Genomic DNA, 67,816 nt, shown 5'->3' with positions numbered 1-67,816 from the left:
AGGCTATTTGATGCTTGATACTGATGTGTTTGATTTACAAACCTGCACTGAAGAACCCTTTAAGAAGCGCTGCTATGTTGCCTAATTGTTTGGCACAACAGAGATCCTATAAATCGCTGTTCATTGTTCTATATGTAATTCTAGGTATAACACTGACTGAATTGATGTCTCAACTGAGTCTTTACAGTACCATCCCTTACAGTACAACACATGCTGGATACAGACGGTGTAATGCATACCAGGTTCTTATCTCATAGAAAATAAACATTGGGGCCTCCCGGGTGGCGCAGTGGTCTAGGGCACTGTGCCACCAGAGACTCTGGGTTCGCGCCCAGGCTCTGTCGCAGCCGGCCGCGACCGGGAGGTCCGTGGGGCGACGCACAATTGGCCTAGCGTCGTTCCGGGTTAGGGAGGGTTTGGCCGGTAGGGATATCCTTGTCTCGTCGCACACCAGCGACTCCTGTGGCGGGCCGGCCACAGTGCACGCTAACCAGGACGCCAGGTGCACGGTGTTTCCTCCGACACATTGGTGCAGCTGGCTTCCGGGTTGGATGCGCGCTGTGTTAAGAAGCAGTGCGGCTTGGTTGGGTTGTGTTTCGGAGGACGCGTGACCTTCGTCTCTCCCGAGCCCGTACGGGAGTTGTAGCGATGAGATAAGATAGTAACTACTAACAATTGGATACCACGAAATTGGGGAGAAAAGGGGGTAAAATTCCCCCCCAAAAATTGAGAAAAGAAACATTGTTTTTATCTCAATATGAAATCATTTCTGGGTAACATATAATATACCGTTAGTGTTATTGTTTTCAATTAAAATGTTCAAAAATAAACAAAAATAGTTTCTTATCAAAGAGACATGTTTCAAGCAAGAATTTTGCTTGGACTGTCTGGGAGTGGTCTGAGTGGGGAGGGGAAAACTGAAAATGAGCTGTTATTGGCAGAGAAGTTTGGAACTGTCTTTCAAATTGGTCTATTAACCAATGTACTGTACTGCCTGATGATGTCACCAGGGGGTCCAAAATTCCATCCCACCAAAACAGCCTGAAATGTCAAGCAGTCTTTTCAAACAACTCTTACACTGAAAGGGCATTATCAAAAATTTCGCAACTTCTTTTTAAAACGTATACTACCAGTCAAAACCTTTAGAACACCTACTCATTCAAGGGTTTTTCTTTATTTTTTTTACTATTTTCTACATTGTAGAATAATAGTGAAGATATCAAAACTATGAAATTACACATATGGAATCACGTAGTAACCAAAAAAGTGTTAAACAAATCCAAATATAATTTATATTTGAGATTTTTCTATGTGGCCACCCTTTCCCTTGATGACAGCTTTGCTGAGAATGCCAAGAGTGTGCAAAGCTGTGAAGGCTAAGGGTACTTTGAAGAATCTCCAATATGTTTGTTTAACACTTTTTTGGTTACTACATGATTCCGTATGTGTTATAGTTTTGATGTCTTCACTATTATTCTACAATGTAGAAAATAGTAAAAATAAAGAAAAACCCTTGAATGAGTAGGTGTTCAAAAACTTTTGACCGGTAGTGTATATATCAAACACAGGAAATCACGTTTTCGACTGCACCTGGCCTTTAAATGATCCAGTGGATGTATTTGAGTTAGCAATGACCAAGAGGTTAGACCAAAACCATTATGTGAAGTTCACGTCTTGCAAATCGTAAAAATCCAAGATAATTATAGTGTATCTACGAATGTATCTATTTCACATTTGTCTAACTGTCTAATTAGAGCAGAAATAGCAAGCGGGGACGTTGATAATTAGATACTGATCCATATGGATGTGTGACGTGAAGAAGGAGAATCTCTGGTGTCGTCGTCTTGAACCAGCCGTTTCTCCCCCTCAGAGAAAGCTAACACGCTGTGAACTAATAGGCTAGCGGGTGTACCAGGACCTCAAGTTCTTCTCTACTACAAAATGTCCAACAGAGCGGGGGATATGACCCTTTGAGGACAAGAAAAATAAGCATGCAATGTGCACGGATCATAACTAACATACAGATAAGGCGCATACAGTACATTGTGTATCGGATGAGAGCAAAGCATAAGGTAATTCATTGTACATGATACTAAGCGTTATATCAATGTCAGGATCCTATTAAATTAATATGGCTTGTCACATGGCCTAATTAATTAAGCAGCGAGTTACAGGGGTTCAGAATATCACATTTCATAAATTCTCAAATTATCTTAATACTAGGAGAGAACACTTTATGTATTGCATTTTTAGCAATCACAAAATGTACAAGGGAAAAATGCATGGCAAGACTTGATTTGGAATTAGAATTTATCAAGGCTGTTTTTTTTCGCCTATTCTTTGTATACTTGCTGGTATAAATCATATTCAAATGTAATTGAAACTGTGGGGAATTAATTAAATTGAGTAAACTAGCTGAGAGAGCAGAAATATTTTGGAATTTATCGAGGGTATGTGTTTGATGGGTTGGTAGCTGCATGGCCTTTTTAATTTATTTTTCTCTCCCTTTCCTATTTGTGTTTTTGTTATTCAGTGGGTATACTGTAGTGCTACAATAGTCTTTCCAGACTCGTGTTCTTTTATTCACTAGCTGTCTCTTTTTCACTCTTTATTCATGATGCAATACCGAAAACACAAAGGAGGTATTGGTTTTGTTCAGTCTTGGAGAGACATCTCTCTCTCTCCCCCTCTTTCCCTCTCCCTCTTCATCTCCCTCTTTCCCCTCTCTTTCTCCCTCTCACTCTCTCCTGCCTGCACAGCACTCCTCTCCACCTACCCAAGCTGCTGTGGCCTTGTCTGAATGCTGCGAATTCCCAGTCCACTGCAGCGTATCCACATGGAAACACCACAGATGCCAGCATTCACAAAGGTGCAGAAACAAGGAAAGTGATAGGATGAAGATGTCAGTTGTGGCAAATAGAACTCTGCCTCTCTGTCACTTCATTGGAACATCTCTGTCTGTGATTGTTGTTAGGCGCTACTCACACGGTCTAAAAAATGGCAAGAAAAACAGATAGGGCTTATCCCAAAGAGTTCAGCTGTAGGCAAATACACAATCATACAATTTGAAAAGACGGATGTTGAAGACATGATACATAGGAGGTCCTAAATCCAGCATAAAGAAAGCATATAAAGCATTACCTCACAGCATGTGATTTGTTTTTGTCCCCCCATCGATTGTTCACTGACCTACGGCCTTGAGATATCAAATCCTCTCCACATCCAATTGAATTCCTAGCAGAGAGGAGACGGGGAGTTTGGAAGTGACTAAAGCGTTTTAGTAGTTGGAAGGTGATTAGGAGAAGGCTAGAGATGTTGATAGGTGAGCTGCTCTCTGGTTGTTTTCTCTTGGTCCTCTGGGGCCGGAGAGAAGGATCAGGGGGTGAGAAGTCAAAGGGAGGACAAGGTGACTGATTGGGCCCAGGCAGCAGGTCAGCACTGGGCAGCTGAATCAAACTCAAGTCAAGGATTTTCCCCCCCAACTACTATCAGACATATAATCTGGCTCTGTCAACACTTCTGTCCAGCTGGATGCAGTACACTTATTATTTACACATGTGCACATGAAGAGGGACATACACAGTCACAGAAGTACACTCTCACACACTCTCACATATGGAGGCTATATTAATAGTCGTAGAAAATGAACAATAAACCTAGGCAATCAACAGCTCATTTGAAAATGAAAGGGTACAAATCTGTATTAGTTGAAGTACAATGCCAGTTGTATTACCCTGACAATTCTAGCAAATGAAATAATTTGCACAGGGACAAAATTATAATTGAACACCACCTCTAACATTTGAAATATGACAGGCGATTATTTTTTTTTGCTTTTAATAAACTATGCTCCTCTAACATCAACTAAGCACGGTGATAATCAAAATGAAAACCCATGGGGAATACGAACTACCATCAATTAAAGTGGACTCCCACAAATAGACCAATTCCACTATGGACTTTACAAAAAAAATAATTATATTCCACATGATTATGTAAAATACATTAGCCAGACAATTAGGCGACTATAATTGCATCTAAATTACACATTGATTGAAGATAGAAATGAATCCACAAATCTGGAGAGGTTTGATTGGTCCCTTTCTAAGAAACCTCAGATACACGATTCTTCCTTTTAATAATCCTTTAGCCATTTTATTCACTGGATTGTCATTACAAAATTCAATTACATGGAACACCTGAACTAACAATATCTCCTAGCCAATTATGCAGTGTCTGGGAAACCGTAAGCAAACAAATTACCAACGTTAATGTGAGAGATTGACTTGATATTCTTGGCGTTGTATGCACAGTTTGCACACAAAGGCAGCCCAGCCTCACACCTCCCCTGTTATTGCCTATTGTTGACTTATGAATGAAACAGCTTGGCCTCGATTTGAGAATAAAATGGAAATCTAGTCTGTGAGGCTGTTCTGTAGAAATAGATTAGTAATTCTATAGAATAGTTTTTCCATTTCTATGGGCCGAACAAGGAAGAGACAGCCACAATTTCAGTTTAACCTTCTCTTTCTCCTCCTATACTCTCTCATCTCTCTTTACCATTTTAGCCTGACTTTAAAATATTTAACAATGAAAAGTAATCATAAGAGATCTTGGCAGTACTATAGCCCTGAGTATTGATTGGGCAGTGGCCCAACATCCCCTCACTAAAGAAAGATTAAAATAACAGACTCATCAAATACATTTATGGAGTCAGTGACCTCAGCCAATCCTGGAGTGGGGAGTCCATAAATCATAGTCCATCTCTGTTACACACAGTGAGTCTGTCTCAGGCTCAGTACAGGGAGTCCTGTAGAGGATGGGAGACACTACCGTTACAGTACATAAATCTACAGCAACCCCATGTGGCAATGTTAGGGGGAATTAAGGATCCACTAGCTACATGCTGGGTGTGGGACGACGAGATGTCATTACATATTAAGACCAAATTTAAATACTGGAATACAGGTTTTTAAAAGGTATTGTGAAGCATACATGGTACACAACACATTTGTGTCCCATCGCCTGGAAATGTGTGTTTGCATGGGTCTGTGTGTGGATATGTACTTGAATGTGTGTGTGTGTGTGTGCATTTGCGTGTGTGTGAAACACACAGAGAGAGATGTATGTGTTCAGTCACAGCTCTGGCTGTCCCTCTTTTTCAAACCAAAGCACCACCTGTCAACATATTTTCATTACATTTTCCCATACTCCAAGACCTAGCCTATCCACCTGTGGTGGATGGAGCTCCGTCGCTCCCCCCATCAGATTGAGGCGCTCTCAATGCCGGGAAAGACGTTCCTATCTCTCTGATCCTGCTCTCTACGCCTGACTCCAGCCTGTGAGGCGAGGAAAGGAAAGGCGGAAGAGGCCAGGCAGAAAGGAAGGGAATCTTGGTTTGCTATCAACAGCTCAGGAGAGTAGCGTTGGCAGCAAGATTGATGACACCCTCCCCGCAAAGTAACAAAGGAACTCCTGCGCATAAGAGCCTGCTTATGGGGTCTGATAGACTTGTCATCCTCTTAATAAACATAGCAGATATGTCAGCAGCAGCAGGAGGGACTGAACCAGACCCAGCAGACCCACCCAGCCACAGGCAGGACCACCGGCTGGCCTGGCACACCCGGCCCTGGGCAGCTCGTTCCATAAGGGGGCCCCTGGAGGAACTGGAGGGACGCGCCAGAAGATGATCAAAACATAAACAGACAGGATATGAAGTATAAATCAATATTTCACAGACACTAAAACCTATACCTGTCTGTTGTCAGAATGGTTTTGCCTGGCAATTGTTCAATGCAACCAAGCTAAGGCAGTAGTTCCAGTATGCTACAGTCGGTATCTGCTGAGATGGGGATGTTATTAATGTTGGAACTAGGGCCAAAGCGTTTGGTGGAGAATATTTATTTCAGGATTGGTGTGGTTGTAAGAGGTTTGGTTTGGTGATGTGCTTTGTGAAAACAGCACAAACACTGACAAGAATAAACCTTCCGTTGAGAAGTTTGATTGCTAACTTTTATTACAGTATGTCATCTCTTTAACCATGTCATGTTTGTGTGTCTAAGAGGACAACAGCTGTGTCCCTAGCCAAAGCAACTCCAAAACTCTAGCAGTCCCTTTCCAAAACTCCCTAATCACAGTCATGCTTAGAGGACATTAGTCTCGCTACTCACTAAGGCACTGGGAGATGCAGAATATGTCAGTATATCATTTGACTTTGGCCAGTGGCTGGGTTTTTATTGAAGGACTAATATCAGACAACATTAAAGGGAAATGGACACACCAGAGAGGATTAAAAATTTAAAATCTTAATCAAATAAATGTCTAGTTAACTGTGCATTTCTAATATTATAAATAATAAAAAGTAATCTAATCGACACACATCACATCAGCCCTTCTGATTTTAGCTTCAGTGGTTCAAAAAAAATATTTAAAAAATAAACAAATATCACAAGCTTGAGATTCAAAAACAAACATTGTGTTTATTGGTTTCTACTGCTTTGGAGATCACCAAAATGTACAGTGTATGCTAAAATCCAACAATAACGGCAGACAAAATGAGGGGCAATGCCTTTTGAACAAGAAATATTTTATCAAGTCTTGACAACCAACAAGGATATAAGAGACTAGAACAGAAAACACCCCAAACATTATGGGGAGAAAAAAAAACATTTGATATAGTCTGCCATTTACAACATTTACTTATTTTTTCACAGGAAGAGACACGGTCTCTGTCACGATTCAATCTACAGCCCTCTCCCCAAACGCTGTATAATACCTAGCGAAAGCCAGCAGGGTGTGAAATGGTGTTTTGAAATAAATGAAACTGACTATGAAACAGTGCAGTTGGGAGATATTGCTATGTCAAGCTGACAGGCAAGGCCCGGGAATGAAGCAACAAAGTTATTATCCCAAAGAAGAGCAAAGCTGGATTAAATAAAACCCATGATGCCTATAGCACTGAGTCTCTTTCTCCGTCAGCGGCTCCATTATTGACATAGAAGAGGAGGGCAAAGCATCATGGGAAATCAATCTCAGTGTCTTCATTCAAAACTCACATCTTAAAACTCAGTTCCGAGTATGTACCATACAAATGATATGTTTTATATTGAGTGTACCACAATATACAACAAAATGTTATGCTGAAAATCTTCTACTTTGTGATCTGAGTTACGGCACTGAATGAAGTACAATTTATAGTTTTTAATGATGCCATATTAATTAATGTATGTAGTCTTTGGTTATTGATGATCCAAATAAAGTGTTTAAGGAAGCAGAATCCCAAAAGACTCTAGTGGTGACATGTCACAGGAGAAGACTTTGGGTCATTGGCATAGTGATATAATGCATAGGACATTTAAAGCTCAGAGACACATTGTAAGCCTTGTACGTTTTTAAGGTGGACTCCTATCCTGGGGTTAGACAGGTCCTGAGGACTGCGAGACAATGATATGTGAGAGACACGGGACAACGGGGGGTTGAGGTGGTAGAGGTAGAGAGAGGGGGATGGAGGGTTGATAGAAGAGAGGGGATAAGTGTTTTGAGAGGAAGGAGAGGACCTAGTCTGTGCAGTTGGCGAGATTGGGGGAAGGGTGAGTGTCATGGATGAAAGACCTGTATGGAAAGTGAACCTCTCTTAATGCTTTGTCCCTACTCATCGTAGCCTCAGACAAACCTCTGGATCTCCTGGGACAAAGAGGACTGAGCTCCGTAGGGCGATTATTGTCATGGATGAGACAACACACAGTCAGCCAAAAACGTTTGACTAAAGTTGATGTATTTTCTTCCTAATGGAATGGGAGGCATTACTACCAAAACAATTTTGAGACTTTTTCATAACATGCTACAAATTTATATGGCAAGTAATCTATGTCATCGCCATAATAGAGCTGATAGCAGTGTTCCGTATTGGTCAGTGGTTCCCCCTTCTGGTGAATGATCAGACATGTTTAAAAAAGGCTTTCCACATTCACATCTGTACTGTGGCTGTTTGTGCTGACTTGTCCTGACTATCCATTTGAAGGAAATACACTTGATGCAACTTTTACATAGAAAATATATGGTCTTTATTTGTATTATCAAAAGATAAGACTAGTCCTCCTTGATTTTTGAGAGCAAGGATCCCGAAGATGACTGGGTAAGGTCAGAATGAGGCAGAGACGTTTGAGGACTACAACGACATAAAACAAAATGGATTTAGTTCTTAGTTCTTGCAATGCTGTAATATATATGTACCACTAAGGTCTATGAGGTGCATTAATAGGCTTACCTGAGAAAGGGACCAATAGACCTTCTGCGTTGGTTGGACACCTCCAGTTGTGGAAATCTAAGAGAATTTATTAAAGATGCACAGTAAGTACAGGTAAGTACTTCAGACAATAAAAACCCAGAGAGACAACTGAACTGTAAACAGCATGGGTCAACACTGCCTTATGACAGTTGGTTGGGAACTTAGAACTTACTCGGAGGAGGCAGGCGTAGAGACAGATCTCCGCCTAGCCATGGAGCTCTTGGCAGGGCTGAGAACACTGGCACACACTGCATAATAAACATCACAGACAGGTCAGTGTATTGTATGACACTTAAGGCCGGCTCCAAGCATTAGCGGTCGCTTAGCGCCCCCGGCCGCTATGGAGCGCACAACCCCAAAAATGTATAAATATATTTTTAAAAAACACTATGTTTTTTGGAACTCAGTAGGGGTCTCAACTTACTGTTGAGAGTTAGAATAGTAGAATACGCAAGTTTAAAATTTAGTTGTGCATGAGCAGCTTTTCTCTTATTTTGTCAGCCACTGACAGTCACTCAATTAGCCATGTCAGCTTAAAAAAATTGGATTGGTAAGTTAGTCTAGCCAGTTATCTAAAATTGTAGTAACCATGGCCGAATACCGACAGGGCACGTACCCAGGGGCCCTGACCTCCAGGGGGCCCCCATTGATTTTGTTAGTCACTCTCACTCAGATATAGTGAACATGGTATAAGTCATGGACAAATGTGTAGAATGTATCTCTGCCTCATGGCAAAATGAATAGAATTGCAGGAAATAAACCCTCAAAAGGCTAGAACCGCCCATCACAATGCAAAACATAACCCACAGTATTGCACAATTATGGGCTGACGAAGTTTCTTACATTCTAGTCTGGTTTGAGGCAGGACCAGATTGAGACCATCATGCACAGTAAACCTAAGGGTGGTGTAATCGTCTGTGGACAGAGATAAAGGAACATCTCATTGATACTTTGAAAAAAAAAACACACACCACTGCATACTTTCTATTGCATACTTTCCACTGCTTTACATAAGCCTAGCTCTATAAGGGTTCATCATTTTATATGAAGAACTGTGTTGAAATAACATCCCTCAGGACTCACCCATCATGGACATGGTAGTTTGTACCTTCCGGTACCAGTCAGAGTTGAAGGGATGGAGGTAGTCATGAAGCTCGGTGGAGTCTTCTTTCTTAGAATTATCTCCGACTATACCTTTTTTCACCTTTTGGCTACAGAATCTGCAAGGCAAGCAGGGTCATCATCGGATAGTACAAGAGCCCTTGGTAAGGAAAGACTTTTGGCTTTAGTCATAATTTATCAGTCCTCTGGGCAAAAGGTTGGGAGAGTTTTAGAAGGTGCTGGGCACACTTGGGATGAGGTGTTGCCCACGCACTCACTTTTTCCAGCAGAAGATGAGGTTAGGGAAGACAGCCATGATGGCTTCATGGAAGAGCCCTCGGTCCACCTTGCCCATGGCAAAGGCCTGCTGGATGGAATCCCTGGCAGTTTCTGCTATGTTAACCTGTAAAATAAGACAATGAGGACACACTATCAGATACCAGTAGATCAGAATCATGAGATAGATGAGATAGATAAAGTATTTAAAATGACGAAATTATAAAAATATCCAACTGGAGTCTGTGTTCTCATGAGTTTTGAATTTAATATCAGCCACCTTGAATTGTAATGTAAAGAGCAAGCTTAATATCTCACACATGTTTTCACTCAGCTCTAATATGTTAAGACTGTTCCCGTGGGAGGTCCGGGGTGAGATACAGTCAGTGGATGAGTTACTTAGAAGCCATACCCTCAGTTTGGGAGAGATCTCTGACTTGAGAAAGAGCTTGATGATCATCTCTGCTTTCTGGTGTAGCAGAGCATTGTCATTCTCCCCATACATGCCCGCAGACGCCATCATAGTGCCCGAGTCTGCCATGTTCCTGAAACTAATACAGCACCACGGCAAACACACAAATATAGTTCCTTCGTCAGTTATTGATGATGCATTTCAGGTGAGTAGGCAAACCAGAAATACATCCCATCCAGTAACTAAATCACAAATGCTCTCAATATTCAGTTTAGGAAGTTATAATAGATGAATCAAAAGTCACCTCTCTGTCTCCAGGTAGAACGACAGATCGTTAACAAGGAACTCCACTGTTATCAGTTTGTGGTTGATGACTCGCCTCTTCAAGTGGGACGAGTCTACCTCCTCCGAGGACAGGTCAACGGATTCAATTTGCCGGCTCCCCATTGATGGCATGTACCCTGAGAAACGTAAAGTTATGAATGAATATAACTACTGTATCCTGAAGGAACCAGTACCATCGTCTGAGAACCCAATGGGGGGCAGCTGTAAACTGGGTTCTTGAGAGCTAACTGTCAACTGCAGAGTAAATAGTGGCATCCAAGCTATAAAACCTCACCAAAGTGTGGGGTAATGCCCAGCTCACCTCCGCACAGATATCACCAACAGTCAATTCCTTAAATGACGCCCACTACACCGTATACCACTAGAAAACTCCTGCTTCTTGCTGCTATATGCCAGCGAGATAGCCTCCATACTCCTGTGGAAGAGATGTTGCTAAAAAAGCTTTCCCACGGACTGGACAGACAAAAAAGCTGGTCACACTAGCGCAGGAGTCATGCAGCCCAATAATCGGAGGGAGTACAAAATGCGTGAGGATGGCTAGTAGGTGGTCCGGAGGGGGGCAAGTTTTTAAACACCTGAAACAGCTTTTTCCTGCAATCTATAGCCACAATCATTATGCTTAATCCTATGTAAAAAAAAAATATCTAACCATATCTCTTGAACTGTCTGTAACCTCCTGACCGCTGTTTGTTTTTTAAGAAACTAAATATGCTTCTCCGCATATCTGCTCAAATCTGGGTAAAAGAAATGAAAGGAATGCGAGCCATTTTCAGTACATTTAGGTATTGCTTGCTTTTCTAAAGTCTACCAACCTTGCCAGCAGGCATGCCAGCTAAGATAGACAAGCTAACTATCTACTCTAACTTGATTGATAGCCTGAAATATCTTCTTGGTAGCTAGTTATGAGGTTGGGAGATTGGGAACCTACCGTATCTGGGCTAGCTAAAGCCAACTTCATAAAAATGTGGCTAGTAGTATTACAGAAATAAATAAATAAAAATGAACAGGACAAATCTGAGGGGGCACGTGCCCCTGTGCCCCTTTTAGGCATGACGCCACCGCACTAGCACAGTGTTTCCAAACTAGGATTTTTTTTTTTTTTACGTTTATTTTTTAATTGAACCTTTATTTAACTAGGCATCAGGAACCCATGTGGGGTCACCTGATTTGAAAACGGAGTAGCACGAGAGAAACTGTGAAATATATATATTTTTTTAAAGTACTCTGTTATAGACTGCCATAGAACCAATAAAACATTTTAACAATGGCCATTGATTACATAATTATTATTATTTTTACATGGTGGTGTTGCGGTCCAAATAAGTTTGGGAAAAAGGGAGAAGCTAGACGGGGATAGCTAGCTGAGTACGTAAAGAGTCACGGATCATTCGTGGGAAAACGCAATGCGCTTAGCCGAAGCTAAAGCCATGAGCAGGGAAGCATCTACACTTTCAAAGTGGAGAATGAACTACCCCGAACAAAAAAGTTCCTGTGGAAACATAAAAAATGCCCACAATAGAACAACAATAGAATAGAGTTCAAATGCACACCATTTAAATGCACACAATCCTTCCATGGAGCATGTCTGGGCAGAGGAAGAATGCACTCTAAGTAAAACGAATGGGGGCAAGAAAAGTGAATTGTTTTGTTCTCCAGAAAAATCAAATCAAATCATCAAATCAAATCAAATTTTATTTGTCACATACACATGGTTAGCAGATGTTAATGCGAGTGTAGCGAAATGCTTGTGCTTCTAGTTCCGACAATGCAGTAATAACCAACAAGTAATCTAACTAACAATTCCAAAACTACTGTCTTGTACACAGTGTGAGGGGATAAAGAATATGTACATAAGGATATATGAATGAGTGATGGTACAGAGCAGCATAGGCAGATACAGTAGATTGTATCGAGTACAGTATATACATATGAGATGAGTATGTAAACAAAGTGGCATAGTTAAAGTGGCTAGTGATACATGTATTACATAAGGATACAGTCGATGATATAGAGTACAGTATATACGTATGCATATGAGATGAATAATGTAGGGTAAGTAACATTATATAAGGTAGCATTGTTTAAAGTGGCTAGTGATATATTTACATCATTTCCCATCAATTCCCATTATTAAAGTGGCTGGAGTTGAGTCAGTGTCAGTGTGTTGGCAGCAGCCACTCAATGTTAGTGGTGGCTGTTTAACAGTCTGATAGCCTTGAGATAGAAGCTGTTTTTCAGTCTCTCGGTCCCAGCTTTGATGCACCTGTACTGACCTCGCCTTCTGGATGATAGCGGGGTGAACAGGCAGTGGCTCGGGTGGTTGATGTCCTTGATGATCTTTATGGCCTTCCTGTGACATCGGGTGGTGTAGGTGTCCTGGAGGGCAGGTAGTTTGCCCCCGGTGATGCGTTGTGCAGACCTCACTACCCTCTGGAGAGCCTTACGGTTGAGGGCGGAGCAGTTGCCGTACCAGGCGGTGATACAGCCCGCCAGGATGCTCTCGATTGTGCATCTGTAGAAGTTTGTGAGTGCTTTTGGTGACAAGCCGAATTTCTTCAGCCTCCTGAGGTTGAAGAGGCGCTGCTGCGCCTTCTTCACAATGCTGTCTGTGTGAGTGGACCAATTCAGTTTGTCTGTGATGTGTATGCCGAGGAACTTAAAACTTGCTACCCTCTCCACTACTGTTCCATCGATGTGGATAGGGGGGTGTTCCCTCTGCTGTTTCCTGAAGTCCACAATCATCTCCTTAGTTTTGTTGACGTTGAGTGTGAGGTTATTTTCCTGACACCACACTCCGAGGGCCCTCACCTCCTCCCTGTAGGCCGTCTCGTCGTTGTTGGTAATCAAGCCTACCACTGTTGTGTCGTCCGCAAAGTTGATGATTGAGTTGGAGGCGTGCGTGGCCACGCAGTCGTGGGTGAACAGGGAGTACAGGAGAGGGCTCAGAACGCACCCTTGTGGGGCCCCAGTGTTGAGGATCAGCGGGGAGGAGATGTTGTTGCCTACCCTCACCACCTGGGGGCGGCCCGTCAGGAAGTCCAGTACCCAGTTGCACAGGGCGGGGTCGAGACCCAGGGTCTCGAGCTTGATGACGAGCTTGGAGGGTACTATGGTGTTGAATGCCAAGCTGTAGTCAATGAACAGCATTCTCACATAGGTATTCCTCTTGTCCAGATGGGTTAGGGCAGTGTGCAGTGTGGTTGAGATTGCATCGTCTGTGGACCTATTTGGGCGGTAAGCAAATTGGAGTGGGTCTAGGGTGTCAGGTAGGGTGGAGGTGATATGGTCCTTGACTAGTCTCTCAAAGCACTTCATGATGACGGAAGTGAGTGCTACGGGGCGGTAGTCGTTTAGCTCAGTTACCTTAGCTTTCTTGGGAACAGGAACAATGGTGGCCCTCTTGAAGCATGTGGGAACAGCAGACTGGTATAGGGATTGATTGAATATGTCCGTAAACACACCGGCCAGCTGGTCTGCGCATGCTCTGAGGGCGCGGCTGGGGATGCCGTCTGGGCCTGCAGCCTTGCGAGGGTTAACACGTTTAAATGTCTTACTCACCTCGGCTGCAGTGAAGGAGAGACCGCAAGTTTTCGTTGCAGGCCGTGTCAGTGGCACTGTATTGTCCTCAAAGCGGGCAAAAAAGTTATTTAGTCTGCCTGGGAGCAGGACATCCTGGTCCGTGACTGGGCTGGATTTCTTCCTGTAGTCCGTGATTGACTGTAGACCCTGCCACATGCCTCTTGTGTCTGAGCCGTTGAATTGAGATTCTACTTTGTCTCTGTACTGACGCTTAGCTTGTTTGATAGCCTTGCGGAGGGAATAGCTGCACTGTTTGTATTCGGTCATGTTACCAGACACCTTGCCCTGATTAAAAGCAGTGGTTCGCGCTTTCAGTTTCACACGAATGCTGCCATCAATCCACGGTTTCTGGTTAGGGAATGTTTTAATCGTTGCTATGGGAACGACATCTTCAACGCACGTTCTAATGAACTCGCACACCGAATCAGCGTATTCGTCAATGTTGTTGTCTGACGCAATACGAAACATGTCCCAGTCCACGTGATGGAAGCAGTCTTGGAGTGTGGAGTCAGCTTGGTCGGACCAGCGTTGGACAGACCTCAGCGTGGGAGCCTCTTGTTTTAGTTTCTGTCTGTAGGCAGGGATCAACAAAATGGAGTCGTGGTCAGCTTTTCCGAAAGGGGGGCGGGGCAGGGCCTTATATGCGTCGCGGAAGTTAGAGTAACAATGATCCAAGGTCTTTCCACCCCTGGTTGCGCAATCGATATGCTGATAAAATTTGGGGAGTCTTGTTTTCAGATTAGCCTTGTTAAAATCCCCAGCTACAATGAATGCAGCCTCCGGATAAATGGTTTCCAGTTTGCAAAGAGTCAAATAAAGTTCATTCAGAGCCAACGATGTGTCTGCTTGGGGGGGGATATATACGGCTGTGATTATAATCGAAGAGAATTCTCTTGGTAGATAATGCGGTCTACATTTGATTGTGAGGAAATCTAAATCAGGTGAACAGAAGGATTTGAGTTCCTGTATGTTTCTTTCATCACACCATGTCACGTTAGTCATAAGGCATACGCCCCCGCCCCTCTTTTTACCAGAAAGATGTTTTTTCCTGTCTGCGCGATGCGTGGAGAAACCTGTTGGCTGCACCGCTTCGGATAGCAAAGGGCACCAATGAAAGAAGTGATAACTGGGGTAGCAGTAGATATAAACGTTGACCAGCTGAGGGGAAAGATTCCCGGTGTATGTGATGCTCGTCGTTTGAAGCGACGCAGAAAGGGTGGCGAGAGTGGGGAAACAGAAGAGTCATTGTCTGTTCTTTTGAGTTTTGAAGTTGAGTGTTTGCCTGACAAAGTGAAGGATATAGGATATATAAGTTATCCCGTAGCAGTGTATGTACCGAATACATTACGGTGTTACAGGTGTCAAGCTTATGGGCATATGGCAGCAGTGTGTAGGAGGGAGGGTCCAATGTGTGAGAAATGTGCAGAAGGGCATGAGACAAAATAAAGTGTAGTATTGGGAAAAGTAGTAGAATGTGTTAATTGTAGGTGTGCCTATGGAGCTGGGGATCAGAAATGTCCCGTGCGAGAGAGGCAGGTTGAGGTTTCCAGGGTTAGAGTAGTGCAGAAGTTGTCATATGCTGAGGCAGCGAAGAAAGTAGTGGATGATGAGTTAAGGGGGAGGAGTGGTGAGAGTAGTAGAGATTTACCAGTACAGAGGGATAGGCCAAAAAGTGAATCAAGTTTCAGTAAAATTGGATTTTTAGCATTTATAGCAATGGTTATCAATTGTACTGCTGGGATGGATCGGAAGTCTCAGAAAATTGAGGTTGTGGTGGCAGCTGCAGAGGTATTTGGGTGTGCGAGACTTGACAGCAGAAGAGTTACTGGATGTGTTAAGTGGTGATGTCCCATCCTTTCAGGGTGATGGCATGAGGTAGCAAAAAAATAATTTAATTAGTGGAGTAGGGGGGTGTTAATTGTATTGTATATCATTTTGAAATTAGTGAGTATAGTGTTAGATGGTAGGGTATTTATTTCGTAATGTTTTATTTTTCAAGTAAAGTATAAGGGAGTTGTACTCCAGTCTAGTAGATGGCGATAAAGCAAAAAATGGGATGCCAAACCTTTAAACCTCATAGAAGACGCCTCATGCTGAATAATAGCAATACATTTGGAGGTAAAGCTCTGGCCATCCAGACCCCTAGTTTCCAACTCTCTCAAACTGGTCTCAGGGAATTTTGTAATATTCTGTACCTAAATCCGAGAACTCCACTTAGTATGCTATGTTACATTTGATATTTACTTAAGGCAATAAACGAAACGAGGGTGGTTGGTTGGGGTGAGCATTTAACGTTAACGCGAATGTCTAACAACCCAAAGGTTGCGAGTTTGAATCTCATCACGGACAATTTTATCTGATGTGCTACTTTTCACCTACTTTGTATCTACTCTGCGTGCTAGCTAACCCTCCTCTAACCTTACCCTTTTAGCTAACCCTCCCACTAACACTTAACCCTCACCCCTAGCCTAGCTGAAGTTAGCGAGCAAGCTAACATTAGCCACCTAGCTAGAATTTGTAACATATAATACGAATTGGGTGATGGACATCCACAAATGAATACATACCATACGAAACATATACTAAATGGAGTGTCTCTGATTTACGTACAGAATAATATGACATACCCTGAGACCAACAGAACCCACCCACCCACGGATCTCCGCCCAACAAGCGAATGATATCCGAGAACCATGGATTCTTGGGCCATTGGGGAACAAGAACCAACGACAAGCCCTACAGGAGGAAATGCGTAGAGTTTGTGCATGGCCACTGATGCACTCGTTTATCCACTATGAGCCAATGGTAGGAGGGAGAGAGACCCTACTTGTCGTTAGAGTGCCAGAACACCATCACCATGTTACTAACGTTACGTGGGCGACGGATGATAAAATGCTGTTGAAAGACACCCAGTCTAGCCCTAATAACATCAGCTACATCACAAGTAAAGTACTGGAATGGTAGAGCTAAACAGGGGAACTTACGTAGAGAGAAGTCTTGCCAGTTGTGTCTGAGGTAGCCCTCAAACTTGCTTCTGGTCAGATTGTCCTTCATGGCATGTCGGAATTTACAGATGCTTTTGATGAACCAGGAGAAGACGCTCCACACATGTTTCTATAAGAAAAGGAGGAACGAATTTGTGATAACAGAATAGTTAACCTTATAGAAATATAGACGATACGTGCCACATTAGGAATTCAGTAGTAGATTCTAAGTTTGAACATATGTCTCAGCTGACACAGGTTCATCTAACTCTCTGTCGGTATTCGGCAATGGAAAAGTGGTGACCACTCACTAGTTTGTTTGTAAGGACGATGGTTCTTGTGCTGGTGTCAGTAACATTGGTACAAGGAGGAAAGGTCTCTTGGTACTTTTTGAACCTGCAGAAGTATAAGGTCCACAATAAATACAACAAGAACAAAAAAATGATTCATATTTTTTGGGTGGTACATTCTAGATTAATACATATTTGGAGTAATAGTTTAGAAAAACATTGTTGTAGAGAACATCCTACGGTTTTGCTACACTGCTGCTGCACCATACATAATAAATTATACAAAATGTTTACTTTGTACAAAAGAGCACACCACAATTTTGTCCAACAAAATAACATCTGTGTCCATTAAACCTTAATGCTTTGAAGCCATGCAGTAAAACATCTGTTGGAAAATATGCATGTTTTATGGACATGTTATGATCCAACTACACATTGTAAAATGCAGGTGTCCTGCACACTGCAGATAGTGTCTAAAGATAGCAAACATTCCCAGACATACATGTGTTGAGTAGTATTAATAAGAAGAGGTATTTAAAATGAACTCATCATATAATAGAATAAACTGCTGTAATAAATAAGTTGGGATCACTTATCAAGGTTCAGTACCAGGTTGCCTCCAGAGATTTGATAACCAGATCCTGAGCTGCAAAAATGATGTCCGGAGAAACATATCTCATCTTGGGGATCTGAGAGATGAGGCTGGCGCTGCACTGAAGATAATCCTCTACAATGACAGACAGACAGGGGATTTAAATTATGTTTGTTAATAATATGCTGGGTTTAGTGTGTGGAAAGGGAGACGTGATTTACGGTCTCAAGCAGGGGGCCACCAGAGGGTGTTATTAGAGGTCAAACGACGGCAGAAATAATAGCGCCCTCTGGCTGACCTTGGGACTGGGTCTCTGTAGGCAGGCAGCTGATGGCATTAAAAGGCTTTCTTCATTAGCTGTGATAGCAGTTGATAAAAGGCTGCTATTTAGCCGTAAGCAGCAGATTTGTGACATATGGGCAGTAGGGCTTACTTTCTTCATTCTTGACTAGGAGTTCATAAAAGACACCGGGGACTTCCAAGCCGAGAATTACGAAAGTACTGTCAAGTAAGGGTTAGTCGAAAATCTGCTTCTTATGCTATGGCTAAATAGCAGCCTGGTATAAACGGCTATCATGGCTAAAGATGAAAGACGTTTGACTTTAGTCCCATCAGCTAGTAGGCAGACAGGAGGCAAAGGATAAGGTGCAAAAAGTGTGGGTTTTATTAACAAAATGGTAGAAGTGGTAGCAGAGGTAGACCTACATAATAATGTCCCCAGAAATATGCACAAGCACTTAGCCTACAAAAACAAACAATGTGGACAGTCATATGCTTTCCCCTTACAAAATCAATATAGGCCTACTAAATTAGGATTTGGTTGGTAGGAAACAGGCTATGGGCACTGTCAAGACAAAATCCAGCCTAACCACATACAGATATTCTCCCCTTCAGAGCATACAGATCACTGGTAAAGCCCGGTAGGAATACCTTGAGCCCAATCCCTGTGCAAAACCATTGCATCAACAAGCAGGGGTGCTGCACATAACAAATTAACTGGTTGAAACCTAATTTACAAGCTGAAGATGACACAAATGTGCAGAAGTAGACTATCATAACACCACATCATATTCACAGGCCTTTTTCAATCTAACCTGTATACATTTTTTTATATGAGAGATCTCATTAAACAAATAATAAATTGACAAAATGACAGAGCCCTTGGGAAAAGGTGTTGCGTGCTTCTGAATCAAATGAGGGTGTACGCAAAGAGGATGTGAACAGTGGAGCTCAGTGAAGCAGCAACAACCACGTGACAAACACAAAAATAAATGCACAAACTGAAAGAAAATAATTTCACTGGAGCTACAAAGATAACTGGAAAACTTGTTGGCAATGAAGAGTATTTAGCTGTTGTTGGCTACACTTGTTTAAAAACAGTAGGTTAACTGTTGTTGGCAATGAAGAGTATTTAGCTGTTGTTGGCTACACTTGTTTAAAAACAGTAGGTTAACTGTTGTTGGCAATGAAGAGTATTGAGCAGTTTGTTGTAGGCTATGCTAACCTGGACTTAGGGTAAGGCGTAACATAGTAAACATTAATGCTGGACACTCCAATTAGTATATTTTACGAATTGCAATTCGTACAATATGTTACGAATTCGCTAAACTTGTATATACGTCACAAATTCCAATTTCCTGTGGCTAAAGTTTGCTTAGTGGCTTACGCTAGCTAGGGTTAAGGTTAGGAGTTGGGTTAAATGGTTAATCAAGGGTTAGCTAACATGCTAAATTGTTGCAAAGTGGCTAAAAAGTCGTTGCAAAATTTCTAATGACCTAAAATTGTAAAATTGTCTGTGATGAGATTCGAACACGCAACCTTGGTTTTTGCATTAAGTCACCTTCTTTCTGTCTTATGTAACCGTACCAAACATAACATAACCTTACCATGTAACCATACCAAACATAACATAACCGTAACCATACCAAACATAACATGTCATACTAATTTGTGTGTCACGGATTTACATTTACTTTGTTACATCTAATCTAGTAGACCAGGCTGGCTACACATGTTTAAAAAGAGTAGGCTAACTACTGCGGTATGCGCATATCATAACTAGGCTAACTCAAGCGCACATACTGTACAGGAGAGTGTGGCTTTGATTTAAATTGAGTGCAAGTGTGATGCCTATAGTGACATAACATTGCCTACTGTATATCTGAAACAAAGTCAATGTGATTATTCATGAACCTATAAGGCAGGGAAATAGTTTCCTTCTTAGAGGACAAATTATTCTACTATAATCTATTCAGTGTGGTTACTAGCGTCTGCTCGTCTGAGGAAGCGGGACACGATGCTGTTGATCTTGGTCTTCTGGAGGAGGCTGTCGACGTTCCGCAGTTTGTCCACCTCGTGGTAGAAGTTCAGAGCTCCGTGAGCATCATAGGCCCTCAGGTAACGCTTGAAGAAGTCCAGGTTGGTGGGACTTCTCATCACCTCCTCTAAAATCCTTGGTCTCATGGAGGGTTTTTCAGCAAAGCTGTGGTCCTTGTCCTTCATCAGGTGGAATGACTTCTTAGGACTAGATGTCACCACTGGCTTCTTTGTCTCCTCTGAAGGACACATTTTATTGTTATGTTTCATTGACTTATTAATCATTGAAGCTGATAGGAAAAGTTTGAATGTAATTTGTATCGTACCTTGTACTGGCTTCCAGTCATAGTAGAGTCTGTGAGTTTTACTGATTGCCTCCACAGCCACCTTGGGGTACTTCTCAGCCAGGGTTTCAAATGGAAGGTCATAAAGATCTGAGACGTGAGGAGAAAAAGACATGCCGCTATTTTACACCAAATGGTGAGAGGAGGACAACTCTTGTCCGTAGAGTTCAGTACTTATTCTACAATCAGTTAGTTCTTACTGGTCTTTCTGTAGTGCAGGTGAACAGAGCCTCCTGTCCTGACGTCCTCTAGGGGCAGCAAGGCCCAGGTCTCCTCAGTGAGAGGCTCGGCGCAGGCCTGACAGAGAGCCAGAGCCTCCCTCATCCTCCTCACCTGCTGCTCTGGCGCAGTGGGAGCACTGGAGGGCGCTGTAGCTCTACGACTCACTTTCCCCTTGACCTCATTCTGAGTGAACTGAGAGAGAAAACGATGGAGCGAGGAGTAAAACTACAGTTCCACTATCCTAATAATCAGATTAGAAATTAGTTGGTTACCAGATAGAAGAGAATGACTTTGTCTTCTTCATCCAGAAATGCATTGTAGGTGGGACCCAGAATCTGCTCAGATGGAAAGAGGGAAAACTTTGTACTGACACTGAATACATGACTTTGTAATCAAGGAGTGAGAAGAAGTATAAATAATAAACCGACTTTCCATGTTCTCACTTTGATGTCCACCACATACTGCAGTCAAAAAAGGTTTAACACCCACCTGGCATAGTTCCTGCTTGGCCGTGTAGATCCAGGGCATCACATTGCCAGAGGGGAGGAGGTTTATGAGGTGGCAGACGGTGGATTTGGTCAGGTAGGTGGTGCACCACTCACCCTCAGGGCGACTAACACACTGCCACGCATCACTCAAGTACACAGCCATGATCTTTCTAGCCAGCACCTGTCTCAGAGCCTTGGAGGGGCCATCCTCCATCTTGAGCAGGAGGTTGAGGAAGCCATCCAGCTCCTGCCACAGTCCCAGGTGGTGCAGCATGACCCTCTGGCCACTGACCCTCAGGAAATTCTCATAGGGACCCCCAGCAAGAGCATCAGCGGACAGGGCCAGGGAGAGGTGCTCATCATAGTGTGGTGTTCCCCAGACCAGTCTGGAAGGAGGATCGGGAGTAGAGGTGACAGGGGTGTTGGTGATGGAGGGAAGGTGGCAGATGGGGGTCTCCATACAGGCATGAGGGGGGATGATGGGGTCAGTGCTGCTGCTGTCCAGATTGGACAGGCTCTTGGAGGGGAGTATGGGCACGACAGGGAGGGGGCCAGTTCTGGGCCCAAGACTAGCAGAGCTCACCTTTCTGATGAATGGAGTACTGGTACTTCTCTTTGAGCTCCCACTTCCCCCTCTCTTGCTTCTGCCCTCCCTTTTGCCATTGCCCCCATGTGTCTTGTCCCCACTGACCACAATCTCCTCCCCATGCCTGCTCATGAGGTGCACAATATTGGTACACTCTCCCTGGTCTCCGTCCCCGGCCATGGGCAACCACTGCTGCATGGCCGGCCCATCGGGCATCCCTGCTGCCCCAACCCTAAGTCCTGTCCCAGGCCTCTGATGGGCCCTCCACAGCAGCCTCTTCCTGACTTTGGAGCAGTAGGTCCGGGTCACTGTAGGGCCCTCTGATGGTGGCGAGCCCAGACTCCACCCCAGTGGGTCAAGCAGAGCCGGGATCTCTACCAGGGTGAGGTTAGAGGCAATGTCCTCGTACTCTTTGACGATGGAGGCACACTCTTTCAGTTTGGTGATGGAGAGCTTACAGGAGCAGAGGTACTGGGGCAGCCAGTAGGACTGAAGACGGCATAAGGCTTTGGACCTCATCTCATACAGAATCTGATCCATCCCACCAGGTTCACTCCCTGAGAAGATCTTCAACAAACCCTCTGAGAAGAACCATGGTGTCAAAAGAGGTAACATGGTGGTTAACAGTGTGTCATGGTGGTACACCTGGTGACATGGCATGACATAATGGTGCTTACATAAACTATGTACAGTATAGTATCTATGTTTACTTTGTTGGTATACATTCCATAAGCCTACTATAATATCGCCATACATATGTAGCAGTGTGGTGTCAATCAATCATCAATCAATTTGTATGTATTCAGCCCATTTAACAACAATATGTCACAAAGTGCTATATACAGCTGAAGTCGGAAGTTTACATACACTTAGTTTGGAGTCATTAAAACGCGTTTTTCAACCACTCCACAAATTTCTTGTTAACAAACTATAGTTTTGGCAAGTTGGTTAGGACATCTACTTTGTGCATGACACAAGTCATTTTCCAACAATTGTTTACAGACAGATTATTTCACTTAATTCACTGTATCACAATTCCAGCGAGTCAGAGGTTTACATACACAAAGTTGACTGTGCCTTTAAACAGCGTGGGAAATTCCAGAAAATTATGTCATGGCTTTAGAAGCTTCTGATAGGCTAATTGACATCATTTGAGTAATTTTGAATTGCAGGTGCACCTGTGGCTGTATTTAAGGCCTACCTTCCAACTCAGTGTTTCTTTGCTTGACATCATGGGAAAATCAAAAGAAATCAATCAGAAAAAATTGTAGACCTCCACAAGTCTGGTTCATTCTTGGGAGCAATTTCCAAATGCCTGAAGGTACCACATTTATCTGTACAAACAATAGTATAAACACCAGGGGACCACACAGCTGTCATACCGCTCAGGAAGAAGACTCGTCTCCTAGAGATAAAGTGTGAAAAGTGCAAATCAATCCCAGAACACCAGCAAAGGACCTTGTGAAGATGCTGAAGGAAACAGGTACAAAAGTATCTATATCCACAGTTAAACGAGTCCTATATCGACATAACCTGAAAGGCCGCTCAGCAAGGAAGAAGCCACTGCTCCAAAACCATCATAAAAAAGCCAGACTATGGTTTGCAACTGCACATGGGGACAAAGATCGTACATTTTGGAGAAATGTCTTCTGACCTGATGAAACAAAAATAGAACTGTTTGGCCATAATGACCATCTTTATGTTTGGAGGAAAAAGGGGGAGGCTTGCAAGCTGATGAACACCATCCCAACCGTGAAGCACGGGGGATGGCAGAATCATGTTGCGGGGGTGCTTTGCTGCAGGAGGGACTGGTGCACTTCACAAAATAGATGGCATCATGAGGTAGGAAAATTGTGGATATATTGAAGCAACATCTCAAGACCTGTCAGTGGAGTGAGTAAAGCTTGGTCGCAAATGGGTCTTCCAAATGGACAATGACCCGAAGCATACTTCCAAAGTTCTGGCAAATTGGCTTAAGGAAAACAAAGTCAAGGTATTGGAGTGGCCATCAGAAAGCCCTGACCTCAATCCTATAGAAAATTTGTGGGCAGAACTGAAAAATTGTATGTGAGCAAGGAGGCCTACAAACCTTATTCAGTTACACCAGCTCTGTCAGGAGGAATGGGCCAAAATTCACCCAACTTATTGGTGGAAGCTTGTGGAAGGCTACCCAAAACGTTTGACCCAAGTGAAACAATTTAAAGGCAATGCTACCAAATACTAATTGAGTGCATGTAAACTTCTGACCCACTGGGAATGTGATGAAAGAAATAAAACCTGAAATAAATAATTATATTATTCTGACATTTCACATTCTTAAAATAAAGTGTTGATCCTAACTGACTTAAGACAGGGAATATTTACTAGGATTAAATGTCTGGAATTGTGAAAAACTGTGTTTAAATGTATTTGGCTACGGTGCATATCAACTTCTGACTTTAACTGTACATAAACTGTAGGCTAACCCCTATGTGTCCCAAATGGCACCCTAATCCCTATAGTGTTCTACTTTTGGCAAGTGCTCATAGGGCTCTGGTCAAAAGTCATGTACAGTAAAGGAAATAGGGTGATATTTTGAACAAAGGCCCTCCTGTGTTACCAGAGGGGATGCGACAGGTGGTCATGATGCTGGAGCCCTCAGTGAGGTGGACAGCTTTGATGACAGTAAGCAGGGCCTGGTAGCGGTTCCTCTGGCTCCCATCCTGCTGCCAGTGTATCTGCAGGAGACGCTCCACTTTCACAAAGAATGTCACCAACTCCTCTCCTTCAGGTACACAAGACGCACGCGCGCACACACACACATACACACACACTGAGGACGGAGGAGTAACATTCATTGAGGGCGGAGACTAATCGATTGTAGGGGGGATTTTGGGGCCAACTCAGATAACCAAGCTCGACGACGACCAGATGTCATATCCTCACACATATTTGCTTACAATAATATGAGTAACCTGATTAATTGGTCACAACTTAAAATGGTACACTCTAAAGTATCAAAGTTGTTTTTCAGCTTTATCTGTGCCTCAGATCACACAGGGAACAGAATTCTCAGAGGGTTAACTCATGACAATCCAATCTTAAACTGTCTGAACATCTCTCGCTCTTTACCCAAAGTAGCAAATGTCTCACTGTTCTCATTGTTCAATTGAACGTTTTAACAGTTTCATATCAGTCAACATATATACTGATGCATATACATAACTCAGAATGACTATATAATCTTGAGACTCAGAATATTTTTTTTTCACACAAAACCAAATGCCACACTTTGTGGTTGAAACAAACAAGGACCACTGATTACATAACTTACATTTCAGTAACTTTCTATCTCCGGAGTATTATAAAATTAAAATTCTCATTTTCAAAGCCATAAAATATATTTAAGTAGTTTCTTAAATCTAAATAATCTCAGAGACAATAAAAAGACATACCACGAGTGCCTTTGACAAAAGAACAGAAGCGCCTCATCCCTCTCACACTGCCCAGGCATCTCTTCAGCAGCCACTGGTCTGCAAATGTCCACTTCAGCACCTCTGCAAAGGGAATAGCACAATGGACAGATGAGAAGAAGACTAGAATAGAACAGAATTACATAGCATCCTGGCCCTCCCTTCTCCCTCCCTCTCATATACACACTGGTCACAACACATGCTCTCATCAATACCTTGACTATGCCTATATATTATCTCAATGCTTCAAATGGTTTGCTAATACTTAATACAGCCTGGCCTACTATTACGGGGTGTACCATTGTCTAATGCTTTATTGACCGCTGTATAGTCTTTCTCTGGATGGAAACGAATATTAAAGAGTATTTACCTCCATCATCCCTGAATTGATTATGCCTAACATTCTCTTAACCAGAAAAAAAAGCACACTCTTGCACAACAATCCGTTCAACCAATCTACTTCAAACACTGAAATTGCTGTTTGATGTATTTAAGTCTTGACCTTTAGCTTGGCATGACGAAAACTGCAGGAACTCTGTACACAAGGAATAGTAGTTATACAGCTCTGTCTGTTTGAAGTAAACGAACCGATGCACACTCAGCCATACAAGGAATCCGCCTCTTCTCACATCCTACAATGGCAATGAATGACAAGCTAGTCAGTAGCAATTTGATTTATCAGCTTGAATGTGGTAATCTTGTTGAAGATTGGATTGTTTTGTGTACCAAAATTAGTGTGAATAATTCATTAACTTTTCTAATATGGCTTGGTTACCTGGATGCGTGGAATTTCAGGACAAAGGTACCACTTGTTTTCGGATAGAACACATAACGGAGTCTGACCAAACACCTAGGCCAAGATAAATATTACAGACATTAGTGTATCCAAGATATAAAGGATCTACAAAAGTGTTGATTAACAAGAAATCCGTACATACTGGCAAATTCAGAAATGTATTGAAGAAATCCACAAAAACGTCATCCTTGAAAAAGTCTGCAAGCGCTTTATCACATTGTCCTCCTAGAAATAGACCATAGACAAAAGTCTGTTTTCTTAATTAATAAAATGTTCATAAATTATGAACTTGAATTTGAAATTCAAATGTTGTTTCTGATCCAAATGAGCATGCATAGAGTAAAACCATACATCAGTCATAGCCACCTACCTGTCCTTGGTGTCATTTGAGTTGTGTACCCTCGCATCTTAAACTTCCAAAAGACATCCCTTTTGTCTGATCAATGGCGTTCTGGTAAAATTATGTAGTTGTCTATATATAGATGACAACAGGCTTATAGGGACACCATGACTATTTTTTTTAAAGTCTTGCATTCTTGAAGTGATGTCATAGATGTCTAAAGTTCCAAATGTATCATTGTTGGGTAAAATTGGAATGTCTTGTCTTGACACTAACTCACACTTTGTACTCACCTTCCACTCTCTCTCTTCTCATGGAAAACCAATACCTCAATGCCAAATAATATTATGTAGCTTGTCCTGCTACTCTACAGTGAACAGGATATGATATATCATATATGATATACTGTATACCACAGGAGGCGGGTGGCACCTTAATTAGGGAGGAGGGGCTCGTGGTAATGTTTGGAGCGGAATTAGTGGAAGGATATTAACAAAATCAAACACTTGGTTTCCATGTGTTTGATGCCATTCCATTCGCTCTGTTCCAGCCATTATTATGAGCTGTTCTCCCTTCAGCAGCCTCCTGTGATATATACCATTATATATGGTACTCTTTCTCTAATCCCCATCATTATTATTATTTATTATAATAATTATAATCGTTTTTACTGTTATTGTTGTCATTATCTCACGTCACTTTAGCAACGGTGGCTTTGTCATTCATGCTAATAAAGCTTATCTCAATCTAAATCTGAATCTGATATGGGCTACTCCCGAACAATACTGTACATAAATGAACATCCTGTACGGATGTGCGGAACTCTGATTTGATCAATTTTCCAGAAACGATAAATGTGTACCTACAAATATTAATGTGAATGATTTCTATAACATACCAAGGTTCTTCATCAAGTGTATTATTTTCTAAGAGGAATAACTAGTTACACAATATGTAATTGGTATTCAATTGTATGAAAATATAGGCCTTGACTTCTAGTTTATGAGTACATCAATAGACAATAGACATTTTTTTAACACGGGGCGGCGTTTGGAATATAGCTACCGCCAGCCAGCGTATCTTTTCTGATGAGAGGCTTTTTGACTGCGTTTTATTTTCCCTGAGATGGAATTTAGTGCTATGTTTTTTAAATTGTACCCATTAAATATCGATTGCCTTTAAATATGCATATATTTACAGACATTTTAGTTATTACTGTAACCTAAAGTTAAAGCTTTCTGATCTTTGTAATGGTGTAGGAAGGGCAGTCAGTCTACTTCTAGATTCATTGGGTATTAGACACAATGGGTTCCGTACTTGATACATTGTAGCGGTCTCACAAAATGTCACGCAATGCTTTTTAACTATACAAGAGGGCGTTGCGTCCCGAACCCCGTCCAATGATCGAGCCTCGTGTGCTTCAATCACCTTGGATTACACACATGTTTTTTTCTCTGACCAATCATAGGCGCCGAGCTACAGCTCTCACGTTATAAATTAAACTGAAACATGAGTTAGAGCCGAGAGAATGAGAGAACAACTATCGGGAAAATTTTCAACATTACATTGGACCTGCCAGTCCTTTCGTTTTTATATCCGTTTTCTCGTTTTTACAGGTAATTAACTCCCTCTTTCCTTATGATAAACTGTCTACCCTTATTTGACCTATTCTATTGTAGCCTAGTTATTTCCGCGTTCCAGATAAGTAGAAGGCACCTTTTTGTTTTGTTTCCAATTGGGACACTTTGTCCTTTCATTGGAAATGGTTGTCTTTAGTCAGATTTAGTGAAGTTTGTGGTGTCTTTGCTGATTTATTGACTTCCTCTCTATAATGTAATGTTCGGTTAATTGTGCTGTAAATTGATGTAGGAAGTGTCTGATGCAATAGCGTCGCCATGACTCCTGTGTGTGTGTGGGTGGGTGGGGGGTGTATTCTGGGAATGACGCAAAGGTAGGGTCGTTGGTGTCGTTGATGGTCGTAAAGGAGGATGATGATAAAATGTTGTTGGGGAAATGGGTTTATTAGTTAGTGTAACATGGATTGTTGGTCTGTAGCCTACCAATCCAGGAATGGTCATCTGATGAACACGCTGTGATCAATATGGCAGAAATGTGTATTTTTGTCAGATTTGCTCTACTTGAAGTGGTGAAAACCGTCTGTTTTGACTCTTGCCATGGATTTCAATGAAAGAAAATGCCTAAAATGTGTCTTCGCATTTATTCTTTGATTAGTTCTGGAACAATGAGCAATCCGGTCTCTGAGTTAGCTGTTATGCAACACATCTTCCAATTGTGGTCAACAAGGTGGCGGCTTTGAAGTGTAAACTCATCATACCTGTTGACGTTTTTGTATCTCCCTAGGTGTTTTATAACAAATAATATGGCTACGTCCTCCAGCGCAGAACTGAGTAAGGCTGTCAAACAGCAGTACATGGACCTCCCTCAGGGAGACAAAGTCCAAATCATGTATGTCTGGATCGATGGAACCGGAGAGGGACTCCGCTGTAAGACCAGAACGCTGGATTCGGAGCCCAAGTGCATCGAAGGTAAACAATGGTTGTTGGTTGACATTTGACACAAAGTTCCAGGAGATTTATAAGTTTTGTAGCCTAGCCTGCCTAGTTTACGCAAGTCACTCAACAACTAACTCCTTCTTTGCCTTCATTCTGTAGAACTGCCAGAATGGAACTTTGATGGCTCTAGCACCTACCAGTCTGAGGGCTCAAACAGTGATATGTATTTGATTCCTTCTGCAATGTTCAGAGATCCTTTCCGCAAAGACCCCAACAAACTGGTCCTGTGTGAAGTGCTGAAGTACAACCGCAAACCTGCAGGTAACTTCTAAATCTTGGTGTGCATCTGTCTAGCTAAGCTTTTTAAATACATTTTTACTTCAGTGTATAATATAGGTACATTCTTTGCACAGAAACCAACCTTCGTTTGACGTGTAATAAAGTTATGGACATGGTTGAGAACCAGGTCCCTTGGTTTGGCATGGAGCAAGAGTACACCATTTTGGGCACGGATGGACACCCATTTGGCTGGCCCAACAACGGCTTCCCTGGCCCACAAGGTAAAGACTGTTCTTAGTGGTCTTTGACTGACTATGTAAACTTCTTCCTCGGATGCGTTACTTTGAATGTGACGGTAACTATTCTTGAACCAACCCTGTCCTTATGTGTACAGGTCCCTATTACTGTGGAGTGGGATCTGACAAGGCCTACGGTAGAGATATTGTGGAAGCCCACTACAGAGCCTGCCTGTATGCTGGGGTCATGATCTGTGGAACCAATGCTGAAGTCATGCCTGCACAGGTAAGCACAATTTTACTTGTGTGTATGCATTTATTTTTTTGGTGGTCTAATGGCTGATCCTATGCAATGAGACTTATGTACGTGAACACTGTTTTTGTCTTTCTAGTGGGAGTTCCAGGTTGGCCCTTGTGAAGGCATCAGCATGGGTGATCACCTTTGGGCAGCTAGGTTCATTCTCCACCGGGTGTGTGAGGACTTTGGTGTGGTGGCCTCATTTGACCCCAAGCCCATCCCTGGAAACTGGAACGGCGCTGGATGCCACACCAATTTCAGCACAAAAGAGATGAGGGAAGAGGGTGGGTTGAAGTGAGTACTGGATCATATGACGATGCATTCATACTAGGTTTAATCAGTAGTCGTAATTATTCAATTGCACCCCATCTATGCTTTTGGATGTGGAGTAAACCCAGACTTATTAGAATGCTCTTAAGGCAAAGCAGATGGTGTTGACCACCTGTGAGCTTTTCTGTGATGAACTAATCTCGCCTTCTCACTGCTCCAGGGCCATTGAGGAGTCCATTGAAAGGCTGGGGAAGAGGCATAGCTACCACATCCGTGCCTATGACCCTAAAGGGGGACTTGACAATGCCCGTCGCCTTACCGGCCACCATGAAACCTCCAACATCCACGAGTTCTCTGCCGGTGTGGCCAACCGCGGTGCCAGCATCCGCATCCCTCGCACTGTGGGCCAGGAGAAGAAGGGCTACTTCGAGGACCGCCGTCCATCTGCCAACTGTGACCCGTACGCCGTGACTGAGGCTATAATCCGCACCTGTTTGCTTAGCGAGGAAGGAGATGAACCTGTGAACTACTAGATCTAACTAGAGCCACACCTCTGGACTGAATCCCCTTCGCCACCACCCTTCTCCATTCTCATTTTCTAAATGGCTGAAAAGTCGAACTAGTACTGTATTTGTTGTAATTTTTCACTGAAATTATTCTAACCTTCTAAATGGCTTAAAGTTGGCTGGTCAACTTAACGTGGAATTAAATCTGTTTAACATAAAAACAAACATTTAATGAAAGATGGTGGCTGACAGGGCATTGTCTTCCCCTTTTGAGTCTTCTAGTGGGGAGTATAACTGTTTTTAAATCCCCATTTGATCTCGCGTTTCCTGCAGTCTGTCGAACTGAAATAAACTAAAGCACATGTGGACACTGACGACTGGCTGGGCGGCATGAGTAATTGTCTTAATAAAACCTATTTTGCTAGTTTGTACTTTATGCACGTTGACCTGGATTTTTTTTAAAACTCTGTACCACTTTTTCAATGTTACAATGTAGGTAGTGTTTTTAAATGTCAACTTTCAGATTTTACACTACTGGATCATGTTGTATGGTACATTCTTCAGACGTGTGGCTCCAAATCCTGTCTTATCCATTTGTGGAGTTCCTGTGAGACTCATGAAGGAGTTTTATCCTTTCTCAACTGATTTCTTGTTCTGGCACATGATTTGGTAAAACCTGAATATGCTGAACTTTGTTTTTATTTAAACTTTAATTTTTACCATGACTGACTTTGTTTGTCTCAACCGGTTTACTAAAGGCCAACATGGCTGCGTTTAAAGGCAGTCAAATTCTGAAAACATCTTCCCCAACTAACTTTGTATTTTGACTAGTCACATTTAATCTGCCTGTCTAAACACAGCCCATTTGGCATGTAGAACTAATGTAATGATATAGCAGAATCAAGGCATTCCTGAAATGAAACCAAGCTGATGGAAATGAATCGCATTGTACATAATTCCCATTGAGTGCCAACCTGCAAAACTGGAAGTCCCCTAGTCAAAGGGTTTGTGTGGTGGATGGTCTCTGGATTGTATTGCAATTCACACATTTAAACGAGCAATGCAGGGTGTTCTCTAGCATTGATGCCTAGGAACATGATCACAGTAATTGAATCTGGACTAGACTTAAAATATTTCTCACCAGCACATGCACAAGGGAGACATACATTTTCAATCAAGATTCATCTGTGATCATAAGGGTAAACTAAATGCAGGCTGTACCTTTTATAAACCTTAATTAACATGGTGTGAATAGTGTTGTGTATTGGGATACAGCTGGGCATGTTGCTCTTTCATGCAAGGGTGTTGGAATGTTTTACAGCTACATGTACTGTAGGAGGAGATATTTACAACTGAAAGGACTGCTGAGTTGGAAAACATCTAGCCTCTCCCACCAGGGCTTATACACTGCTCAAAAATAAAGGGAACACTAAAATAACACATCCTAGATCTGAATGAATGAAATATTCTTAAATACTTTTTTCTTTACATAGTTGAATGTGCTGACAACAAAATCAAACAAATTATCAATGGAAATCACATTTATCAACCCATGGAGGTCTGGATTTGGAGTCACACTCAAAATGAAAGTGGAAAACCACACTACAGGCTGATCCAACTTTGATGTAATGTCCTTAAAACAAGTCAAAATGAGGCTCAGTAGTGTGTGTGGCCTCTACGTGCCTGTATGACCTCCATACAATGCCTGGGCATGCTCCTGATGAGGTGGCGGATGGTATCCTGAGGGATCTCCTCCCAGACCTGGACTAAAGCATCCGCCAACTCCTGGACAGTCTGTGGTGCAATGTGGCGTTGGTGGATGGAGCGAGACATGATGTCCCAGATGTGCTCAATTGGATTCAGGTCTGGGGAACGGGCGGGCCAGTCCATAGCATCAATGCCTTCCTCTTGCAGGAACTGCTGACACACTCCAGCCACATGAGGTCTAGCATTGTCTTGCATTAGGAGGAACCCAGGGCCAACCGCACCAGCATATGGTCTCACAAGGGGTCTGAGGATCTCATCTCGGTACCTAATGGCAGTCAGGCTACCTCTGGCGAGCACATGGAGGGCTGTGCGCCCCCCCCAAAGAAATGCCACCCCACACCATGACTGACCCACCGCCAAACCGGTCATGCTGGAGGATGTTGCAGGCAGCAGAACGTTCTCCACGGCATCTCCAGACTGTCACGTCTGTTATATGCTCAGTGTGAACCTGCTTTCATCTGTGAAGAGCACAGGGCGCCAGTGGCGAATTTGCCAATCTTGGTGTTCTCTGGCAAATGCCAAACGTCCTGCACAGTGTTGAGCTGTAAGCACAACCCCCACCTGTGGACGTCGGGCCCTCATACCACCCTCATGGAGTCTGTTTCTGACCGTTTGAGCAGACACATGCACATTTGTGGCCTGCTGGAGGTCATTTTGCAGGGCTCTGCCAGTGCTCCTCCTGCTCCTCCTTGCACAAAGGCGGAGGTAGCGGTCCTGCTGCTGGGTTGTTGCTCTCCTACGGCCTCCTCCACGTCTCCTGATGTACTGGCCTGTCTCCTGGTAGCGCCTCCATGCTCTGGGCACCACGCTGACAGACACAGCAAACCTTCTTGCCACAGCTCGCATTGATGTGCCATCCTGGATGAGCTGCACTACCTGAGCCACTTGTGTGGGTTGTAGACTCCATCTCATGCTACCACTAGAGCGAAAGCACCGCCAGCATTCAAAAGTGACCAAAACATCAGCCAGGAAGCATAGGAACTGAGAAGTGGTCTGTGGTCACCACCTGCAGAACCACTCCTTTATTGGGGGTGTCTTGCTAATTGCCTATAATTTCCACCTGTTGTCTATTCCATTTGCACAACAGCATTTGAAATTTATTGTCAATCAGTGTTGCTTCCTAAGTGGACAGTTTGATTTCACAGAAGTGTGATTGACTTGGAGTTACATTGTGTTGTTTAAGTGTTCCCTTTATTTTTTTGAGCAGTGTAGTTCCATGGCTGGAAACAAGACTTGAAAACATCCCATGTAACCTCTGACCCTTCTACACGTGTTCCTGCTCAACACCCAAAGTGCGGTACTTATAGCCTGACAAGTTAAACACCAAGTGACAGGCAGCTGCCTACCATCGTTGGCACTGATTTCTTTGGCACATTTCATTGTTGAATGAGTACGCGATTCTTGGGATTCACAGCAGATCATTTCTGAGAGGTGTTTACTTGGTGCTAGGGCTGGAATAGGTTGTACGTGGTGTCCTCACAAGACTGGTTCTCTGAGAGGCGGTAAGGGTATTTCCTGCATGCCTGGGGTCATGTGAGGAGAATAAGGCTAGATATATTGTATTAAGAGGTCCTCATGTAAACCACCCTTGTCCTCCATCATGGTTGGTAGCAGACCTGGAGGTTAAACTTTAGTATGTTAAATTTCCCCTCTGAAGCCCAGGCCATGCAAGGCTATATTCAACTCACGCACAGTAACTGATGCACATTTGATTTGATCTGACAACTCTATTTTATATGACTACGCAACTGATTTTCTTAACATGTCATCCACTTTAAAGTTTGTTAATCAATTTAAGCACCTTATGGGACTACACACAACTCTCACAGGGATGCTGAGGGAAATGCCACATGATCCTAGTGATCTGAGCTTGCAGCAGCAGGCTGAAGTCTATCCTGTGTTTCTGTCGATTCATCACTCTCCCCTCCCTTGGCTAAACTGGACCCAAACCAAGAAATGTTGATATTTATGGGACATTAACAAGTCTTTTAGCCAGGGAAGATGTCAGTCACAGTATTTACCATGTAGAGTTGTCAGGTGTTAGAAAGGTTATTTCTTTACTCTGTAAGGGAACAAGGGGGTATTTTTTCCCATAAGGGGTATACTACAAATCAGGATCAATGTGTTGGCCAGCTTACTTGCCTACATATTATGAAATAACATGAAATGGGTATGGTCTACTTGACTCAATAACCCAAAACACATACTTACATTTTAGCTTTCTTAACGAACCAGAAAATCAATAGTTATTTCTGGTTCTTTGTTCAAAGCTGGCTGGCTAATTCATTGATTGTGCTTTGTAGTGTACCCCTCTGGAAGTACAGGAACATCCACACTTCACAGGACATACGTAAATAACAGCGCCTCTTCAACCAGAGGAGGCTGAAGAAATTTGGCTTGTCACCTAAAACCCTCACAAACTTTTACAGATGCATAATTGAGAGCATCCTTTCGGGCTGTATCACAGCCTGGTACGGCAACTGCACCGCGCACAACTGCAGGGTCCTCCAGAGGGTGTTGCGTTTTGCACAACGCATCACTGGGGGCAAACTACCTGCCTTCCAGGACACCTACAGCACCTGAAATCACAGGAAGGCCAAAAAGATAATCAAGGACGACAACCACCTGAGCCACTGCCTGTTCACTCCGCTACCATCCAGAAGGCTGGGACTGAGAGACTGAAAAACCGCTTCTATCTCAAGGCCATCAGACTGTTAAACAGCCATCACTAACACAGAGAGGCTGCTGCCTACATACAGACTTCAAATCATTGGCCACTTAAATAAATGGAACAGTAGTCACTTAAATAATGTCCCTTTAATAATGTTTACATATCTTGCATTACTCATCTCATATACTGTATTCTATACTATCTATTGCATCTTAGCCTATGCCGCTCTGACATTGCTCATCCATATATTTATACTTATATATTCCTATTCTATTCCTTACATAGAATGCATACTTACAGGCTCTAACCAATAGTGCAAAGGTATTAGGTGAACAGTAGTTAATTAAGTAAAGAAATAAAACAGTAAAATGACAGACTATATACAGTAGCGAGGCTATAAAAGTAGCGAAGCTATATACAGTGTCGAGGCTATAAAAGTAGCGAGGCTACATACAGACACTGGTTAGTCAGGCTGATTGAGGTAGTATGTACATGTAGATATGGTTAAAGTGACTATGCATATATGATGAACAAAGAGCAGCAGTAGCGTAAAAGAGGGGTTGGGGGGTGGTGGGTGGCGGGAGGCGGGACACAATGCAGATAGCCCGGTTAGCCAATGTGCGTGAGCACTGGTTGGTCGGACCAATTGAGGTAGTATGTACATGAATGTGTAGTTAAAATGACTATGCATATATAATAAACAGAGAGTAGCAGCAGCATAAAATAGGGGTTGGGGGGGAACACAATGCAAATAGTCCGGGTAGCCATTTGATTACATGTTCAGGAGTCTTATGGCTTGGGGGTAAAAACTGTTAAGAAGCCTTTTTGTCCTAGACTTGGCACTCCGGTACCGCTTGCCATGCGGTAGTAGAGAGAACAGTGTATGACTGGGGTGGCTGGGGTCTTTGACAATTTGTAGGGCCTTCCTCTGACACCGCCTGGTGTAGAGGTCCTGGATGGCAGGCAGCTTAGCAGCAGTGATTTACTGGGCCGTACGCACTACCCTCTGTAGTGCCTTGCAGTCAGAGGCCGAGCAATTGCCGTACAAGGCAGTGATGCAACCAGTCAGGATGCTCTCGATTTTGCAGCTGTAGAACCTTTTGAGGATCTCAGGACCCATGCCAAATCTTTTTCATTTCCTGAGGGGGAATAGGCTTTGTCGTGCCCTATTCACTACTGTCTTGGTGTGTTTGGACCATGATAGTTTGTTGGTGATGTGGACTACAGCCCCGTCGATGAGAATGGGGGCGTGCTCGGTTCTCCATTTCCTGTAGTCCACAATCATCTCCTTAGTCTTAGTTACATTGAGGGATAGGTTGTTATTCTGGCACCACCCGGCCATTTCTCTGACCTCCTCCTTAGAGGCCATCTTGTCGTTGTCGTTGATCAGGCCTACCACTGTTGTGTCGTCTGCAAACTTAATGATGGTGTTGGAGTCGTGCCTGGCCATGCAGTCGTGGGTGAACAGGGAGTACAGGAGGGGACTGAGCACGCACCCCTGGGGAGCTCCCGTGTTGAGGATCAGCGTGACAGATGTGTTGCTAACTACCCTCACCACCTGGGGGCGTCCCGTCAGGAAGTCCAGGATCCAGTTGCAAAGGGAGGTGTTTAGTCTCAGGATCCTTAGCTTAGTGATGAGCTTTGAGGGTACTATGGTGTTGAACGCTAAGCTGTAGTCAACGAATAGTATTCTAGATATTACTTGTTGGATATTGCTGCACTGTCGGAACTAGAAGCACAAGCATTTAGCTACACTCACAATAACATCTGCTAAATGTGTATGTGACCAATAAAATGTTATTTTATTTATTTACTCAGCCTGTCCTCCCTCTGCTGCCTATGTGCTGGGGAAGGGAGGGCTGGGAAGTTTTGTTGCAGGACCTTTTACCTACATACCATCTGTTCCTACAACAGAAAAGTTACAATGCTTACTGATTGGCTCAGTGAGAAGCAAGTCAGCCAATCATAAAGTAGAAAGCAGGTTATATCCTCACTATGGAGAAAATATGCCTGGCAAATTTCTTAGACATGTACTTGAACTTTGTCATGTTTTTCTTGGCATTTTTTCCCCCAAAATCTAAAAATAAGTCCCTGCACCAAAGCAGGTCTTGTACTTGTATGTTTTTATATCAAAGTGTTACTGCTGCCTTTAGTAGTCTGTCAAGTAATAAGTACCATTAGAAATGCAATGTTTTGAAGTCTTCCTTCACTTTATGAATCTTTAAAACATCATAAAAAATGTATGGGGTATGTGAGCCATTTTTTTACATTCAGCATCACTATGTCAAGTATATTAATGAGGAATAATAAATCATTTTACTTAGCAAACGTTCTTATCAAGAGCAGAAATTAGGGTTAAGTGCCTTGCTCAAGGGCACATCAGATTTTTCACCTAGTCGGTTTGGGGATTCAAACCAGCAACCTTTACTGTTACTGGTCAAACGCTCTTAACCCCTAGGCAACCATGCATGTACATTGCAAGTATCAAGTATTACAGTTATCCGCCACCCCACTATTAGGTCTGGACCCCTAAGCATGAGAAGTGAATTTCTGTAGATGCAAGCATCAAGGCATTATCGAAGTATAGAGGCATTCAATGCAATACAGTAAAGGCTACATTTGTATCAACATTCCTTTCCTTAGTGGAACTCCTATTCAACATTGTATGATGAAATTGCATTGTGGGAGGAACAATGTGCGTTTATTGCTTGTAACACATCGTTCCATCCTTAACTCATGCATGCGTGTCTAAGGGTTTTCCTGTTTGCACTGGTTATGCTCTCTTACAGAAAGGGGGTGTGTAGGCAGGGGAGGGGGTGGAGGATGCATTAGGCATTTAAACCACATAGGTTTAAATAACCACATACACACTTTCTGTTTACAGTGTCACCAAGCAAGCTTTTGTTTGGACAGCCGCCATGTCACCGCCATTCAAATGTCCATCCCCCCACACTCCCTTCTTGGAAACTCAATTAGGGGATCCCAGCTTGCATATAAAATGCCAGTAGGCTCTTCCCTGAGAAGCTGGAGCCATGCAGAGAGGGAGTCGCTTGGACAAAGGATGGGGAGGGACGCTGCTGTTCTGTTGCTATGACGACCACCGGAATGTACAGGCTTGGTGGAGATGGTTCTTGTATAGACTGGGAATAGGAGAGGAGGAGAGGAGTGAGAGAAAAAACATCCTGGTTATGTAACATGGAGAGAAAAAACAGAATTAGGTCTTACAAATGGGACCTTGTACAATACCCGCAAGCATAGCCCGGTTCCAAGATTTTGGTCAGTCAACCATGCAATTACATATCAATTCTGTCAATACAGATTTCCGCCGGACTTTGCCCTTTATCACCATAGTGTTAATGATGTTTAAGAGAACAATACATGGTATATACAGTCTTATTAGGCCATTTAGTGTGACACACAGCATATCGTTGCAATCGATCAGCTGTGTTGAAGCTCTGCCACCCATCTCTCTGCATTGCATTGCAAAAACACTCCTCTCTCTAGCCGTTGTGTAACATACATTATGCCAGTTCAATCCAGTGCTTCACTGTTTCCACTCAAATGCACAGCTAGTCAGACAAACCAAGTTAGATATAGATGGAGTGATGTGATATAAAAATTGCAAAAGACAGACAGAAGAGAGAATGGATGGAATTCATTCTGCAGAGGACCATGTGGCAGAAGTAGACTAAGTGCCGACTAGGGGCTGTCTTGGCAAAGAATGCCTATAATCCTATTAAAGATAAAACAGTGTGAGTTTAGGGGTGTTTGAAGTATAGAGGGGGATTTGCCACATTCCCCAGTCTGTCAGAACCTCTATGTATGACTGTACACTATCTCATAGCTGTCCATTTGCCTGTGTCATGGAGGAGCTGAATTACTGCTTCTTGCCCTGTGAGAGGTGAACATATTGTATCTCTATTGTGTCCATGGATGCTTACCAGGTACCCTGTACACACTCGTATACATTACTCATGCACATATGAACATGTAGGTAAGATGAGTAAGATGAGTAAGACGGCATTGACAGAGATGGTTGCTTTGCTTCAGGTCCTTAGAAAACTATGCAGAATCTTATTTTTTTATGTATTATTTCTTACATTGTTAGCCCAGGAAATCTCAAGTGTTATTACATACAGCCGGGAATAACTATTGGATATAAGAACAACGTCAACTTACCAACATTACGACCAGGAATACGTCTTTCCCGAAGCTGATCCTTTGTTCGGACCTCCACCCTGGACATGGGATCTTATCCCAGAGGCCGACCCAAAACAACGCATCGACGCAGGAGAAGCAGGTGGAGTGGCCTATTGGTCAGCACATCATCCACCACTTCCAAGCATATTACTAGCCAATGTTCAATCTCTGGACAACAAGGTGGACGATATTAGGGCATGAGTTGCCTTCCAGAGAGACATCAGAGATTGTAACATTCTCTGTATCATGGAAACAAGGCACACTCCGGATATGTTGTCAGAGGCGGTACAGCCACCTGGTTTCTTCATGCTTCGCGCCGACAGAAACAAACACCTCTCTGGTAAGAAGAAGGGCGTTATGGTTAACGACTTGTGGTGTAATCATAACAACATACAGGAACTCAAGTCCTTTTGTTCACCTGACCTAGAATTACTTTCAATGAAATGTCGACCGCATTATCTTCCTAGAGAATTATCTTTGATTATAGCCACAGCCGTGTATATCCCCCCCAAGCAGATACTGCAATGGCCCTGAAAGAACTTCACTGGACTCTATATAAACTGGAAACCATACATCGTGAGGCTGCATTTATTGTAGCTGGGGATTTTAACAAACTAATCTGAGAACAATTCTTCCTAAATTCTATCAGTATATCGAATGTGCGACACGATTTAGTAGCACTCTGGATCACTGCTACTCTAACTTCCGCGATGCAACCAAAGCCCTCCCCTGTCCTGCATTCGGCAAATCTGATAATGACTTAATAATTTTATTGCTCCCCTGCTACAGGCAAAAACTTAAACAGGAAACGCCCGTGCTCAGGTCCATCCAACGCTGGTCTGACCAATCGGATTCCACGCTTCAAGATTGCTTCGATCACGTGGACTGGGATATGTTTCGCATAGCCTCGATGCGCGAGTTTATTAGCAAGTGTATCGGAGATGTGGTACCCACTGTGACTATTAAAACGTTTCCTAACCAGAAACCGTGGATTGATGGCAGCGTTCACGCTAAACTGAAAGTGCAAACCACCTCTTTTAAACTTGGCAAGGCGACTGGAAACATAACTGAATACAAACAGTGAAGCTATTCCCTCCGCAAGGCAATCAAACAAACAAAGCATCAGTATACAGTCAAAGTAGAGTCGCAATTCAACGGCTCAAACAAGACGTATGTGGCAGGGTCTACAGTCAATCACGGATTACAAAAAGATAAACAGCCCCACCGTGGACACCGACATCTTGCTCCCAGACAAATTAAACAACTTCTTTACTCGCTTTGAGGACAATACAGTGCCACTGACACGGCCCGCTACCAAAGCCAGCTACCAAGCCTATTTAAACGTTTTAACCCTCAAGGCCCGCCGGACCAGATGGCATCCCTAGCCGGGTCCTCGGAGCATGCACAGACCAGCTGGCTGGGGTGTTTACGGACATATTCGACCAATCCATATCCCAGTCTACTGTCCCCACATGCTTCAAGATGGCCACCATTATTCCTGTTCCCAAGAAAGCTAAGGTAACTGATCTAAATTACTATCGCCCCGTTGCACTCACCTCTGTCACCTAGTCAAGGATCATATCACCTCCACCCTACCTGATAACCTAGACCCACTCCAATAGGTCCATTGATGATGCAATCGCCCTCACACTGCACAATCTCATCTGGGCAAGAGGAATACCTATGTAAGAATGCTGTTCATTGACTACAGCTCAACATTTAACACCATAGTACCCTCCAAACACGTCGTTAAGCTCGAGACCCTGGGTCTCGACCCCGTCCTGTGCAACTGGGTCAAGGACTTTGACGGGCCACCCCCAGGTGGTGAGGGTAGGAAACAACATCTACACCCCGCTGATCCTCAATACTGGGGCCCCACAAGGGTGCGTTCTCAGCCCTCTCCTATACTCCCTGTACTCCCTGTTCACCCATGACTGCATGGCTATGCACGCTTCCAACTTAATCATCAAGTTTGCAGATGACACCACAGTGGTAGGATTGATTACCAACAACGACAAGACAGCCTACAGGGAGGAGGTGAGGGCCCTCGGAGTGTGGTGTCAGGAAAATAACCTCTCACTCAATGTCAACAAAACAAAGGAGATGATTGTGGACTTCAGGAAACAGGAGAGGGAGCACCCCCCATTCACATCGATGCGACAGTAGTGGAGAAGTTGGAAAGTTTTAAGTTCCTCGGAGTACACATCACGGACAAATTGAAATGGTCCACCCACACAGACAGTGTGATGAATGAGGCGCAACAGCACCTTTTCAACCTCAGGAGGCTGAAGAAATGTGGCTTGTCATCTAATCTAAATCATTCACAAACTTTTACAGATGCACAATCGAGAGCATCCTGTCGGGCTGTATCACCGCCTGGTACAGCAACTGCACCGCCCTTAACCACAAGGCTCTCATGAGGGTAGTGTGGTCTGCACAACGCATCACCGGGGGCAAACTACCTGCCCTCCCGGACATCTACAGCACCCAATGTCACAGAAAGGCCAAAAAGATCATCAAGGACAGCAACCACCCGAGCCACTGCCTGTTCACCCCGCTATCATCCAGAAGGCAAGGTCAGTACAGGTGCATCAAAGCTGGGACAGAGAGACTGAAAAACAGCTTCTATCTCAAGGCCATCAGACTGTTAAACAGCCATCACTAACAGAGAGGCTGCTGCCAACATACAGACTCAAATCTCTGGCCACTTTAATAAATAGACTTAATAAAGGTATCACTAGTCACTTTAAATATTGTCACTTTAATAATGTGTACATATCCTCCACTACTCATCTCATATGTATATACTGTATTCTATTTCAATACCATCTACTGCATCTTGCCTATGCCGCTCGGCCATCGCTCATCCATATATTTATATGTACATATTCTTATTCATCCCTTTACATTTGTGTGTATTAAGTAGTAGTTGTGAATTTTTTGGGATTACTTGTTAGATATTACTGCATTGTCGGAACTAGAAGCACAAGCATTTCGCTACACACTCATTAACATCTGCTAACCATGTGTATGTGACCAATAAAATTTGATTTGAGGTACATATAATCATGCACACGTGTACAAATCAGAATCACATGGACAGATACATGCATGTGCACATAGGTGGAAACATACTAAGGTGGACCCCCGCACATCTCTGATTCAGAGAGGATGGGTTAAATGCAGAATACGCATTTCAGTTGAACAACTGACTAGGTATCCCCCTTTCCCTTTCATACAACACACACACACACACACACACCCACACACACACACACACACACACACACACACACACACGGCACTCTGCACGCTAGAAGCCTTCTGATTGGTTGAGCAGTGTGGTGTGATTGGACTGATGCTAGATCCTCCTAGGCCATTCTAACTCCCCTGCAACGCAATTGGCCAAACTGTTTTGCATGACAGAGTGACAGTTTTCACGATGCTGTACTGCTGCAGACTACTGAGAGAGTTTATTTGTCCCTGAATGACTGAGGGTGCAGTGTAATTTGCACAACACTTCAGTTTATTACTCCACAAATAGTGAAAGTTTCTTTGAGAGAGTTTGAAATGGACTTGTGGCGACATGTCTTACTGAGGGCACGTACCATTTAATTAATTGTAAACCTTTAGAAATCTTGCCGCATTTTCTCTGATTAGATTGGGTGTCAATGGGGACAGAAACCGGCTGACTATGAGCACACCATTAGGTTGCTAGTGATATCAGAACATACTGTTGATTTATGACAGATGGAAGCTAGCCAATCAAACAGCCTTTCCACTGGGCACACACTTGTTGAATCAATGTTGTTTCAATGTAATTTGTCAACGTATTGTTACATGGAATTGAAAAAAGTAGTCAACCAGTACTGTTTTCATCTAATTTCAACCAGCATTGTAAACAATGAAATTAGGCTACAACTTCAATTTAAATACATTGACTTAACTTCTTCGATATAGGGGGCGCTCTTTTAATTTTTGGATGAAAAACGTTCCCGTTTTAAACAAGATAAAACAAGACGTATGTGGCAGGGTCTACAGTCAATCACGGATTACAAAAAGATAAACAGCCCCACCGTGGACACCGACATCTTGCTCCCAGACAAATTAAACAACTTCTTTACTCGCTTTGAGGACAATACAGTGCCACTGACACGGCCCGCTACCAAAGCCAGCTACCAAGCCTATTTAAACGTTTTAACCCTCAAGGCCCGCCGGACCAGATGGCATCCCTAGCCGGGTCCTCGGAGCATGCACAGACCAGCTGGCTGGGGTGTTTACGGACATATTCGACCAATCCATATCCCAGTCTACTGTCCCCACATGCTTCAAGATGGCCACCATTATTCCTGTTCCCAAGAAAGCTAAGGTAACTGATCTAAATTACTATCGCCCCGTTGCACTCACCTCTGTCACCTAGTCAAGGATCATATCACCTCCACCCTACCTGATAACCTAGACCCACTCCAATAGGTCCATTGATGATGCAATCGCCCTCACACTGCACAATCTCATCTGGGCAAGAGGAATACCTATGTAAGAATGCTGTTCATTGACTACAGCTCAACATTTAACACCATAGTACCCTCCAAACACGTCGTTAAGCTCGAGACCCTGGGTCTCGACCCCGTCCTGTGCAACTGGGTCAAGGACTTTGACGGGCCACCCCCAGGTGGTGAGGGTAGGAAACAACATCTACACCCCGCTGATCCTCAATACTGGGGCCCCACAAGGGTGCGTTCTCAGCCCTCTCCTATACTCCCTGTACTCCCTGTTCACCCATGACTGCATGGCTATGCACGCTTCCAACTTAATCATCAAGTTTGCAGATGACACCACAGTGGTAGGATTGATTACCAACAACGACAAGACAGCCTACAGGGAGGAGGTGAGGGCCCTCGGAGTGTGGTGTCAGGAAAATAACCTCTCACTCAATGTCAACAAAACAAAGGAGATGATTGTGGACTTCAGGAAACAGGAGAGGGAGCACCCCCCATTCACATCGATGCGACAGTAGTGGAGAAGTTGGAAAGTTTTAAGTTCCTCGGAGTACACATCACGGACAAATTGAAATGGTCCACCCACACAGACAGTGTGATGAATGAGGCGCAACAGCACCTTTTCAACCTCAGGAGGCTGAAGAAATGTGGCTTGTCATCTAATCTAAATCATTCACAAACTTTTACAGATGCACAATCGAGAGCATCCTGTCGGGCTGTATCACCGCCTGGTACAGCAACTGCACCGCCCTTAACCACAAGGCTCTCATGAGGGTAGTGTGGTCTGCACAACGCATCACCGGGGGCAAACTACCTGCCCTCCCGGACATCTACAGCACCCAATGTCACAGAAAGGCCAAAAAGATCATCAAGGACAGCAACCACCCGAGCCACTGCCTGTTCACCCCGCTATCATCCAGAAGGCAAGGTCAGTACAGGTGCATCAAAGCTGGGACAGAGAGACTGAAAAACAGCTTCTATCTCAAGGCCATCAGACTGTTAAACAGCCATCACTAACAGAGAGGCTGCTGCCAACATACAGACTCAAATCTCTGGCCGCTTTAATAAATAGACTTAATAAAGGTATCACTAGTCACTTTAAATATTGTCACTTTAATAATGTGTACATATCCTCCACTACTCATCTCATATGTATATACTGTATTCTATTTCAATACCATCTACTGCATCTTGCCTATGCCGCTCGGCCATCGCTCATCCATATATTTATATGTACATATTCTTATTCATCCCTTTACATTTGTGTGTATTAAGTAGTAGTTGTGAATTTTTTGGGATTACTTGTTAGATATTACTGCATTGTCGGAACTAGAAGCACAAGCATTTCGCTACACACTCATTAACATCTGCTAACCATGTGTATGTGACCAATAAAATTTGATTTGAGGTACATATAATCATGCACACGTGTACAAATCAGAATCACATGGACAGATACATGCATGTGCACATAGGTGGAAACATACTAAGGTGGACCCCCGCACATCTCTGATTCAGAGAGGATGGGTTAAATGCAGAATACGCATTTCAGTTGAACAACTGACTAGGTATCCCCCTTTCCCTTTCATACAACACACACACACACACACACCCACACACACACACACACACACACACACACACACACACGGCACTCTGCACGCTAGAAGCCTTCTGATTGGTTGAGCAGTGTGGTGTGATTGGACTGATGCTAGATCCTCCTAGGCCATTCTAACTCCCCTGCAACGCAATTGGCCAAACTGTTTTGCATGACAGAGTGACAGTTTTCACGATGCTGTACTGCTGCAGACTACTGAGAGAGTTTATTTGTCCCTGAATGACTGAGGGTGCAGTGTAATTTGCACAACACTTCAGTTTATTACTCCACAAATAGTGAAAGTTTCTTTGAGAGAGTTTGAAATGGACTTGTGGCGACATGTCTTACTGAGGGCACGTACCATTTAATTAATTGTAAACCTTTAGAAATCTTGCCGCATTTTCTCTGATTAGATTGGGTGTCAATGGGGACAGAAACCGGCTGACTATGAGCACACCATTAGGTTGCTAGTGATATCAGAACATACTGTTGATTTATGACAGATGGAAGCTAGCCAATCAAACAGCCTTTCCACTGGGCACACACTTGTTGAATCAATGTTGTTTCAATGTAATTTGTCAACGTATTGTTACATGGAATTGAAAAAAGTAGTCAACCAGTACTGTTTTCATCTAATTTCAACCAGCATTGTAAACAATGAAATTAGGCTACAACTTCAATTTAAATACATTGACTTAACTTCTTCGATATAGGGGGCGCTCTTTTAATTTTTGGATGAAAAACGTTCCCGTTTTAAACAAGATATTTTGTCACGAAAAGATGCTTGACTATGCATATAATTGACAGCTTTGGAAAGAAAACACTCTGATGTTTCCAAAACTGCAAAGATATTGTCTGTGAGTGCCACAGAACTGATGTTACAGGCGAAACCCAGATAAAAATCCAATCAGGAAGTGCCACATTTTTTTAAACTGCCTCATTCCAATGACTCCTTATATGGCTGTGGAGCAGCTAGGAGTCAGCTTACGTTTTCCACGTTTTCCCCAAGGTGTCTGCAGCATTGTGACGTATTTGTAGGCATATCATTGGAAGATTGACCATAAGAGACTACATCTACCAGGTGGTCGCTTGGTGTCCTCCGTCGCAATTATTGCGTAATCTCCAGCTGCAGTATTTTTCCGTTTGCCTTTGATGAGAAACCGACTGCCAGGAATGATTTTTCATTGAATAGAATTGTGAAAAACACCTTGAGGATTGATTCTAAACAACGTTTGCCATGTTTCTGTCGATATTATGGAGCTAATTTGGAAAAAAGTTTGGCGTTGTGTTGACTGCATTTTCGTTTTATTTTCTTAGCCAAACGTGATGAACAAAACGGAGCTATTTCTCTTACACAAATAATATTTTGGGAAAAAATGAACATTTGCTATCTAACTGAGAGTCTCGTCATTGAAAATATCCGAAGTTCTTCAAAGGTAAATGATTTTATTTGAATGCTTTTCTTGTTTTTGTGAAAATGTTGCCTGCTGAATGCTAGGCTTAATACTATGGTAGGCTATCAATACTCTTACACAAATGCTTGTGTAGCTTTGGTTAAAGCATATTTTGAAAATCTGAGATGACAGTGTTGTTAACAAAAGGCTAAGCTTGTGTTTCAATATATTTATTTCATTTCATTTGCGATTTTCATGAATAGGAAACGTTGCGTTATGGTAATGAGCTTGAGGCTATGATTACGCTCCCGGATACGGGATTGCTCGACGCTAGAGGTTAACCTGACTAACATGTTGTTACATCAATCTAATCTCAACATAAATCATCAGAACTATGTACTTTAAAATTGTGTTGAAAATTCTACAAAGAAATGTTACAAAAATTATACTGTATATTCAATAAGGGATAGTGGGATAAGTTGAGCCAAAGCGGTAAATTGAGCCACCCTTGTTTCTAGAAAACCCTATACAAAATTAATAATTTGACTAAATATTTAGAAGAGATCATAATTTCATGGCGTCTGTGAAGGAAGAAACCACATGGAAAATGTGCTAAGCAAGTTAGGTCCAAAAAAAACTGATTTCCAGTCAAATTCATTTATTAATCCTAACCATAACCCTGGAAACAGGAGACAAGGGGCAGTCAGACATGGTTTTAACTCTAGACACAGAAAAGGTATAAAAAATACAGAGGGTACGGGGCAAAAGAGGACGAACAGCAGAGGGGCTAATGATCTTGGAGCGGGGTTAAAGGTCTTGGCTTCTGGGGTGTAACCGCTGCACTATAGCGGCGTGCTAGTGCCTCAGTCTTGACCTTCTTGGATACCGGTCAGTGCTGCGGAAGCGAAGTGACCCGGGCCATACTGACGCCCCTCCCAGAGGTCCAGGTACTCTGCATGGCTGGCGGAGAGGTCTGGGGCAAGGTCCGGACAAGCCCACAGGAAGATGTCCCGGGTCAGGCAGAGCTGACTTCAGGCAATGAGTGTGGCAGAACAGACTCCAGCCCACGATGGCACAATTAGCCCAGTCAATGGAAGGATTGTCTCGCTGGAGCCAAGAGAATCCCAATACCACGGGAACCTGTAGAGACTCAACCAGCAGGAATTGGATCATCTCGCTGTGGTTCCCCAACACTCGTGGTTCCCCAACATGCATATTCTAGCATTTGGTCCTGAGAAATAGGCTGTTTACTTTGGGAACGTTATTTTTCCAAACATAAAAATAGTGCCCCCTAGCTTCAAGAGGTTCAAAATAACATGGTAAATTGCTGGAGGAAGGTTGATTTGTTGCTAAATGACATTGTGATATAATTGCTGGATAACATAAACTGCGTCATTACATAGAATGTACAATAACGCTGAGTTTATTTTATTTGAAAGGGACAGTGCACGTTTATCAGTTGTGTGTGTCTAATGGCAGGGGATTCCTATTAAGCATTTTGGGGAGACTTTTTGAAGAGAGACTGAATGGGTTTTAGAATTACCATTATTATTAGGTTTTGTTTTTAGTAAACGTTTGGGATTAGGGAGATTTCCATTTTCCTAGAGACACGATATCTTAAAGGGGTACACACATAAAGAATATTATAAGTTTTTGTTTTCTGAGTTTTAATTAAACACGCGAATTCTTTAGATAAAGGTTTCTCTTAGAGCTCGGGACTATTTTTTCAACATTTTGTTAAAAATCGCGCAAAATTTCAAAGTCCTGCTACTCATGCCAGGAATATAGTATATGCATAGGATTAGTATGTGTGGATAGAAAACACTGTGAAGTTTCTAAAACTGGTTAAACCATGTCTGTGACTATAACAGGACGTGTTTAACATGCGAAACCCCAAGGAAAACTGTTCACCCCCCCCAAAAAAATATCAATCCGTCAGTTGGCTGTATTGTCTATGGCCTGCGAAAATATATACCTCCCAGTTTACAAGTCCTACAGCTTCCACACGATGTCGCCAGTCTTGGCAATTTCCTTGAAGTTTTTCCTTGGTCAAACGAAGAAGAGACACTTGATTTCATCCGGTACACGACAGGATGTTTTGGAAGAGAGAATTATCGACCATCCTTTCAAGACGTGGAGCTATTGAATACACATCGCCCCGCGATCAATTAGATCAATTATTAACGTTTACTAATACCTAAAGTTGGATTACAAAAGTAATTTGAAGTGTTTTGTCAAAGTGTATAGGCAACTTATTTAATTTTTAAAAATGACGTTGCGTTTTGGAACAGAGCTTTTCCATGGATCAGACGGGCTATATAAATGGACATTTTGGGTATACATGGACGGATTTAATCGGGAAAAAGACCCAATTGTGATGTTTATGGGACATATAGGAGTGCCAACAAAGAAGCTTGTCAAAAGGTAAAAGCTTGTCAAAGGTTCACAACGAGTGTAGCTTTAATTCAGTACCTTGCATGTGTGTTTTAATGAAAGTTTGAATTTAGCGAGTACTATTAGCATTTGGCTTTGCTTTGTTAATTTTAAAAAATGACGTTGCGTTTTGTAAAGCAGTTTTTTCCTGGATCAGACGGGCTTCTTAAATGGACATTTTGGGTATACATGGACGGATTTAATCGGAAAAAAAACCCAATTGTGATTATGGGACATATAGGAGTGCCAACAAAGAAGCTAGTCAAAGGTAATGAATGTTTTATATTTTATTTCTGCGTTTTGTGTAGCGCCGGCTATGCTAATTATTTTGTTTACGTCCCCTTCAGGTATTTCGGGGTGTTGCATGCTATCAGATAATAGCTTCTCATGCTTTCGCCGAAAAGCATTTTAAAAATCTGACATGTTGGCTAGATTCACGATGAGTGTAGCTTTAATTCAGTACCCTGCATGTGTGTTTTAATGAAAGTTTGAGTTTTATCGAATACTATTAGCATTTGGCATTGCGCACTTCCATTTCCTGTTGACTAGGTGGGACGCTAGCGTCTCACATGGCTCTAAGAGGTTAATTTGTCTAATATAATATGGAACACGACTGTAAAAGGGTGGTATAACCTTTGACCTCTATCATGGCTTTCCCTTGTGGTCTGATCAGCCTCAGGGGAGGGCCATTTGGATAATGAATTTGTGGTCATTTGTGATACTGATTTTAAGGTAAATTAATTATGATGGAGTTTTAGCTCTTTGACAAAATTTTAGTTTGAACCACAGAGGAGAAAGTGGAATTGAGGCAGGACAAATTATGGGGAGCGGGGGAATAGACTCTAGTGAGGAAGACGTTCAGGATTCTGTTGTAAACACTGACTATGAAGGTTTCGAATTGGTTACTATTGATTTGGTATTACAACAGGAACAGAAATCCTACTTATCATCGATAATAAATAGGGGAAGATATGGTACATTGAGGTTTGGACAGGACATATTTTAAGCAAATAGGGTAGGAAAATACATTAAAATAGAAAAATAGTGATTTTATAAGCATTAAGATTATTTATGAAAATAAATAAGTTGCAGTTCTTAGGGATGGTAAATTACTGTAGATAATGTATAAGCAACATATATTAAAATTATTGATGAGAATGATTTAAGATTAACCCATGTTATTGTTAGATAAAATACAGTGGACTCCTGAAGGAGAGATTTCATTAGTACAGAAAGCATATGATATGGTTAGCATTCGTTTTGGCTTCATTTGATCATTAGAAGATTTGTATTTAAATAGTATAAAGGGGACAGGGGGATATATGACATCTGTGGTGATTCAGGATTATTGATAGGATCGAGATAACCTTAATTAACCTATGTAAGGACTTTAGAAATTGCTGGGAGAGCCAGGTATCAAAGGGGGGATGGGTAAGTTCTGGACTAGGATAGGACGGGGCCTAGGGGGCCTTGGATAGAACACTTTTTGGCCTATTGGATAATAAACAAATTTGTTTTAAACAAAAAAAAATCTAGCTAACAAGTAGGCATAGATCCGTTAGGATCTTTTTGACAATAGAGTTTACATTGATAGCATTGGAGTTCCAAGGGGAACTGGATGAGTTCTGGATTGGAATCAAGCATCTTATGGTGATAACAGCTGCAACTAGGTTGATGGGATGTCAGGATAGAATAGCCTTGGATATGTTACTGGCTGAAAAGGATGGGGGGGGGGGGGGTGTGAGGTTTCTTCCCAGAATGACACAGCTCCATACGGATCGGTGACCAAGGCCCTGGCAGAGAACTCTGGGGTAGATAATGCTCTAACAAATTGGTTTGATAGTGTGTTTGGAAAATGAATAAATGTCATGATCACTGTGTTGTGGGCAACCTTCACCTGTGTGACTGTGTTAGTTTTGTGCGGATGATCCCGGTGTGAAAGGTTCTCATTTCCAGGACTCTGGAGAAATCGATGAGACAACAGATGGTGAGATACGGGCCGATTCCGAGCTCTGACCAGTGGAATGATGAATACATTACTCCAGATCTAGTAGATGTACCCGGCTCCTTCAATCATGAGGAGCCTGTGTTACATGAGACCATTTCTAATGTTTAGGTTCTATCTTGTTTTGATGTTTAGACTGTTTCTTTGATGAAGATAACAAAAATCCTGATAAGAAGAGTTATGATTCTAATATAGGCCTAGAACAGTCAATGTAAATACATATACTGGTCTTTGAATAACTATAAATAGTTTTAATGAAAATAGATGTGTCCTTTTAATATTTTAATTAAAATAGATGTGTGCTTTTTAACATTCTAATAAAAATAGAGGTGTGATTGGATGTATAATATTTAGTCATAAGGTGGATATGTTATGGGATTTTTATGAATAATGACTAAATTATGTATATATTTAGCTTAGAATTATAACTAAACAGAATACTACTCTGTTACTGTATGAATGTAGGAATCTTATTTTAATCATAATACTGAATATAAGGTGTGTAGTTTTAGTCAAGAATTAGAACAAGGACTTTCTGTTCTTTGTTAGAAACAAATGGAGCTATCATCAGACCGGCTGGAATACTGTGTTCCTTACAGGACATTCTGTCCCTAACCAGGGAGGAGAGAGACCTTGGGCCTGTAGTAGATTGTTTAACAGGTGGCAATATTGCCATATTATCTGAGAGGAGGAGGGACATTTATGATGAAATGTGAGGTATATAAACCAATGTACATGGTATTATGACCAGAGCTCTCGGGAATAAACGCTATTGATTAATATTGAGACGGATCTTTGTCTATTTTATGCAAATAAGAATCTTACAAATTCTTAGAAATGGACAAAGTGTTTTGCTTTGTTATAATTGAATTGGTTAATGAACATATAGGAATTGAATTCCTCTAACAGTGTAGAAGTACGGTGGCTAGGAAAAACTCCCTAGAAAGATCAGAACCTAGAAAGAAACCTAGAGAGGAACCAGGCTATGAGTGGTGGCCAGTCCTCTTCTGGCTGTGCCGGGTGGAGATTATAACAGAACATGGCCAAGATGTTCAAATGTTCATAGATGACCAGCAGGGTCAAATAATAAAAATCACAGTGGTTGTCGAGGGTGCAACAGGTCAGCACCTCAGGAGTAAATATCAGTTGGCTTTTCATAGCCGATCATTCAGAGTATCTCTACCGCTCCTGCTGTCTCTAGAGAGTTTAAAACAGCAGGTCTGGGACAGGTAGCACGTCCGGTGAACAGGTCAGGGTTCCAGAGCTGCAGGCAGAACAGTTGAAACTGGAGCAGCAGCATGGCCAGGTGGACGGGGGACAGCAAGAGTCATCAGGCCAGGTAGTCCTGAGGCATGGTCCTAGGGCTCAGGTCCTCCGAGAGAGACAGAGAGAGAAAGAGAGAAAGAGAGAGAATTAGAGAGAGCATACTTAAATTCACATAGGACACCGGAAAAGACAGGAGAAATACTCCAGATATAACAGCCTGACCCTAGCCCCCCGACACATAAACTACTGCAGCATAAATACTGGAGGCTGAGACAGGAGGGGTCGAGAGACACTGTTGCCCCATCCGACGATAGCCCCGGACAGGGTCAAACAGGTAGGATATAACCCCACCCACTTTGCCAAAGCACAGCCCCCACACCACTAGAGGGATATCTTCAACCACCAACTTACCATCCTGAGACAAGTCTGAGTATAACCCACAAAGATCTCCGCCATGGCACAACCCAAGGGGGGGGGGGCGACAACCCAGACAGGAAGTTCACGTCAGTGACTCAACGCATTCAAGTGACGCACCCCTCCTAGGGACGGCATGGAAGAGCAGCAGTAAGCCAGTGACCCATCACCTGTAATAGGGTTAGAGGCAGAGAATCCCAGTGGAGAGAGTGGAACCGGCCAGGCAGAGACAGCAAAGGCGGTTCGTTGCTCCAGTGCCTTTCTATTCACCTTCACACTCCTGGGCCAGACTACACCCAATCATAGGACCTACCGAAGAGATTAGTCTTCAATAAAGACTTAAAGGTTGAGACCGAGTCTGCGTCTCTCACATGGGTAGGCAGACCATTCCATAAAAATGGAGCTCTATAGGAGAAAGCCCTGCCGTCTAAGCTGTTTGCTTAGAAATTCTAGGGACAGTTAGTAGGCCTACGTCTTGTGACCGTAGGGTACATGTAGGTATGTACGGCAGGACCAAATCGTAAAGGTAGGTAGGAGCATGCCCATGTAATGATTTGTAGGTTAGCAGTAAAACCTTGAAATCAGCCTTTGCCTTAAAGAGGCTAGCACTGGAGTAATATGATAAACTTTTTTAGTTCTAGTCAATATTCTAGCAGCCGTGTTTAGCACTAACTGAAGTTTATTTAGTGCTTTATCCGGGTAGCCGGAATGTAGAGCATTGCAGTAGTCTAACCTAGAAGTGACAAAAGTATGGATACAAATTTTTATGCATCATTTTTGGAGTGAAAGTTTCAGATTTTTGCAATGTTACGTAGATGGAAAAAAGCTGTCCTTGAAACAGTCTTGATATGTTCGTCAAAAGAGAGATCAGGGTCCAGAGTAACGCCAAGGTCCTTCACAGTTTTATTTGAGACGACTGTACAACCATCAAGATTAATTGTCAGATTCAACAGAAGATCTCTTTGTTTCTTGGGACTTAGAACAAGCATCTCTGTTCTGTCCGAGTTTAAAAGTAGAAGGTTTGCAGCCATCCACTTCCTTATGTCTGAAACACAGGCTTCCAGCGAGGGCAATTTTGGGGCTTCACCATGTTTCATTGAAATGTACAGCTGTGTGTCATCTGCATAGCAGTGAAAGTTAACATTATGTTTCCGAATGACATCACCAAGAGGTCAAATATATAGTGAAAACAATAGTGGTCCTAAAAAAGAACTTTGAGGAACACCGAAATGTACAGTTGATTTGTCAGAGGACAAACCATCCACAGAGACAAATTGATATCTTTCCGACAGATAAGATCTAAACCAGGCCAGAACTTGTCAAGAGCTCTAACACCAATGGAAATGGAGAGGGGTTGAGTGGGGATGCCCAGCTCGGCCGCCAGGGTAACAGCCATGAGACTCACATCGGCCACTGAGTCGATGAGTACATGGAGAGACTTGGACTGGTCGCTCCACCGAAGGATGGCGCGGAGAAGGGGGCAAGCAAGGTGAGACGAAAATTATCTTTAAGGCTCACCAGAGTACTCACTCCAACGAATGAGCTAGGTCTCATGAAGGGACAGGTAGACACATAATGATCGGCAGAATCGCAATACAGACGACTCTGGGTCTCAAGTCTGCGTACGCGTTTGGCTGGAGACAACCTAGCCCTGCCGAGCTGCATCGGCTTGGGATGAGTTGAATCGGCAGTCTCGGGAGGCTCTTGGAGGGACTCGGGTAAGCTCGGATCTTCTCGGGGATGTAGACGCCGGGAACTTCCAGAGTTCATCAGATGCAAGGTGGGATCCCTGAGTGAGCGATTGGGACCGCAATCGGACCTCCTCTCCCTCCTACGTTCCCGTAGCCAACCATCAATCTGGATGGTTGAAGCAATGAATGAGTCGAGATCCGTCGGTAGTTCTCGGACGGCCAGCTCATTCTTTACCTCCTCCGATAATCCGTGCAGGAACGTGTCGAACAGCGCTTCCGGGTTCCAGGTACCCTCTGCTGCTAGCATGCGGAACTCCACCGCATAGTCTGCCACACTGCGGGTGTCCTGCCGAAGCTGGAGTAACTTCCGGGCAGCCTCTCTCCCGGACACCGGAGCCCTGAAAACTTTTCTCACTTCCGCCACGAATACCTCCAGACTGAGGCAGACGGCGGATTGTTGCACCCACATCGCCGTGGCCCAGGCGAGTGCCCTCCCAGACATCAGCTTAATTAATAATGTACACTATCTTCGAGCGGTCCGAGGGGAACGAAGTAGCTCGAAAACAAGGGAGCACTGGGAGAGAAAGGCCCGGCAGGTTCTGGAATCTCCATCATAGTGCTCCGGGGGAGGTAAGCAGGGTTGCTACCATCTGGATTACTGAGGGCTGGGAAGTTACCGTCGTGGTAGGCAACCCACAGAATTGCTCCCTCAATGCGTCCAATGCTAGGTTGTGACGTTTGGCCATGTCCTGGAAACCTTCTATCGGACCGCGAAGCAAATCCTTGTCTCTACTAATGATGGCTCCTTGGGAGGATATGACTTTGCGGAGCTAGTCCAAATCTGCAGGGCCAGTCATGGCCAGTTCGTACTATCACATTTGAAGGTAAGACCCAGGTGCAGACAATGTTGAAGTAACAAAAGTAAATTAATTTGAACACGGGCAGGCAAAGGTACAGGACGGCAGAAAGGCTCAGGGTCAGGTCAGGCAATGGTCGGTAATCCAGAGTAGAGGGCAAAGGTACAGGATGGCAGGCAGGCTCAGGGTCAAGGCAGGCAGAAAGGACAAAATTGGGAAAAATAGAAAATAGACAAGGCAGGAGCAAGGGGGAAATGCTGGTAGGTTTGAGGAACAAAACGAACTGGCAACAGACAAACAGAGAACACAGGTTACCCCATACCCGGGTAAGTTGTGCCAAGAGACCACTTTTTTTGGGGCAATTTACATTAATTCTGATTATTTCCAGGGATACTCAACATCCTGAAATATATACAGTATCTTTGTTAGAAATAATACTATATTTTCCTTAACAGAGTGATGCTGAATGTAAAAAAATATATATTTTGGGTGGTTGAAATTATATAGATTTTTATACTTGACATACTTTATCTGACCTTGTTTCAATGTTGAAATACTTCGGAAAGTATTCAGACCCCTTGACTTTTCACATTTTGTTACCTTACAGCTTTATTATAAAATTAAAGAAATAGTTTTTTTCCTCATCAATCTACACACAATACCCCATAATGACAAAGCAAAATTTTTTTTAGAAATCTTTACAGATTTATATAATAAAAAAAGGAAATATAACATTTACATAAGTATTCAGACCCTTTACTCAGTACTTTGTTGAAGCACCTTTGGCAGTGATTACAGCATCGAGTCTTCTTGGGTATGGCACTGCATGTGTGGCACACCTGTATTTGGGGAGTTTCTCTCATTCTTCTCTGCACATCCTCTCAAGCTCTGTCAGGTTGGATGTGGAGCGTTGCTGCACAGCTATACAGGTTTTCTCCAGATTTGTTTGATCAAGGTTCAAGTCCGGGCTCCACCTGGGCCACTCAAGGACATTCAGAGACTTGTAACGAAGCCACTCCTGCATAGTCTTGGCTGTGTGCTTAGGGTCATTATCCTGTTGGAAGGTGAACCTTTGCCCCAGTGTGAAGTCCTGAGTGCTCTGGAGAAGGTTTTCATCAAGGATCTCTCTATGCTTTGCTCCATTCATCTTTCCCTCGATCCTGACTAGTCTCCCAGTCCCTGCTGCTGAAAAACATCCACAAAGCATATTGTGTGTAGATTGATGAGAATTTGTTTTTATTTCACACGTTTTAGAATAAGGCTTTAACGTAACAAAATTTGGAAAAAGTCAAGGTGCCTGAATACTTTCCGAAGACACTGTATGATATAACTAATAGATAGAATGGTGCCGGGGGGGGGGGGGGGTTGGCTGCCGTTTATTTGGGCTCTTAACCAATTTAGCTATTTTGTGTTTTTTTCTCATTGTTTGTAACTTATTTTGTACATAATGTTGACGCCACCGTCTCTTATGACCGAAAAGAGCTTCTGGACATCAGAACAGCGATTGCTCACCTCGATTGCTCACCTTGCTCACCCCCACCTGGACAAAAGGAACCAATGTGAGAACACTGATTATTGACTACAGCTCAGCGTTCAACACCATAGTGACCAGAAAGCTCATCACTAAGCAAAGGACCCTGGGACTAAACACCTCCCTCTGCAACTGGATCATGGACTTCCTGATGGGCCGCCCCAGATGTTAAGGGTAGGCAACAACACATCTGCCACGCTGATCCTCAACTCCGGGGCCCCTCAGGGGTGCGTGCTTAGTCCTCTCCTATACTCCCTGTTCACCCACAACTGTGTGGCCAAGCACAATTCCAACACCATCATTAAGTTTGCTAACAACACAGGCCTGATCACTGACAACGATTAGACAGCCTATAGGGAGGAGGTCAGAGACCTGGCAGTGTGGTGCCAGGACAACAACTTCTCTCTCAACGTGAGCAAGTCAAAGGAGATGATCATGGACGACAGGAAAAGGAGGGCCCCATTCTCATCGACGGGGCAGTAGTGGAACGGGTCAGGAGTTTCAAGTTCCTTGGTGCCCAGATCACCAACAAACCTCCATGGTCTAAACACACCAAGAAAGGTGTGAAGAGGGCACGACAAAGCCTATTCCCCATCAGGAAACTGAAAAGATTTGGTATGGATCCCCAGATCCTCAAAAACTTCTACAGCTGCACCACTGAGAGCATCCTGACCAGTTGCATCACCGCCTGGTATGGAAACTGCTTGGCATCTGACCATAAGGCGCTACAGAGGGTACTCTACAGCCCAGTACATCACTGGGGCCAAGCTTCCTGCCATCCATGACCTATATACTAGGTGCTTTCAGAGAAAGGCCAAAAAATAGTCACCCAAGTCATAGACCGTTCTCTTTGCTACTGCATGGCAAGCAGTACTGGAGCACCATGCCTAGGTTCAAAAGGCTCCTCAACAGCTTCTACCCCTAAGACTGCTGAACAATTAATTAATGGCCACCCGGACTATTTACATTGTACAAATTACATCAACTAACCTGTACCCCTGCACATTGACTCAGTACCGGTACCCCCTGTAAATAGCTTTGTTATTGTTATTTTATTGTGTTACTTTTTATTTTATTAACTATATTTCTTGAACTGCATTGTTGGTTAAGGGCTTGTAAGTAACCCTAATCCATTTCATGGTAAGGTCTACATCTGTTGTATTTGGCGCATGCGACAAATAAAATTTGATTTGGATTTTGATGTTCTCCAGCCTATCAGAGCTCTCATAACATGAACTGACATGCATTGTCCACCCAAACAAAGAATCAGACAATGAATCTAATACTGAAAGCATTAGCTACAGCTGACAAGCACTGCAGTTCATAAATTGTGGTGAGTAGGTGACTTAAAGAGAGACATTTCTTCAAAAATTAAGGAGAAGCAAGAGAGAGAGAGAGAGAAAGAGATAGAAAGCTATATTTTGTAGTATTTTTCCACTTTAATTTACTTAGCTAGCAAATGCAGGTAATTTAGCCTACTCAAACACCAGGCTCAAACAGAGAGGGATGCTATGTTAGCTAGCTGGCTATGACTATCCAACACAACACTGGAACTCTTCCAAGTCTAGGTAAGCTTTTGGTTTTATTTTATTTATTGCCACCGGGCCTGCTGGTGTAACTGCTAAACCGCTTACTGTACACCGTACTGCATGATTGTAGCGGGTTTACCAACACATTAGTGCTAGTAACTATGTTGACTGTGATGTTAGCTAATATAGTGACAATGATATAGGCTGTGTGTAGTGCATAGTGGTTATGGTATGACGGTTTGGCTTGGGAAGTGTTTTTGCCTGGCCACAGACAGCTGTTGTGTTGTGCACTGAAATACATAAACGAAGGTAAAAGGTGAAAAGAGGAAAGTGCGTAAGGCGAGATGGAATTAGCCAACGATTAATGTGATCATTCTGTTTGTATGTCGCTGCTATGAATGTGACCTGTGTTTGCGGGTGATCATTTAGCTGATTCTGTTGAAAAACGTTTCTTAAATGGAAGCAAACAAAACGAAACAGGGATAAACATAGAATACTGTACCTTATATTTGTCCAATAGAAACTTGCGGTTGCAACTATTTGGACTAATATTTACACCCTAAATCATCTAGATGCAGGCTAAAGTGTGCAAGGCAGTATTGAATGTGTCTGTCACCATGATTACTAAACGTTTCTCTCGACCTGTGCACCTACGTTGTAAACTTTAATTTGTAAGCTAGGTTGTAGCAACCTCATGATGGGTAGGGAAATTTGATTGTAGTAACCGAAATCTATTCATGTTACATTTAGTTGGGTGAATGGAATATGAATGACAGTCGCCCAATATGCTGTAATAGATATAAGGCCATGCTCGTAAAAAAAAAAAAAAATGGTCCTCCTTAATCTTAAAGGCACCAACCGCCACTGATTTTAACCTACATATCATGGTTCATTGGTCTCTTTTTTTCATGCAATACATGCTTTTTATTCTGCCAATGTTTCTACTCAAATGAATATTTACTAGTATATTTTACTTTTGTCACCCCCAAATCAGTCTCTGTATTCTTTGTTTTTTGTCCAGCTACAAATCTGTGAGCAGAAGAATGCCAACTTGGTGTTTGAGGACATCTTGAGCTGCGTCGTTTATGACCATTTTTTAGAATCTGACTGCGATTGTAAACCAATTGACCCTTTTCATGTGGTGCAATGAGTGATATTCTGCTCTGATTACAGGATACTGTTACGGTCAATTATGTAGCTGTCCCTGCCCTGGTTTACAATCACTGTCCTCCTACTGTCACACTCTGATCTGTTTCACCTGTCTTTGTGCTTGGGCGACACCTGGAGGGGGGTGGAGACATCTTCCCCATTATCCCCAGTGTATTTACACCTGTGTGCTCTGTCTGTATCCAGTTAGTTTTGTTCGTCAAGCCTACCAGCGGTTTTCCCCCTTGCACCTGCCTGTTTCTAGTTCCTGTTTTCTAGTTTTCCTGGTTTTGACCATTCTGCCTGCCCTGACCCTGAGCCTGCCTGCCTGTCGTTTATGTACCTTGTCACATCACCCTGGATTATTGACAACTGCCTCCCCTGACACCGAGACTGCCTGCCGTTCTGTACCTTTTGGACTCTGATCTGGATTACTGACCTCTGCCTGTCCTTCACCTGTCATTTTGCCTGCCCTGTTTTAGTAATAAACTTTGGTTACTTTGACATTGTCTGCATCTGGGTCTTCCTTGAAACTTGATACCTACCACAAAAACAAGAAACCTGATCATAGCCTCAATTATAATGTGCCGCCTTGAAGCATCTGACTGTGCGTGCTATTCACTGCCTGCCAAAGCTGACTGAAAAAAAGAGACTTGGGAAGAGAACACAAACTGTCCTTATAAGGAATCAGGAACAACTTGTACTATTCTACTGCACATGTTACTATCCTCTGTCAAAGCTGAAACCCAACACCTCAAAAACATATGCATAGAAAAGCAACCTCTCTAATGACTGGGTTATATGCATACTCTAGTATAGCTCCTATCATGTAGTCCGTGAAGCATTCCGCTATTATGGGACATACAGGAAGAAAGAAAGGGGTGCATTTTGTTCATTGTTATGTGACTGAAAATGGGCACCACTGCAGTTAAAAACAGTAGGACACAGTGATCAGCCATGACCGGAAGGGAAGGGAAGGACCCTTGCGCTTTTCTTACAAGGAAACACTCTCCCTACAGCCAGACTCTTAAATAAACAATGTGCTCTATATCAGTACACTAATCTAACCCGTGCAACCGGGCATTTAAGGCTTAAAATTGTACCAGCTACATACCATGTACCATGAACCAGCTGTACTCTGTTGTAATTTACTACAGAAAATAGTCAGAACATGGGCTTACAAAAGATCCTGGACAAAAGCTGGGCATATACAAAGCATTTGAATATGACAATGATACACAAATAGCACAGGTCACCTCAACAGTGAACCTGGTCACTCTAGATTTTCTTCCAATGATTTACAATAGGACATATACAGTAGGGAGAGCTGTCATGACCTGCTTAGCTGAACTGCCCCTGTTTACAGTCTCACGTGAAACCAACCTGGACTCAGGGGTAGACATAACATAGTAAATGTACATTTAGCTCCCTCAAAAAAAAAAATATATATATATATATATAGTAGTTGCGAAGTTGCTAAATAGCTAAAATGATAAAGTTGGCCAAATCCAATGTTTCATTAAATATATATACAGTGGGGAGAACAAGTATTTGATACACTGCAGATTTTGCAGGTTTTCCTACTTACAAAGCATGTAGAGGTCTGTAATTGTTTATCATAGGTACACTTCAACTGTGAGAGGCGGAATCTAAAACAAAAATCCAGAAAATCACATTGTATGATTTCTAAGTAAATCATTTGCATTTTATTGCATGACATAAGTATTTGATCACCTACCAACCAGTAAGAATTCCGTCTCTCACAGACCTGTTCGTTTTTCTTTAAGAAGCCCTCCTGTTCTCCACTCATTACCTGTATTAACTGCATCTGTTTGAACTCGTTACCTGTATAAAAGACACCTGTCCACACACTCAATCAAACAGACTCCAACCTCTCCACAATGGCCAAGACCAGAGAGCTGTGTAAGGACATCAGGGATAAAATTGTAGACCTGCACAAGGCTGGGATGGACTACAGGACAATAGGCAAGCAGCTTGGTGAGAAGGCAACAACTGTTGGCGCAATTATTAGAAAATGGAAGAAGTTCAAGATGACGGTCAATCACCCTCGGTCTGGGGCTCCATGCAAGATCTCACCTCGTGGGGCATCAATGATCATGAGGAAGGTGAGGGATCAGCCCAGAACTACACGGCAGGACCTGGTCAATGACCTGAAGAGAGCTGGGACCACAGTCTCAAAGAAAACCATTAGTAACACACTACGCCGTCATGGATTAAAATCCTGCAGCGCACGCAAGGTCCCCCTGCTCAAGCCAGCGCATGTCCAGGCCCGTCTGAAGTTTGCCAATGTCCATCTGGATAATCCAGAGGAGGAATGGGATAAGGTCATGTGGTCTAATGAGACAAAAATAGAGCTTTTTGGTCTAAACTCCACTCGCCTTGTTTGGAGGAAGAAGAATAATGAGTACAACCCCAAGAACACCATCCCAACCGTGAAGCATGGAGGTGGAAACATCATTCTTTGGGGATGCTTTTCTGCAAAGGGGACAGGACTACTGCACCATATTGAGGGGAGGATGGATGAGGCCATGTATCGCGAGATCTTGACCAACAACCTCCTTCCCTCAGTAGGAGCATTGAAGATGGGTCGTGGCTGGGTCTTCCAGCATGACAACGACCCGAAACACACAGCCAGGGCAACTAAGGAGTGGCTCCGTAAGAAGCATCTCAAGGTCCTGGAGTGGCCTAGCCAGTCTCCAGACCTGAACCCAATAGAACATCTTTGGAGGGAGCTGAAAGTCCGTATTGCCCAGCGACAGCCCCGAAACCTGAAGGATCTGGAGAAGGTCTGTATGGTGGAGTGGGCCAAAATCCCTGCTGCAGTGTGTGCAAACCTGGTCAAGAACTACAGGAAACGTATGATCTCTGTAATTGCAAACAAAGGTTTCTGTCCCAAATATTAAGTTCTGCTTTTCTGATGTATCAAATACTTATGTCATGCAATAAAATGCAAATTCATTCATACAATGTGATTTCCTGGATTTTTGTTTTAGATTCCGTCTCTCACAGTTGAAGTGTACCTATGATAAAAATTACAGACCTCGACATGCTTTGTAAGTAGGAAAACCTGCAAAATCGGCAGTGTGTGTGTGTGTGTGTGTGTGTGTGTGTGTGTGTGTGTGTGTGTGTGTGTGTGTGTATGTATGTATGTATGTATGTATGTGTGTGTATATATATATATATATATATATTTGATTAAACATTGAATTTGGCCAACTTTATCATTTTAGCTAATTAGCAACTACTATATATATATTTATTTTTATTTTTATTTTATATATATATACACTTACAGGTGTACATTCAAAATCAAATAGCTAAACGATCCTTGGTATGACCATCTTAAAAACAATTCCATATTAAAATGTATTATTAATATCATGAATTTGGCATCCCATTTATGGTAACTACTTATTAACCAAAGATCCGATCAACCATGGGTGAATGATTATATACTGTACCTAGCTACATGATGATGTCCTTTGGTGGGCAAATCAGATCTCAATGTAACATACTGTACATACAGACTGACTGAACTCAAACATATCAACAAACACGTAATCGAGAAACAGTGCTATTTTCACTGAAACAAGGGAGCAATTTAATTCATTTTGTGGGTTATATTGACAAGAGGGGAAAAATGTCTCTTGCAAAATACAATTCCTTAGAATTTCATCATCTCCTGCTCGAAATGCCCATGCAGCCAGGCTAGCGCAACACAAAGGCAAACTGATTTTAAAAGATGAGTCTCAATAAATCAGATCTCCAAGTTTGTTTTAACCCACATAGCACTTTCATGTGTATCGCTAGTATCTTTAAGACACCCAGCTGTACAACTACACAGTTTAAACCCTGTGACAAGTTTCACTGGAGAAGGTCATAAGGAAAGGCAAAACAATATTGTGACCTTACTACGCCCGATAAGCACACTCAAATCGAATGATTGTCACTCACAATGTGAGACACTGAAGGTGTGGTGGAAGGAAGGGGAAAGGTCATCAATAAACTTTCCTTGGCCAAAGACAACTTAAGGCATGCCCAAGGCTGCTGTTACGTATTAGCGTGTCGTGGGGCATACGTAAACCTTGCTCCACAGTAAATGACACAGACAATTCCAATGAGGACAGCTCTCTGTTTGTCTTTACTCTATTGGTCCAATCCCAATGGATATATTGTGCTGTCACTGACTCAACAATATAATGTTGAGAATGTCAGGCCATCTGTTTGTGAGCTGAACCTGAAGCACAGGTGGGTCATGCAGCCAGACATTGAACCAAAACACACAATCTACATAAAAATGGCTAAAAAGCAACAAATGTGACATTTTGGAATGGCCTAGACAAAGGCCAGACCTAATCCCAATTGAGATGTTGTGGCAAGCAATTCATGCTTAAAAACCCACAAATGTTGCTGAGTTACAGCAAATCTACATGGAACTGCCAAAATTCTTCCACAACGACGTGAGAGACTGATCAACAACTACAGGAAGCGTTTGGTTGGAGTCATTGCAGCTAAAGGTGGCACAACCAGTTATTGAGTGTAAGGGGGCAATTACTTTTTCACACAGGGGCATTGGGTGATTTATAACTTTGTTTATGAAATAAATTAAATACATGTGTAATTGTTGTGTTAAATAAGTTCACTAAACTTCCCTTTATCTAACATTAGGTATTGGTTGAAGATCTGACAACATTCGGTATCAAAAATATGCCAAAGTAGAGACAATATGAAAGTGGGCAAATATTTTCTCACGGCAATGTACATAGGTGTACTTTACTGTGCAGCAATATGTGCTTATATGGTTTACCACAATTGCTGATCTAAAATAGATTGGATCGTTGTTACAGAATTGCCAACAGTGTGTCAGGATTGTTTATGCCAGTACAGTCACACACATGCACAGACACGTACACACACAGACACGTACACACACAGACACGTACACACACAGACACACACACACACACACACACACACACACACACACACACACACACACACACGTAATGAAACTGTTGTCTAGCTTTGTGCACCAAAGACATGCATGAGTATGTCTGGCAGACAGAAATGCGTGTGTGTTTTGAAGACTCTTCCACAATCTGTTTGCTTTTGTCATATTATTTTCTGTGACGAGGTCAACATACTTAAACTCCAATACTCTGAGATTGCATCAACAACAATGGATAAATCGTTGAACTGAGCACTTTAGGCCTCGCTTTGACCCAAAGATGTACAAATGATTACATGGAGAGAGAGAAAAAAAATGCCCCTTTCCACTCCACACTGCATTGAGCCCCAGTGAGACTGAGATTAAGGCCTGATCATGTATCTGATGGTAGCAGAGCAGTTTTCACAGAACCATTCGCCTGGTGGTGTAGTCCTAATCCCAACAAATCCTTTATTTTCCGCTGAACAGCGTGGTTGGATTTGCTTCTAATAAAAGGGGTAAAGGGAGAAAAAGAAGAAACTGTTGCGTCTGTCAGTTTGCGATTGCAAAGAATGTCATCACTGGGAATGATTGACTGTAATCTGTACAAAGTAATCAAATCAGAATGATGCACACCAGGCAAGGATGACGCATGTTCCCCGAGCACCTGTTCTTGGTGTGCGTCTTGGGACTGGTGGAGCAATGGGATCACTGTCCCAGAGGGCATAGAGTTTTGGGGGGTGGGGAGGGGATGGTGGAAGGGTGTAGATCAGCTTAAAGTGGCTCTGACGAAACTGTAATGCCCCAAATGCCTAGATTGGACAGGAGTATGTTTTCATACGTTCTTGGTGTGCATCTTGGAGCTGGTAGAGATGTATGATCACGGTCTCAGAGGGCAGAGGTTCTTCGGGGCACAGAGTGGCACAGGTGAGCATGGGGTGGCTCTGAAAAAACTGTAACGCCCCAAATTCCTAGATGGGACAGAAGGTTTGCCTTACTTGTTGATGGTTCAGTTGAGACACATGAAATAACCAGCCAGTGACATTGAACGGAAACATCACCATCATAAAAAAAAACACATGCATGAGGACTTCAGCATAAAGCCTCAGTGCACTAGAGCCAAAACTATAAATGTAACTCTCCAAAAATAACTTTGAGACCTATTAAACCTGACTTCAGTGTATCACATGGAACGTCTGGCCCTTTATACAGTAAAGCACTGAGTAACCTTGAAGGCTGCACTTAACACCCTTTTCAGATTATGACCGGTTTTACACTGAAGGAAAATTAAAGTGTACGAGATGAATGATTTAATCAGTCGTCATGTGAAAAGATCAACTCTACTACTTTGTTGGAGAACCTATGTCAACAGCAGCAAGGTGAAACAATGGAGATTACTACTTGTGACCAGACGGCCCATAATCTCCCTGCAGATATATTACTTCAACTCTAATGACGACTCAAGGATAAATACATGTTATCTGGGCATTTTTCATCGTTTCAGTGATGTCATCAAAGTAGTTCTTAAAATATATGTATCTATCACATCACTCACTATCAATGGGAAACTGGGTGTGTAAAGCAAACCTGGTTCAATACAAATATTATGTAAGCACTGTACTTTAGAACGATGAGCTATTTTTGTTGCTGTGATGTGACACTTTACCAAACTCTTAGAGCGATGTTAAAATAGTTCAAATTTGAGAACCCATGCCAGAGAAGAGCAATAGTCATTGAGCTATTCTCCACCTGCCATGCTTTGCCCAGCAGTTATAGTGCACCTGCGCTTAATTGTTACAATTACATTTCATTCAGTTCAATTTAAGTAAGTTTGTTCCCGGGTGGCGCAGTGGTCTAAGGCACTGCATCTCAGTGCTTGAGGCGTCACTACAAACACCCTGGTTCGAATCCAAGCTGCATCACAACCGGGTGTGATTAGGAGTCCTATAGGGCGGCACACAATTGGCTCAGCGCCGTCCGGGTTTGGCTGGTGTGGGCAGTCATTATAAATAAGAATTTGTTCTTCACTGACTTGCCTAGTTAATTAAAGGTTACATAACAAAGTCAACCCCCCAAAAAATCCTGAAATGTATGGGAAAGGTGAAGACGTTAAGTCATTCTTATACAGTTGTGAGGGCATACATCTTCGTACTGGTCCCCCATGTGAATCAAACACACCATGCTGAGCCACACGGAAGCTGCTATCGCCAGGTTGTTTGGATGATAACACCTCACCTCTTACATGGATAGCATAGATTTATTTTATAGACAGTAGCCTCCACTGGGCCCTAACTGGTTGAATCAATGTTGTTTCAATGTACAGTGCCTTGCGAAAGTATTCGGCCCCCTTGAACTTTGCGACCTTTCGCCACATTTCAGGCTTCAAACATAAAGATATAAAACTGTATTTTTTTGTGAAGAATCAATAACAAGTGGGACACAATCATGAAGTGGAACGACATTTATTGGATATTTCAAACTTTTTAAACAAATCAAAAACTGAAAAATTGGGCGTGCAAAATTATTCAGCCCCCTTAAGTTAATACTTTGTAGAGTCACCTTTTGCTGCGATTACAGCTGTAAGTTGCTTGGGGTATGTCTCTATCAGTTTTGCACATCGAGAGACAGACATTTTTTCCCATTCCTCCTTGCAAAACAGCTCGAGCTCAGTGAGGTTGGATGGAGAGCATTTGTGAACAGCAGTTTTCAGTTCTTTCCACAGATTCTCGGTTGGATTCAGGTCTGGACTTTGACTTGGCCATTCTAACACCTGGATATGTTTATTTTTGAACCATTCTATTGTAGATTTTGCTTTATGTTTTGGATCATTGTCTTGTTGGAAGACAAATCTCCGTCCCAGTCTCAGGTCTTTTGCAGACTCCATCAGGTTTTCTTCCAGAATGGTCCTGTATTTGGCTCCATTCATCTTCCCATCAATTTTAACCATCTTCCCTGTCCCTGCTGAAGAAAATCAGGCCCAAACCATGATGCTGCCACCACCATGTTTGACAGTGGGGATGGTGTGTTCAGCTGTGTTGCTTTTACGCCAAACATAACGTTTTGCATTGTTGCCAAAAAGTTCAATTTTGGTTTCATCTGACCAGAGCACCTTCTTCCACATGTTTGGTGTGTCTCCCAGGTGGCTTGTGGCAAACTTTAGACGACACTTTTTATGGATATCTTTAAGAAATGGCTTTCTTCTTGCCACTCTTCCATAAAGGCCAGATTTGTGCAATATGCGACTGATTGTTGTCCTATGGACAGAGTCTCCCACCTCAGCTGTAGATCTCTGCAGTTCATCCAGAGTGATCATGGGCCTCTTGGCTGCATCTCTGATCAGTCTTCTCCTTGTATGA

At 42.8% G+C, this 67,816-nt stretch overlaps 2 protein-coding genes across 2 annotated transcripts; one reads left to right on the top strand and one right to left on the bottom strand.

Annotated features, from left to right (window-relative positions):
* Nucleotides 1-7,622: 7,622 nt before the first annotated feature.
* On the bottom strand, nucleotides 7,623-26,477 carry LOC139377035 (regulator of G-protein signaling protein-like). Its single transcript, XM_071120099.1, has 19 exons — nucleotides 26,441-26,477; nucleotides 25,257-25,358; nucleotides 24,422-24,586; nucleotides 21,238-22,403; nucleotides 21,021-21,083; nucleotides 20,727-20,940; nucleotides 20,509-20,616; nucleotides 20,131-20,421; nucleotides 17,884-18,001; nucleotides 17,296-17,380; nucleotides 16,985-17,114; nucleotides 10,381-10,537; nucleotides 10,077-10,215; nucleotides 9,667-9,791; nucleotides 9,371-9,507; nucleotides 9,131-9,202; nucleotides 8,460-8,535; nucleotides 8,267-8,323; nucleotides 7,623-8,167 (listed from the first exon to the last, which is right to left on the bottom strand). The coding sequence occupies exons 1-19, from the start codon at nucleotides 26,475-26,477 to the stop codon at nucleotides 8,089-8,091; spliced, it is 3,321 nt and encodes a 1,106-aa protein (XP_070976200.1). The 3' UTR covers nucleotides 7,623-8,088.
* A 1,420-nt stretch (nucleotides 26,478-27,897) lies between these two features.
* LOC139376120 (glutamine synthetase) lies at nucleotides 27,898-31,758 on the top strand. Its single transcript, XM_071118324.1, has 7 exons — nucleotides 27,898-28,026; nucleotides 28,772-28,956; nucleotides 29,083-29,244; nucleotides 29,337-29,483; nucleotides 29,597-29,724; nucleotides 29,831-30,030; nucleotides 30,227-31,758. Exons 2-7 carry the CDS (start codon nucleotides 28,791-28,793, stop codon nucleotides 30,537-30,539), a joined length of 1,116 nt encoding a protein of 371 aa, XP_070974425.1. The 5' UTR covers nucleotides 27,898-28,026; nucleotides 28,772-28,790; the 3' UTR covers nucleotides 30,540-31,758.
* The last annotated feature ends 36,058 nt before the right edge of the window (nucleotides 31,759-67,816 follow it).

Source organism: Oncorhynchus clarkii, chromosome 20 (genome assembly GCF_045791955.1).
Source record: "Oncorhynchus clarkii lewisi isolate Uvic-CL-2024 chromosome 20, UVic_Ocla_1.0, whole genome shotgun sequence".
NCBI lineage: Eukaryota > Metazoa > Chordata > Actinopteri > Salmoniformes > Salmonidae > Oncorhynchus > Oncorhynchus clarkii.
The sequence above is the reverse complement of the archived record's forward strand: the minus strand, read 5'-3'. Positions and strand labels throughout refer to the sequence as shown.

Excerpts from the sequence above, each read along its gene's own strand:
- LOC139377035 (XM_071120099.1), bottom strand. The coding sequence starts at position 26,477 with ATGCGAGGGTACACAACTCAAATGACACCAAGGACAG. Across the intron at positions 20,617-20,726 it reads CCTGCACTACAGAAAGACCA|ATCTTTATGACCTTCCATTT; the intron begins GTAAGAACTAAC and ends CTCACGTCTCAG. Across the intron at positions 8,168-8,266 it reads TCTATTGGTCCCTTTCTCAG|TCCTCAAACGTCTCTGCCTC; the intron begins GTAAGCCTATTA and ends ATGTCGTTGTAG.
- LOC139376120 (XM_071118324.1), top strand. The coding sequence starts at position 28,791 with ATGGCTACGTCCTCCAGCGCAGAACTGAGTAAGGCTGTCAAACAGCAG. Across the intron at positions 29,245-29,336 it reads GTACAACCGCAAACCTGCAG|AAACCAACCTTCGTTTGACG; the intron begins GTAACTTCTAAA and ends TTCTTTGCACAG. Across the intron at positions 30,031-30,226 it reads AGGGAAGAGGGTGGGTTGAA|GGCCATTGAGGAGTCCATTG; the intron begins GTGAGTACTGGA and ends TCACTGCTCCAG.